Below are 72,089 nucleotides of genomic sequence, written 5' to 3'. Positions count from 1 at the left end.
ACGTGCTGACACGACGAAAGTTTCCAACCGATTTCTCATACACAAACAGCAGTTGACCGGCGTTGCCTGGTGAAACGCTGTTGTGATGCCTCGTGTAAGGAGTAGAAATGCGTAACATCATGTTGCCGACTTTGATAAAGGTCAGGTGTAGCCTATCGCGATTGCGGTTTATCGTATCACGACATTGCTGCTCGCGTTGGCCGAGATCCAATGACTGTTAGCAGAATATGGAATCGGTGGGTTCAGGATGGTAATACGGAACGCCGTGCTTGATCACAACGGCCTCGTATCACTAGCAGTCGAGATGACAGGCATCTCATCCGCATGGCTGTAACGGATCACGCAGCCACGTCTTGATCCCTGAGACAACAACCATCTGCACGAACAGTTCGACGACATTTGCAGCAGTATGGACTATCAGCTCGGAGACCATGGCTGCGGTTACACTTGGCGCTGCATAACAGACAGGAGTGCCAGCTATGGTGTACTCAACGACGAACCTGGGTGCACGAATGGCAAAACGTCATTTTTTCAGATGAATCCAGGTTCGGTTTACAGCATCACGAACGTTGCATCCGTGTTTGGCGACATGGCGGTGAATGCACATTGGAAGCGTGTATTCGTCATCGCCATACTGGTGTATCACCCGGCGTGTTCGTATGGGGTGTCATTGGTTACACATCTCGATCACCTCTTTGAACAGTGGATGTTACATTTCAGATGTTTACGATCCGTGGCTCTACCCTTCATTCGATCCCTTCGAAACCCAACATTTCAGCAAGATAATGCACGACCGCATGTTGCAGGTCCTTTACGGGTCTTTCTGGATACAGAAAATGTTCCACTGCTGCCGTGGCCATCACATTGTCCAGACACCTGACTCGTTACAACATGCCAGTCACTACTCTTGTTGAACTGTGGTATCGTGTTGAAGCTGCACGGGCAGCTGTACCTGTACACGCCATCCACGCTCTGCTTGACTCAATGCCCAGGCCTATCAAGGCCGTTAGTATGGCCATAGGTGGTTGTTCTGGGGATTGCTTTCTAAGGATCTGTGCACCCAAATTGCGTGAAAATGTAATCACATGTCAGTTCTAGTATAATATATTTGTCACCTGCATTTCTTCTTGGTGTAGCAATTTTAATGGCCAGTAGTGTAAAATCCACGGAGAAAAAGTAATATTTTTGAAGTTCGCCGATGATATTGTAATTCTGTCAGGGACAGCAAAGGACTTGGAAAGGCAGTTGAACGGAATGGACAGTGTCTTGAAAGGTGGATATATAAGATGAACATCAACAAAAGGAAAACGAGGATAATGGAAAGTAGTCGAATTAAGTCGGGCGATGCCGAGGGAATTAAATTAGGAAATGAAACACTTAAAGTAGTAAAACAGTTCTGCTATTTGGGGAGCAAAATAACTGATGATGGTCGAAGTAGAGGTGATATAAAATGTAGACTGGCAAGGGTACGGAAAGCGTTTTTGTAGAAGAGAAGTTTGTTAACATCGACTATAGATTTAAGTGTCAGGTAGTCGTTTCTGAAAGTATTTGTATGGAGTGTAGCCATGTATGGAAATGAAACATGGATGATAATTAGTTTGGACAAGAAGAGAATACAAGCTTTCAAAATGTGGTGCTACAGAAGAATGCTGAAGATTAGATGGGTATATCACATAGCTAATGAGGAGGTATTGAATAGAATTGGGGAGAAGAGGAGTTTGTGGCACAACTTGAGAAGAAGATAGGACCGGTTGGTAGGACATGTTCTGAGGCATCAAGGGATCAGCACTGGAGGGCAGCGTGGAGGGTAAAATCGTAGAGGGAGACCAAGAAATGAATACAGTAAGCAGATTCAGAAGGATGTAGGTTGCAGTAACAAACTGCGACATGAAGAAGCTTGCACAGGATAGAGTAGCATGGAGAGCTGCATCAAACCAGTCTCAGGACTGAAGACCACAACAACAACAACATCACAGGACAGGCGTACATTGTTGTTTTAAGCACCTTCTAGCTTCCCACTGTTGAAGAGTAATTTGGGGATGGCGATTGCAGCTTTCAACGCGATCGAGCACCTGTTGACAATGCACGGGTTGTGGGAGAATAGTCACACGGCAATAACATCCCTGTAATGGACTGGCCTGCACTGAGTTCTGACCTGAATCCTATAGAACACCTTTGGGATGTTTTGGAACGCCGATTTCCTGTCAGGCCTCACCAATCAACATCGATACCTCTCTTCAGTGCACCACTCCGTGAAGAATAGACTACCATTCCCCAACAAACCTTCCAGCACCTGATTGAACGTATGCCTGCGAGAGTGGAAGCTGTCATAGAAGCATGGGCCAACACCATATTGAATTCCAGCACTACCGATGGAGGGTGCCACGAACTTGTAAGTCATTTTCAGCCAGGTGTCCGGATACTTTTGATCACGTACTGTATCTCAAAGGGCACAGACAACGGCTGTACACTGTAAACAGTAGCGTCACATGAGTGGCCTTGGACTCACGTTACAGGTGTCCGCCATTGACGCCACAGTATTTTTAAGATGGGTGGTAGCAACTGTGCGCACCTTACCCTTCCCACCCATGCCTGTTTTCTTCCCTTACGCGCAATCCGCAGATCATGGTACACTTCGCCGACGTTGACAGGTCTCAGAGCAGTGAACCAGGAATTCACTTGTTTTAAGCTTGCATCATAGGGCAGCAATCAGCGTAACTGGAGTATGATTTATTATGAATAGGAAGTTAGGTCAGAGCATGTGTTACTTTGAACAGTTCAGTGATAGGATTGTTCTCATTATAATCGACAACAAGCCAACGCCAGCAATGACGTTTCAAGTATTCCCGTCGGCGTCATAAGCAGACGATGAAGAGATAGGGTGACTATATGAGGGCATTTAATAGGTAGCTCGAGGGAGATGATAATCTAATAAGGGTCGGGTTTTGGAATGCTCTGATAAAGGAAGGAAATGAAAAGCGGGCTCGCTAGTAGAAATGAGAGAACAGAAAGGCTAGAATTTACTAATACACTGTCGAAGAATCAACAAAGGAAAGGGTGTAATTGAAAAAGGCGGATTAAATTATGGTGCAACAGACGTTCCGAAATCAGGTACTGTCTTTTTTAAAAAAGTAAATTTGCCAAGTACAACCATTTTGTGTTTAACCTGCGTTTAATATGGGCATAACCTGAAGATGTTACATTCTTGCAACCGATACTAGCTAGTCGTCTTATTTTAGATGTATTATGTAAATGTGATCCAGACATTAAACATGTTTGTAAAACAATAGAAATTTGGAAGCATTGCATAAGGAGCGCTTTCTCCATTTTTGATAGTATCAGCCGTTACTAGATATTGGATTTTAAGGCATACCCAGGAAGAGAATATACTCAGATTAAAATTGGATAATGAAGAATCAATATGGAAATAACTTGTATACTGAACTACTGATGAATGACAAGATGTGTTTGAAGTTCTCTTAATTTGTACATGCTGTGATATCGCATAGTGTAGTAGGCAGCTCAGTTGAAGAGGAATGGGAGTTCTAAAAAAGCAAACACAGAAGTGGGACAGACAAACATAGGTACAAGGAAAATGACTGCGTAGAAACCTCGAGTAAAGGAAGAAATCCGAGTAGTTCAAGGAATAAGGGATGTACAAAAGTAGTCAGGGAGACAGAGGAATATCACTAATCTAAGTCCCTTAGGTATCGACTCATGCTGAGACATTCATATTAGTACATGGTGCAGCCTCCACGGGCAGCAATTCAGGCCCTGAATCTGGCATCCAGTCCATCATACAGATGTAGCGGTACCACTGTTTGGGATAGGGAAAGTTAGTTTTGTGTGATATTCGGACCACAAGTCACAGGAAAGGGTGGGTGAGATTGCAGTGAGATACGCATAACAACCATTGTGAATTGGAATAGAGGCCACAGGGCCGTCAAAATGCTGAAACAGTACACGCAGCTGTTTTGCATGTCACAAGTTACAGTCAGAAGGGGCCCACTGGTGCATCCCAGTTGCTGTGCGTACGTGTCTCGGAGCGGTGTGTTAGCAAAACAGAAGCACACAGTCGAGTATAAATAGATGCTGTTTTCTAACGAGATTAATAGAAGTGTGGCAGCTCTCCTGGACGGCTGCGCACAGCAGCAGATGGGGCTACTGCGTTCCAGTCCACGGCGGGTTGCTGGTTCGACCCTCTGTGTCCAACACGGGGTCCATAGCCAGCCAGCCAGCTTCGGGCTACTCCACGGCTTGCTACCGCGGGCAGTCGTCTCGGTTCCTGACACACGCTGGAGATATCCCAAGGCGAGGGCCACAGCTTGGACGCCGGACCACATACGCTCGTTGTCACCGTGTTCGTAGCCACGCCGGCGAGAAGGATGCAGCTGCCCGCCTGCAGCTCTCACCGAGCGGCGCTGAGTCGGCAGGGACGCTAGCGTACAAGGCCGGCTCGACATACCATTGCATTACACGAGCCACTGGGGTGCTTCCTCAGCATTGTGGGGCCCTTTGACGCAGACCAAGAGGAACTAGGGCACTGTAGGTAAAAAAAAAAAAAGAAGTCATTAGGATGGTTCTCGCCCCATTACACAGATGTCGAATACTGTCCTGGGCTATAGCAGGGCCAAGCCTGGTCCACCTGTTCACGTAGATTTGTAACAGGTGTTGGTTGACGAGCCACACGAGTCACTTTTCCTCCCATCATATCCCACGCGTACTCGACTGGAGGAGTATCCGGAGATTGTACTGGTCAGGGAAGTTGCTGCACGTCTTTCAAAGCACAGTGAGTTGCACTGGAAATATGGGAAACGTGTGTGCGAACATTATCCTATGCGAACAACACAACCGCAAATGAACGAGTCTAACAACGTTCTGCATGCATCGACTGCTGATTAGCATCCTCTTTAGAAACACCAAATGTGAACGAGAGTTTTAGCTTACCGCACCCCAGGCCATAAGGCCCATGGATGGACCAGTGTGGCTTGTATAAATGCACTCCACGAGACAGCGCTCATCAGGTCTACGTTTTATGAACAAAAGACCGTCACTTGCATGCAGACAGAACCTGCTTTCATCGCTGACGGCCAAGGCGCGTCAGTCCATCTTTCAAGTGATGCTTTGATGGCACCGGCCGAGCCATGCACAGTGATGTTGTGGCGTGGTTGGAAGACGGGCTTGAGGTTTGTGTGCCCATAGTCCCACTGTTAATATGCGGTTTGCAACATTTCAAGTTGACACGTCTCAGCTTACAAGCCATCTTATCTGTGCTACAGCAGCTGTACGATCTGCCGCTGCTGGTCTTGGCAGGAACCTGTGCTGCGTGAAGGTCCAGGACCTCATCTATGGGTCTGAGAATGTTCAAGTGGCCACTGATACCACCATCGCTCCACAACTAAAGCAAGACGCCCACCCTGTGTGACAATTCACAGAGACGACCATCCCTCCACTCAGAAGGCCACAATTTGATCCCTTTCAGTCGGCTGTGGGAAGCACGAGGGCGTCTCCGTGGTAACCTGCTTGCTTCATACGTTTGGAGCACACTGAGATTTCTGGCTGTGAGCATTCCCTATCAAAGGGTAGACATAGATAACACTCTGATAGCTATGCCAGTACGCTATCTATTGGCGGACGACTTTGAGACCATTATCAATTCATCTACTATCCACCAAGTGGCACACGCTGATTTCGGGTCAAAATCGACTTCATCTTTAGGTGTACTATTTTTTACGTGTGTAAGAAACAAGAAGGTACAATAAGAGTGGAAGACCAAGAACGAAGCATTGTAATTAAAAACCGTGTAAGAGATGTAGTCTTTCTCCGCTACTGTTCAATCTGTGCATCGGAAAGCAAAGATGGAGAAAAAGAGTGGTCCAGGAATAGGTTTAAATTAAGGGCGAAACAAAGTTATAAGATTGATTTGAATGCAGTTGTAGGGGAAAGAGTAGAAAAAAAGGTTACGGGAGAAAATGGCTTGGAACAAGCTATGAGAAAGGAGAAAGGCTAACTGAGTTCTGTAAAAAATTTCAGCTAGTCATAGCGAATACTCTGTTCAAGAATCACAAGAAGAGGAGGTATACTTGGAAAAGACCGAGTGATACGGGAAGGCCGGCCGGAGTGGCCGAGCGGTTCTAGGCGGTACAGTCTGGAACCGAGCGACCGCTACGGTCTCAGGTTCGAATCCTGGCTCGGGCATGGATGTGTGTGCTGTCCTTAGGTTAGTTAGGTTCAATTAGTTCTGAGTTCTAGGCTGAACGATAAATGTGAAGAAACCGAAAAAGAAATGTTAGTCGGAAAAACTTCCTTAGCATACAGGAAAGTCAAAATTAATAGCAAGGGTCAAGAGTGCAACGGGAATTCCACTGTTAAATGCAGAGGAGAGAGCGGAAAGATGGAAATAGTACATCGAAGACCTCTATGAGGGGAAGATTTGTATGATGTCAAAGAAGAAGAAACAGGAGTCCATTTGGAAGAGACAGGGGATCCAGTATTAGAATTTAAAAGACCTTTGGAGGACTTAAGATCAAATGAGGCAGAAGGGAAACACAACATTCCCTCGGAGTTTCTAAAATCACTAGGGGAAGCGGCAACAAAACGTCTATTCAGGTGTAGAGCGTATGAGCCTGGCGACATACCATCTGAGTTTCGGAAAAATATTATCAACACAATTCTGAAGACTGAAAGTGGTGACAAGTGGGACAATTATCGTATAATATACAGAAGAATAGAAAAGAAAATTTAGGATGCGCTAGATGATGATTAGTTTGGCTTTACGAAATGTAAAGGCATTACAGAGGCAATTCTGAGGTTGCGGTTAATAATGAAAGCAAGATTGAAGAAAGATCAAGCCACGTTCATAGGATCTGTCGACCTGAAAATACCGTTCGACAATGTAAAATGGTACCGGATGTTCGAAATTCTGAGAAAATAGGGTTAAGCTATAGGGAGAGACAGGTAATATACAATACGTACAAGAGTTAAGAGGTAATAATAAGTGTTGACGACCAAGAACGAAGTGATCGAATTAAAAATTGTGTAATACAGGGATTTTGTCTTTCGCCGATACTGTTCAGTCTGTACATCAAAGAAGTAATGACGGAAATAAAGAGAGGTTCAGGAGTGGAATTAAGGTTCAAAGTGAAACGATATCAATGTTACGATTCGTTGATGACACTGATATCCTGAGTGAAAGGGAAGAAGAATTACACGATTTCCTGAATGGAATGAACAATCAAATGAGTACAAACTATGGATTAACAGTAATTCGAAGAAAGACGAAATTTACGAGAAGTAGCAGAAATGAGAAGAGTGAGAAAATTAACATTAGGACTGATGGCCACGAAGTAGATGAAGTTAAGGAATTCTACTACCTAGGCAGTAAAGTAACCAATGACGGAGTGGAGAGGACATAAAAGCAGACTGACACTGGCAAAAAGGGCATTCCTGTCCAAGGGAAGTCTACTAGTATCAAACATAGGCCTTGATTTGACGAATAAATTTCTGAGAATGTACGTTTGTAGCACAGCATCGTATGGCAGTAAAACATGGACTGTGGGAAAAACAGAACAGAAGAGAACCGAAGCATTTGAGATGTCGGGCTACAGATGATTGTTGAAAATTAGGTGGACTGATAAGGTAAAGAATGAGGAGGTTCTGCACAGAATCGAAGAGGAAGGAATATGTGGAAAACAGTGACAAGAAGGAGTGTCAGGATGACTGGATGCAATGGTTCTTTATTTACGTGACCATTACGGTACTCCAACCCCAGTTCTCAATACCAATAATATCGCACTATTTTTCCGCGAAGTAACAGACATATTTTTGTGAGAATATTCACATTTGGTTTTATTAATGTATAGGTACTCCGATGTATCGATATATTACAGTGATATGGTTCTTGTGTGTATTCATTTCTGTGTGACTGCCATAATCTTTGACTTACTTGTAACCGAATGCGCACAGAGCAGTCTTTGTTTCACTTTGCAAAAGTTAAGTTGTTATTTCGCTTTGTAAAAGAACAGTCAAGTCTTGCGTTTGGTTAAAATGGAAATTAAATATATGAAGATTGATATAAAACTGTTTTCTTGATGATGTGACAATTAAGAAGAAGTATATGTGAATTTACAAGAAGTTTAATAAAAATGTAGATCGTGAATACCAGGTCAAAAATTATTTCTACCATACCATTGTTCTTATCTGGGACTGTTTGATCATTAAGAATTCCCTGTAAAACGCATTTGTTAGGTCTTCAAATATTGCTAAAATACAGATCTGGACCTTCTAGCAGTTAAAGTGGGATCATCCTAGAATCAACAAGATGAGCCATAACAACATCGACTAAATCTAGGTGGGAATCCATTCAAGATAAGTGCTAAAATTAATCACTTTTTTATAGTGACTTCATTATTTCCATTCTGACGATACCATCCACAGACAATAAGTTTGTTGTTGTCCGATAGAGCAAACATATGCTGCGTGAGCAACATTATTAATTTGATTTCTAACCTACTTTGCAAGTGGTGGTATTGTTAGATGGACAAGTGTTAAGGCATCTGGTAATGACAATCATGGTACTAGTGTGAGTTGCAGTGTGTAAAAACTGTAGAGGACGACAGAGGCTGGGATATATCCAACCAATAATTAAGGGCATTGGGTGTAAATGCGACTGTGAAAAGAGGTGTCCGGCAGAGGAGGGGAAGGCGTTGCTAGCAGCACCAGCTACTCAGAAGACCAACAGCTCCGTTCCTCTCCCCCGCACCCTCCCCCTACCCGCTCCCACATTCCCCCTCCATACAATATTAAAGAGTGTGTATCGATACAAGCTGTACCGATCGTATTGTAATTGCTTCGTGTGGCACAATAGCGCAAGGGAAAGAAAGTCTGGAAAACGGGAGCGTTGAAAACTGACGATCCTCAGATTTTGTACAACGAACGGCACAGAACTTTATGAGGAAAAGAAAAACAAAAATGTCAGCCGTAACAACTAAGAAAGTTTCAGAATGCACATACCGGTAACGGTGCTACGTAAATTAAATTGAGCTTTATTTTTTGTGGTCGTACCACTTTTAAATTTAAAGGAGCCCCAGTGAGGCAAGGTAGTTTTTACGTAAATTAAAGCGTTTTAGGGAAGCAGTGTTTTCAGATATTTTGTGGAGAGGTTGAAATCGGGCCGGTGGCCAGTGCAGAGAGGCAGCCGGGGCTGAGTTAAGGCCGCCGTGGCGCGCCCTGGGGCTGACAAATATCCTGAAAGCCAGCTCAGCACTGCACGCTGCGCCGTACCGCGCCGAGCCCCACTTGTGGCGCCCGAGCGAAGCGCAGGCAGGTTTATGGCCCGCGGGCGGCGGTCGCACCCACATGAGCACCGCGGCGGCAATTTATTCTCTCATCTCTCTCTCTCTTTCTCTCTCTCCTCTGCAAGATTATTGTCCGGCCGTTTGTCGTAAGACCATATGTAGGGCGCTCCGAAAAGATTTCAGATACACTGATGGAAAAGGAAAGTGTTGCACCGTGAAGGACCAGCTCTATATTTATCAAACTTAGTGGAGTTTCTCATCTCATAACGGGTGTTACTTGATTAAACTTTCATTACACTCGGAGCTGATGACCACCATCAGTATAATTTCCGCGCATGATCGCCACAACCCAAAACACACACTTTTATTTTTTGCTGCATGGAAACTAATAGCCTTTGAAAGTCACCTTGCCATGTCTAAAACACAATATGTATCAGTTCATGAATGTTGTTGCCTGGTAAAAAGTGTACTGCTTTCCATCGTAATCCAGGCGAACTCTGTGGATAACAAATTGGGGCACCAGGAAAGCTAGTTAAGGATCACTGCGTTCCTGAAGGAATCTGTGATATCAACTGCCACGCAGGATGTGAGAAGACGGTCAACAATTTTTTCCAGTTATTGGTGAACATTCAGCCTTCATTCAGCAATTACTGAATCAGTCCTACTGTTATATCCAGTAGCTCCCGAGAAGTTGGAGATATATACGCGCTGTGCACCAGCTGTGTCTTAGGAGGTTAGTATCGATGCAGCGGCTGGCTGGAATATCTGTGGCGGATGGCCCGCAGCGAGAGCACAGCTGGTAGAGAAAGGAGATTTTAATTTTGACTACGCGGGCCAGTGATGGGATCTCGAGCTGGATCTGAGCTGAGGTGGCGCGTGACCGCATGTGCAAGACGTGCTAGTGGATAATTATACCTTAAGCTGAGCACGGCCGAAAGCGGCATCTGAGGCTGCGTGGTGTGTTTTGGGTCTGAAGTTTGAATTACGGTCCAGTGAGAGGACGCACCGCGGATTCACGAGTGTACTTTCTGACAAATGAACAGACGTGTGAGTTTAGTCGGTCTCTATTGGTTCAGCATTCTGTTCACCAGGTGTCATTATTGTGTACATTGAAAACAGAAGGTGCGTAGCACTTCCTGGCGTTTCAAGATTTATTAAATTGTCTTGCTGTTATTATTGTAGCAGGCGGTTATAGTCAGTGTGTGGGGCGGCGGGTTTAAATAAAACGATTGTTTGTGTTTGTTTTTGTTCGCCGTCTTTCTCACGTGAGCATGGCAACTAATTTTGTGGTCAGCCAGATAGCGAAGGAAAACATACTGACCTTAGTTTCCAGTCTACATGGCCACATTCTGGTCCAGCCCTTTGAAAGAAATGTATGTATTCTCCTTCTTCTTAGCGGGATCAGCACTATGGCTCAAATGGCTCTGACCACTATGCTACTTAACTTCTGAGGTCATCAGTCGCCTAGAACTTAGAACTAATTAAACCTAACAAAACCTAAGGACATCACACATATCCATGCCCGAGGCAGGATTCGAACCTGCGACCGTAGCGGTCGTTCGGCTCCATACTGTAGCGCATAGAACCGTACGGCCACTCCGGCCGGCATCAGCACTATGATTTTAAATCAAAGTATAAAGTTCTACTTCATACACACAGGGTGTTTCACTAAATGTGTTTGCCTCTGTAAGCTATGAAGTAATAGGCGACAGAAATATTTTTTTGCGGTAGTTCACCATAAGAAAGGTGACACTGTCTGCGGAGGTATCAACATAGTTTATTGTGTTATTATCCAAAGAGTTACAGCAAAACGATGCAATTTTTTTAATGGAACAATAGTTGTTTCTATCATACACTGGAATCAGTAACACCAGCTGCGTATACTTCATTTTAAAATACATTCCTATCACTTTCAGTTTGGGAGCTATAAGCCTTCAAAGTTTCAGGAGCAGATACCACACGCTCTACATAACGCATGTGTGGCGGGTGATGGATTTTCTTGCGGTGGGAAGTTGATTTAAATGAGATGTTCAAGTGTGTTTCCATGTTCCTGAATGCAAAATGCAATGCGCTTTCTAAATGATCTGTGGACGAGATGTAACACCGCCAGAGTCACGGAGCAACATGTGCCGTTGATGCACCGTTTCAGATCATCTGGGGATGTGAGCTCATTGACATAAACACTGAGAAAAGAAATCTAACGGTGTTAAATCTGACGGTCTTGCGGGCCATGGATGAGGACCATGGCGCCCCAACCACCTTACTGCAAACCCGTTGTTTAGTTCTTCCACAACAGCACGCGCAGAATGGGCTGGGTGATCATCATGCTGCATGTCACATATGGACTCTCGCGTGTAGACACCCATGTTCAAGGAGACCACCCAAACTGTCGTCTATAAACGCGCGACATAACTCACCGTCAGTGTACCTGGGAAGTAGTGTGGACCGTTGATTTCATCCCCAAGGATTCCACACCATACATTAATAGACCACCTACGTTCACGGACGTCAGGTAGTATCGGCCGAGGATTGTCGGAGGCCCAGAAGTGCACGTTATGGTGATTCACTGCACCATAATTTGTGAACGTGGACTCATTAGAACACATAACACCTCTTAAAGACTCCAGAGTGAAATTACGCATGGCCCATTCACAGAATGTAACTCTCGCACGGAAATTTTTCCCGTGCAGCTCCTGGGTCAGTGACAGGCGGTACGGGTGAAACCTGTGGCTGTGTACTATATGCCACACAGATGTGAGACTGACACCAGCGACTGCAGCAAACGGTTCGTAAGCTGATATGAGGATCGTGGTGTGCTGCAGCTAAAACAAACACCTCCGTCTCCTCACTTCTTGCAGTTTTTCGTCTGTTACTGCGGCGCTTTACCAAGCTGCCAGTTTCCCGAAGTCGTTGTTCGGCACGTAAAAACGTAATGGGTGCCGGAGCTCTTCACCTAGGGTATCTCACGGCGAACACCATGGCTGCTTCAGTGGCATCGTGTCAGCACACGCCGAGCATCAGCAATATGCCAACGTACTCGTTGTTCGTGTATGCCATCTTCATCCGATGTCAGTAACTGTGGTATATCGAGCCCCATTTGTTTGTGTGGCTCGAACTGTCGGGTATACGGTCGTGTGCGGCGACAGTCGTCAGTCTAACAGCGCATCGTGGAGGCTTCTCGCTCCATGACACCGGCGCCGTTACAACTCGGCCACACCACATTATGCGCACCGTGTGTGGTATCTGCCCCCGAAATTTTGAAGGCTTGTAGCTTGAAAACTAAAAGTGATAAGAAAGTAATTTAAATTGAAGTATACACAGCTGGTGTTACTGATTCCAGTGCATGATAGAAACAACTATAGTTCCATTTAAAAAATTGTTTCTTTTTCCTGTAACTTTTTGGATAATAAGACAATAAACTATGTTAATACCTCCGCAGGCAGTGTAACGTTTCTTATGGCTACCTACCGCAATAAATATTTCCGTCGCCTATTACTTCGTAACTTACAGAGGCAAACACATTTAGTGAAACACCCTGTATATTGAGTAAAGTCTCTCACGTACAACACTTTGAAATTCACTATATTCAATTGACAGTAAATCTTTCTATCATAAATAACACAACTATCAGTTCAGAGGCGACCTCTACGGTACGGTACTATCAGATTGTCTTTCGCCGCCGGCCAGAGTGGGTGAGCGGTTCTAGGCGCTACAGTCTGGAAACGCGTGACCGCTACGGTCGCAGGTTCGAATCCTGCCTCGGGCATGGATGTGTGTGATTTCCTTAGGTTACTTAGGTTTAAGTAATCCTACGTTCCAAGGGACTGATAACCTCAGAAGTTAAGTCCCATAGTGCTCAGAGCCATTTGAACCATTTTTGTTTTTCGCCCTGACTAATAATATTCAAATGAATGTTTGAAATAAATGCTCGCCATGAAAGTGGAAATAATAGTCGCCACTTGCCACGCGGATTTGTAATTACCACAGACGGCCCACTAACAGTTACTTTAGCAGATTCTAAGCTATCCAGGACGGTGTACGGTCCTCGCGAGTTCACTATCCGTTTTTACAGCAAATACGCGATTTGTCAAAGCCTGTCTCTGACGTCAGCCGAGGCAGAGCTCGATCCGACATTTAACAGACATGGATCTTACAATGGATGAGTGCGAAGTGAACCTCTCTCCTGCTTCGCTTCGCAAATTCACGGAGCTTCATGCTCCGGTGAGTTGTAGGATGGGCGGATCACGCCATTCCTACTTCTCCCTGGGGGTGTTTAATGTGGTTTCTCGTTGGCATTTTCTTCGTGGTTGCGTGACTGCTAGTAGGTCTTCTTGCTCACGCTGCGGCGTTCCGTTACACCAGCAACAGGTCTGGCCATCTCGTGTTCGGGCGCCAGTGCACTCGGTTGCCCAATTCGCGGACGAGGGCGTTCTCCGAAGTCCGCGCGGCCGCATAGAAACTTTGCACCGCTTGCCGGAATCGGTGTTTTAACGTCGGTACTCCTGCTATTCTGTGGGGTTCTCCAGTGCTGAAGTCTCGTGGAAGGTGAAGCGCTACCCTAAGCGCCTAGTTCTGGACCGTCTACAGCTTTGCAACTGACGACTCGGCCGCGGTGCCCCACAACACAGCAGCGTACTCTTAACACAGGCCTGATTAGTATTAGGTACAGAGTAATGGCACAGTGTGGGGGCAGGGTCGTCGCTGGGTTGAGTAAGGGGTATAACAAACGCAATCTGCCAAGCGTTTTACCCCTTACTTCCCTGATGTGTGCCATCCACGTCAGGCGCCGGTCCAGAGTGACGCCTAGGTAGCGTCCGGTGTTCGACCATGGGATAGGGCCTCCCATGATGTTGAGTGGTTGCAGGTCGGCAGGAATCTTCTTCCTTGTGAATATCACCGCCTGACGTTTGGCTGCGTTAAACTTGAGTCACCATTTGGTGGCTCAAGCTCCGAGGCCGTCCCAAGCCGATTGCAGGTGGGATTAGCCTGGCCTTGATGCTTCTTCCGTGTAGCGCCGTGACGTCCGCGTAGAGCGCAACATGCACGCCCTGAGTCTTCGGAAGGTCGGCGGTGTATAGCGGGTAGAGCAAGGGGCCAATGACGGACCCTTGCAGTACGCAAGCTGCAATGGGACGCGATCTACATCTACATGACTACTCTGCAATTCACATTTAAGTGCTTGGCAGAGGGTTCATCGAACCACAATCATACTATCTCTCTACTATTCCACTCCCGAACAGTGAGCGGGAAAAACGAACACCTAAACCTTTCTGTTCGAGCTCTGATTTCTCTTATTTTATTTTGATGATCATTCCTACCTATGTAGGTTGGGCTCAACAAAATATTTTCGCATTCGGAAGAGAAAGTTGGTGACTGAAATTTCGTAAAAAGCTCTCGCCGCGACGAAAAACGTCTATGCTGTAATGACTTCCATCCCAACTCGTGTATCATATCTGCCACACTCTCTCCCCTATAACGCGATAATACAAAACGAGCTGCCCTTCTTTGCACCCTCTCGATGTCCTCCGTCAATCCCACCTGGTAAGGATCCCACACCGCGCAGCAATATTCTAACAGAGGACGAACGAGTGTAGTGGACTTGTCGGTGTCCTGCCGTGGAATGTGCGCCCAGTCAAGTAAGTATTGAGCAGGCGGGCGTGCGACACCGGTAGCCCTTGTGTAAGTAATTTATGCTTAAGGCCGTCGTGCCACACGCTGTCGAAGGCTCTGGAAACGTCCTGGAGTTCTGCCCAAGATCCACACGACTCTCCAGCGCAGTTGAAGAAGCTGCTGCTGTGTAGAGTGGCACCACCTGACGGCGGACTGCTCGTGATGGAGCAGCCTTCCTCCCAAAGCCTCTTAACGTACAGCCTCTCGAAAACCTACGAGATTGCGGGCTACAGGCTGATGGGTCTGTGGTTTTGCTGCAGCCGCAGGTCTTTCCCGACTTTGGGTACCGCTACAAATTCAGCATGTTTCCATGCAGATGGGAAAATGCAGGTCCCGAGCACAGAGTTGAAGATCCTCGTTAGTTTCCGCACAGCGTTCGGCGTGAGAATTGTCTGCAGGCGAGTGAGGTGTTGCGCTACCTCATCCTCCGTCACTTCTGCAATGACGCCGTCCATCTCTCTGTGCGCCAGGTACACAGGGAGGCGCCGCTCTACCAAGCGGGCGTGTTCTTCGTCTACGACGTCCTCCACTAGCGTGAAATTGACGACTAATGCGTCGGCTAACGCGCCAGGCTCGGTGATGTCACCGACCTGGAGCGGCGGGACACGCTGGCGTTGTTGCAGGAAGCTTTTTGTCGTCCTCCAGGCTGTTCCGTCCTCATCCAGAGAGTGACAATTCTGCCGGCCTAGTCGCTGTTCCGGTGGTTTGCATTCGCGTAATTTATTTCGCGACGCATCCGGTTGATTGTGGCCTTAGTTGCCGGCTGCCGCGTAATATGCCACTCTCGGAACAGTCGGTTCTTCTCCCGGATGGCCTGGAGGATGTCCGGTGGGAGCTGCTTCGATTGATCCCGTGGGCGTCTTCGTTCACGCGGCGTGGCTGCTGCTGCTGCTGCTGCTGCCGCTTCGTGCGTCAGACGCGTGAATGCGGCAATGGCCGCATCGGCGCCCTCGTCCTCTGGGGCAGGCATGGCGACTGTCTCTTCGAGATGGTCCCAGTTGATGTTGCGGTTCTGCTTGCGGCCCTCCGGTAGTGCGACTCCCTCAGTGGCGAGGTCGAAGGTCACAGGGAGGCGATCGGACGATAGCGCCACGCGTGTGCTCGCGATGGCGTCGTGTGCGGCAACCTTGATGATAGCGACGTCCAAGACGTCGCCGCGGCCGCGTTTGGGATAGTGTGTGAGGTCAAAAGGCCTCTCTCCTGCCTCTCGAGCTGTATTTATATAGGTGCCGCAGCGGACGGCCGAGGGAACATCTGTTGTCTACTGCCTTAACATGGCAGCATCCTCAGAACGACCGCTTTCTCTGAGAAATTATCTTTAATAACATAGTTATGAATTAATTCAGAACCGTCTTAATTTTTACATGTATTTAAGTAAGTTGTTTGAAAGCACGGAAGACTTTCAGCTCTCTTGAATAAAAACTTTGCCTTCTAGAATTTTTATAGTGGTAGATCGTTACCTCTGAACCATACCACTACTAGATCTTGTATTGGCTGTTATTAATACTGCAACTCTAAATATGGTATAGCTCTATTATTGAGTAGGTTTTATTTTCTATCGTTAAAACTACAGGAACTTAATCCACTACAAATAGGTATATTTTAGTTAGGAATCTGGTTTTTACTTAATTGCTCAAGGTCTATAAGAGGTAGCTTAAAGAGGTTTCTTAGTTATTATTTTGAGGGTGAACTGAAGCATATAACAAATTTTTACTCTTGTAAGTCCAGTTTTCAGCGCCTCCCATTTTTCTTAAAAACGTGGATTCCGGTCGTAATTAACGTTCTTTAGCTTTGAAACTTGCACCACTTATTTATGATGTCCACAGGCATATTCTGAGCGAATTATGGATTTCTTGCTTTATTATTAGCGCCATTTATTTTTATTCACTCAGAAACACCTTACACCATACTGTATATCATCCTCTCTATCTTTTTCCAAGTTTTTTCTTCTCATCTTCTTTCTGGACTCCTTAGCGGCCAACTGTGCTGCATACTTTGCTTTATCAATGCGAACCTTGTCCATACGTTCAAGTTCTCTGATGCAATTTCCTCCATGATTAATTCCCATATGCTGTAGCACTTTCACCCTACCAATGTTGCCATCATTAAAAGAAATACCAGCATTACTGACCCCCACTTTAGTGTCTTCATTCCAACAAAAACATTTTTTGGTAAGCGAATCCATATAAGATTACTGAACGACTCGGGATTTTGAGTCTGACCATGCAGACACGTCTTCAGTAATTCAGGATTTGCCACATTTCAAATGGCTATGAGCACTATGGGACTTAACATCTGAGGTTATCAGTCCCCTAGAACTTAGAACTACTTTTCTGTAAATAGGTTTTACGATATCCATGACTACTGCTGGGATGGAATGCTATGTGTATGAACTGTTTGACTACTGGGAATTGCGGTAATTGCACCATGAATTAGGTCCGTGAGGGCAAAGGTGGTTTACTGGTTTTGCACCAGTTGACAGTCTGTGGAAGAACGTAGCCCATACTACCAGCTTCATTTTCAACAAATCCTCAATATTATATCTAATGGCCATCCCATAATACTGCTGTAGTTCATCAATCATTGCGTCTGTCAGCCTGGTTCTTACCGAGTGAGGTGGCGCAGTGGTTAGCACACTGGACTCGCATTCGGGAGGACGACGGTTCAATCCCGCGTCCAGCCATCCTGATTTAGGTTTTCCATGACTTCCCTAAGTCGCTCCAGGTAAATGTCGGGATGGTTCCTTTGAAAGCTCACGGCCGACTTCCTTCCCCGTCCTTCCTTAATCCGATGAGACCGATAACCTCGCTGTTTGGTCTCTTTCCCCAAACAACTCAACCCAGCCTGCCTCTTATTGCTTTACCATCAGAAAGTTCCTTCTGTCTCAAAAAATAAAATAAAAAAATAATATATGTATATATAATTACCGATTTTCTTAGATCTTGAAGTAATGCACGTAAAAACTGTATTAATTTGTACTGGTGTAGATTATAATTAAAAAAATTAAATATAATACTTCTCATGTGAGTTTATAAGCGTTATATATATATATCATTTTATTTGGAAAATTGCAAATTTTATGATGAGATAAAAATCCGAAAATGGGAAATTTCTTTTCTGTTCTAACATCTCTTAAAGAGTATAGATAGATAGAGCTTACTGATTACCTCTTTACCTCTTTCTTCAAAGGGTCGCCAGACCGTAATTGTGACTATCATATATTGCAACTAGCTCTGCAGAAGATGAAGAAATTGATGAAATGTATGATGAGATAAAAAAAATTAGTGAAGGGAGACGAAAATGTAATAGTCATGGGTGACTGGAATTCTAGTGTAGGAAAAGGGAGAGAAGGAAACATAGTAAGTGATTATGGATAGGGGCTAAGAAATGAAAGAGGAAGCCGTCTGGGAGAATTTTGCACAGAGCATAACTTAATCATAGCTAACACTTGGTTCAAGAATCATAATAGAAGGTTGTATACATGGAAGAATCCTGGAGATACTAAAAGGTATCAGATAGATTATATAATGGTAAGACAGAGATTTAGGAATCAGGTTTTAAATTGTAGGACATTTCCAGGAGCAGATGTGGACTCTGACCACAATCTATTGGTTATGACCTGTAGGTTAAAACTGAAGAAACTGCAAAAAGGTGGGAATTTAAGGACATGGGATCTGGATAAGCTGAAAGAACCAGCGGTTGTACAGAGTTTAAAGGAGAGCATAAGGGAACAATTGACAGGAATGGGGGAAAGAAATACAGTAGAAGACGAATGGGTAGCTCTGAGGGATGAAGTAGGGAAGGCACCAGAGGATAAAGTAGGTAAAAAGACGAGGGATGTTAGAAATCCTTGGGTAACAGAAGAAATATTGAATTTAATTGATGAAAGGAGAAAATATAAAAATGCAGTAAATGAAGCAGGCAAAAAGGAATACAAACGTCTTAAAAATCGACAGGAAGTGCAAAATGGCTAAGCAGGGATGGCTAGAGGACAAATCTAAGGATGTAGAAGCTTATCTCATTAGGGGTAAGATAGATACTGCCTACAGGAAGATTAAAGGGACCTTTGGAGAGAAGAGAACCACGTGTATGAATATCATGAGGTCAGATGGCAACCCAGTTCTAAGCAAAGAAGGGAAGGCAGAAAGGTGGAAGGAGTATATAGAAGGTTTATACAAGGGCGATGTACTTGAGGACAATATTATGGAAATGGAAGAGGATGTAGATGAAGACGAAATGGGAGATAAGATACTGCGTGAAGAGTTTGACAAAGCACTGAAAGACCTGAGTCGAAACAAGGCCCCCGGAGTAGACAACATTCCATTAGAGCTACTGACGGCCTTGGGAGAGCCAGTCCTGACAAAACTCTACCATCTGGTGAGCAAGATGTATGAGACAGGCGAAATACCCTCAGACTTCAAGAAGAATATAATAATTCCAATCCCAAAGAAAGCAGGTGCTGACAGATGTGAAAATTACCGAAATATCAGTTTAATAAGTCACAGCTGCAAAATACTAAAGCGAATTCTTTACAGACGAATGGAAAAACTGGTAGATGCGGACCTCGGGGAGGATCAGTTTGGATTCCGTGGAAATGTTGGAACACGTGAGGCAATACTGACCTTACGACTTATCGTAGAAGAAAGATTAAGAAAAGGCAAACCTACGTTTCTAGCATTTGTAGACTTAGAGAAAGCTTTTGACAATGTTGACTGGAATACTCTCATTCAAATTCTGAAGGTGGCAGGGGTAAAATACAGGGAGCGAAAGGCTATTTACAATTTGTACAGAAACCAGATGGCAGTCATAAGAGTCGAGGGGCATGAAAGGGAAGCAGTGGTTGGGAAAGGAGTGAGACAGGGTTGTAGCCTCTACCCGATGTTATTCAATCTGTATATTGAGCAAGCAGTAAAGGATACAAAAGAAAAATTCGGAGTAGGTATTAAAATTCTTGGAGAAAAAGTAAAAATTTTGAGGTTCGCCGATGACATTGTAATTCTGTCAGAGACGGCAAAGGACTTGGAAGAGCAGTGGAACGGTATGGATAGTGTCTTGAAAGGAGGATATAAGATGAACATCAACAAAAGCAAAACGAGGATAATGGAATATAGTCAAATTAAATCGGGTGATGTTGAGGCAATTAGGTTAGGAAATGAGACACTGAAATTAGTAAAGGAGTTTTGCTATTTGGGGAGCAAAATAACTGATGATGGTCGAAGTAGAGAGGATATAAAATGTAGACTGGCAATGGCAAGAAAAGCGTTTATGAAGAAGAGAAATTTGTTAACATCGAATATAGATTTATGTATCAGGAAGTCGTTTCTGAAAGTATTTGTATGGAGTGTAGCCATGTATGGAAGTGAAACATGGACGATAACTAGTTTGGACAAGAAGAGAATAGAAGCTTTCGAAATGTGGTGCTACAGAAGAATGCTGAAGATTAGATGGGTAGATCACATAACTAACGAGGAGGTATTGAATAGGATTGGGGAGAAGAGAAGTTCGTGGCACAACTTGACTAGAAGAAAGGATCGGTTGGTAAGACATGTTCTGAGGCATCAAGGGATCACAAATTTAGCATTGGAGGGCAGAGTGGTGGGTAAAAATCGTAGAGGGAGACCAAGAGATGAATACACTAAGCAGATTCAGAAGGATGTAGGTTGCAGTAGGTACTGGGAGATGAAGAGGCTTGCACAGGATAGAGTGGCATGGAGAGCTGCATCAAACCAGTCTCAGGACTGAAGACAACAACAACAACAACATATATTGCATTGACTGCTTGATTTAAGTCTCGCCGCGCTGGGTAGCTGCGAGGCCTTAGGCGCCTTGCCACGGTTCATGCGGCTTCCCTGTCGGAGGTTCGAGTCTTCCCTCGGGCACGGGTGTGTGTGTGTGTGTGTGTGTGTGTGTGTGTGTGTGTGTGTGTGTGTGTGTGACTTTTCTTAGTCCAAAATGTTGCGATTTGCAGTACGTTCTCTGGACACACTGTGTTGCTATTTACACCTGTAAAATTCCCAACGTTACACTCAACAGCCAACATTTAGAGTGTGCCCAGGATGCATTGGCCGATACGCAGTGACCAGTTTTCGTCCAAAGCGCTGGGCGATTTTATTCGTTTGTTTGGAAGTGGAGGCCGACACTGTCTGTCACCTAGGGCCGGTTGACGGTGACAACCGAGGCGCACGACCTGCAGTCTTTCTCAAACGATTTTATTCGGTAAAAAAAATAATTTTTGCTTCACTTATAGGTTTGTTTGTCAGGTTCATGAAGATACGACCATTATTTCCTTAATAGTCATAGTTAATGTGATATTTAAGGCGAAGTAAGCCACTGCTCAAAATTCGAAAAAGTTCGCAATGAAAAATATGGGTCGCTATGGTTCTGCGTTTGGTGCGTATTACATGATATGTTACTAGCTATGAATCTTAGCTAACATCCTGAATTTTTCTTTCGACTTGGGCTAGGTCTCAGACTGTCCACAGTTTCGAGAAAATTGGTCTGTCGTACAACACTCATTTGCTATAGCGTCGCACCAACGATGAAGCCAGAGTGAAATATCCGCAACATTCTTCATATTTCATAAACGGTTTGTGACACAGAGATGAGATTTTGGCAAATGACAGCATGCAAAGAGGAAAGTTCAAAAATGTTCAAATGTGTGAGAAATGTTATGGGACTTAACTGCTAAGGTCATCAGTCCCTGAGCTTACACACTACTTAACCTAAATTATCCTAAGGACAAACACACATACCCATGCCCGAGGAAGGACTCTAATCTCCACCGGGACCAGCCGCACAGAAAGAGGAAAGTAATTTTCCATCTGGTTACTACGCAAAACTTCATTATCTATAATGGAATGTAGTCAAATTAAATCGGGTGATGCTGAGGGAATTAGATTAGGAAATGAGACACTTAAAGTAGTAAAGGAGTTTCGCTATTTAGGAAGTAAAATAACTGATGATGGTCGAAGTAGAGAGGATATAAAATGGTGACTGGCAATGGCAAGGAAAGCGTTTCTGAAGAAGAGAAATTTGTTAACATCGAATATAGATTTATGTATCAGGAAGTCGTTTCTGAAAGTATTTGTTTGGAGTGTAGCCATGTATGGAAGTGAAACATGGAGGATTACTAATTTGGACAAGAAGAGAATAGAAGCTTTCGAAATGTGGTGCTACAGAAGAATACTGAAGATAAGGTGGATAGAACACGTAACTAATGAGGAGGTATTGAATAGGATTGGGGAGAAGAGAAGTTTGTGGCACAACTTGACTAGAAGAAGGGATCGGTTGGTAGGACATGTTTTGAGGCATCAAGGGATCACAAATTTAGCGTTGGAGCGCAGAGTGGAGGGTAAAAATCGTAGAGGGAGACCAAGAGATGAATATACTAAGCAGATTCAGAAGGATGTAGGTTGCAGTAGGTACTGGGAGATGAAGAGGCTTGCACAGGATAGAGTGGCATGGAGAGCTGCATCAAACCAGTCTCAGGACTGAAGACAACAACAACAACAACAACACAGTGTTATTCCAGTAATTACATACTTTTTCGATTAAAGAATGTAATTTTTAAGAACCGTCGATAGCTGGTGAATGGACAAATGTTACGGGTTTTGGAACAACAAAGGGAACACATTACACGTTTATTTTGTACACAGGATATGCTTTACCATAAGCAGTTCCTCACTTGATAAAATTAATAAATCACTGTTCTAGAATTCTCTAGCAGCTGCCTCTGCAAAACATGTTAGTGAGGTGAGACTGTGTAAACTCCTCCGTGTTTTGGCAAAAGAAGCAAATTTTAACAGGGCGGCAAGAGAAATGTTTAGGTTTTACTCAAAATCCGCCATTCGTGACGCTTCTCTGAAAGTTACACACCGTTAACAAGCCAAGCGAAAAAGAATCACTGCATTTTCGGCTGAATTCTTTTTAGACGCTAACCAAAACAGAGGTGACCAATTTTTGTGAATGGTCGCCGTTCAAATGTGGGCGTGAAGGGGCATTTGCAAAAAATGTGAGTGTTGACTTCAGTTTAGAACGGCATTTCCTCTCCAGCACCTGCCTACAGCCACTGCGACTGCCGCTCTCCCCATGTGTGCTCTGCCGCCTGCACTTCACAGGGCCACAGTATTCTGCATGGACCCTACTCACACCATACTTCCTCATCAGGAATGGCTTCTTCTCTGTGCTGATAATGAGGTCATGTAAGAATGAAATCTTAAACAAAATATCCTTCAGGTCTGGAACTGCTGGAAGATCAGTTTGACAACATTTCATCAAGGCTTCCATACGGTTACACTGCCTATGTCTGTCACTGTTACACTAGCAGACAACTTGATATAAAAACATTTTTGTAAGGTGATATTTTCATCAGGCTTAAAAATTAAGCTCTTACGCCATGGCCAGCTCGCGCTGATGCCGTTTTTTTCTTTTGGCCATTTTCTCACCATCGAGTGGCGCCTTATTGCTCCTTCAATTAGTACCTGAATGAGTTGCTCACTTGCCTCCATCAATGGCAGCAGCTGCGTTTATCGATACTAGTACTGCTGTACAATCATTGGCGTGTCCGATATATTTCCGTGTGGTGGTGTGTGTGGGCAGTCGGTTGGTTGCGGCAGAGTAGTGAGGAAGTCTCCACGGCGTATGGTCAGGCTGGGGGCTGCTGGCGGTATGCACGCACGGTCGGAGTTGAGAGGCAGTAGCTGCGAGAGCTGCAAAGTTCGTCGCCCATCGAACCTGGATACTGGACTTGAGTAATCAGTTAACCTGTTACGAAACCTCAACTGCTGTGACATCTATTCAGTCACTGGCAGTTATTCCTTCCTGGCCCGTTCCCACAAGCAACGTATGGTGAGCTACAGTCCGAAAATTTTGCAGCTGTCTTCCTATATGATGTTTAACTATTGAAATGAATGTAAGTTACTAGTGAAGTGCACCAGCAGTATCTTCTCTCTTGTGGCCGTTAACGTTCCGGTTATCTGCCCTGGTCGTTAATGTAGTTTTCCGGCAGTGTGGTTTCCTTGCCGTGTTGGTGCTGTCCGGCAGGGCGTGTAGTTCAACAGCTTGATGTTGTCCTCCTTTTTTTATTTCTTCTTTGAGTGGGTGTTGTGCCTTGACTGTGTTTATATGCCAATTATCAAGACGTAGTGCTCCTGCGATCTTCGTCCTCGCTGATGTTTTCGGTTGTAGTGCCGTTGGCTGTGTGGAAGGGAACTGATTAGGTTGTTCTTCAGCCGTCCTTAGGTCGTGCTGCCACCCGATTATTTAGTATTATGCTTGCCTGCCTGCCTCACCTAACCTGTTGTTAGAGTTTCCTCCCCAGGCCGACCTTTGGAACACTTTTGAGCACTTATCTTCTGTTGTTTGGGATTGTGATTTTCTTTTGTCTCAAGTACTGTGCGAGGCTTTCAGCCGTGTATTAATTTAGTTTGTTTTTATATTCAGTGTGTGGCTTTCAGCCGAACCTTATGTGAAATATTTTAAGATACGGCCTTCAGCCATCTGAAGTAAAAAAAAAAATCATCATTTCAAAGTTTTCTCTCTATGTGTATTTATTATCCAGACCTTCAGCTTGGAGTTGTTCTATGTTCGGTATATGGCCTTCAGCTCAACTTTATGTGAAGTATTTTAAGATATGGCCTTCAGCTGTCAAAAAACAAAAATCATTTGAAATTTCACAATTTTTCTCTCTACCTTAATTTTTTTTCAGGCCTTGAGCCTTGAGTTGTTCTGTGTTCAGTATATGGCCTTCAGCCGAACCGTATGTGAAATATTTTAAGATTAGACCTTCAGCCTACTTAAATTAAAATCTGTAAGGTCTTTATCTAAAACCTTTTAAAATTTCCTTACTGCAGTTCTTGTTATCAAGGCCTCAAGCCCTCAGTTCTTCTATTTTGGCTTAAGGCTTTCAGCCATGTGTATTCCTTAACGCAAATTTAATAACGTGTTCTGGCCTTCAGTTCTATTGTTTCTGAATTCTTTTAAGGGAATGTGTGACTAAGTGTTTTTAGCAAATAAAGTTTGTATTTTTATGCAACCAGCAGCAACTGATTCGGGCCCCTTTCCATAACCTGATCCACTCTGTCCTGCGAAACCATATTTCACTTACATTGGACTGATTGTGAGAGTGGTTCCACTTGTGTCTGTCCACTTACCGTTCTTGTCACAGGACACTGTCCCAGCTAATTGCTCTTGTTGTTGTTGTAAAGTGTGCCGACTAGAAGTGGGCAGTTCTCCGGTGCAGCCGGAGAATAGGTGCAGAAGATGTAGGTAGCCAGTGGTGACAAGCGTAGATACAGCATCCACAGGGGGTGGTGAGCGGCGGTTAGTCGGTGGATGCAGAACATGACAAGCAGGTGATGAAGTACAGATTTCATTTTTTTCGTCGATATGGCTCCGAGGTAACGTTGCTAGCTGCACGTCATTAGGGCCTGAAGCTGTGCCAGGAGGTGTCGCCAGTGCGGTCGTCACTGCTGTCGAAACTCTCGGCACAGTACTGGACAGCTGCATTGACCAGGATCCTATCCTGAACCAGTGGCTGGAGGATGGTGGCTGGTGCACGCAGACCCAGAGCCTCGGAGCTGGGAGGAAGTTAGCTAGAATCCAACCAAACCAGGCTGCAGATGGGCTCTGACTCGTGAGCCCGTCGAGTTGCAGAAGAACTTTGGCGGCTTCGTGGCGAAAACCAATACACAGCGGTCGTTGATTCGAAGCCCTGTTGTGGCAACAAACCTAGCCTTTTCAGGAGGCCAACTTTCATATGTGTCAAAACAGGTCTTGTTAGCCGAGGTCACGTACAAGGCATGCCAAGCGCCATTGAAGTTTCTCGAAACGCCAGCTCTCTGGTCACATCTGCAGAGCCGCTGACCTTTTGGATATCGGTAAGTACCCGGCTTTTGCCCGTGCTACTTGACTCTACGGTGCGTGGTGTAACATACATCCTACTATGATTAGCGGCTTCCAGCACTGTTATCTTCGTATACTGACAGAAAAAACTATGTGTCTGCGTTTTCACGTTGCTCTCTTATTTCCATGGCTCCTATGTGAAGCGTACGATGGTGGCAGCAAAACTGACATACAATCTTTACAGAATGCCGGCTCTCAACAGTTTTTCCCAAAATTACCACTTAAGTTCCCTGATGATACCTGCTACACTCTAGTATAGTCTGATAGGCAGTACGTGAGCTGTTGAGATCCTAACAGTGTGCCTCTGAATCCGTTCGAAGTCTGTTGTCATACTTACTTGATGTGGACTTCCAACGCTCATACAATCGGTCATATTTCTAGCATTTCCTACAGTTCTCCAACAACAGTAATTAACGCAAACAAATACGTCGTCAGCAAACATTCTTGTAGCGTTGCTGATCCTTGCTCATAAATCGTTTATGTGAGTGGTATGCTAACGTAATATCTGCCCCACATTGCACTTAAATGCGGTATGGAACCTTGTCATACCACAGAATTCAAGTGAAAGAGCTAGTGTGGGTTGCTTACATGCAGACGCTACTACGTCACATTCAAAGATGACGGCAAATCCCGCCCTCGTATCAATAACTTCACCCTCATCATCAACAATAACAGCATCATCATGCGATGAGCCACACCCCTCCCGTGCGCCTCTCTCCTCTCCCGTTACCCCTGTGCAACCCCTCACTAGCCAGTCTCAGTATGGTATTAAAATGATTGGGTTATCTCTTCAATTAAGTTAAAAATGACCCTTAGTTCGAAGATATGAAGCATTTCCGAAAAAACATTCGTAAGCTTCACTCGACTTGGTGTCATGTTTAAAGATATTTGTCTCTGACTGGTATAAAATGGTTTTATGTTCGAAATTATTGTCATAGCGCAAACACACACCCACACACACCCACACAAAGCAATCATACGTGCACACTTCTGTACTTCAGCTGTCAATATTTCATACGTAAAATATTGTACTTCTTGCACATGTTCTCTCCTTTTGGCCCTCTCTCTTTCTCTCTCTCTCTTACAAACGAAATCTAATTGCCCGTTATTACGAAAGTTTTACTTCGTTTCCTTCGCGTGCATTACCCCCGCCCCTTCCTCGCTCCCCCCCCCTTCCCGCTCCCCCCCTCCCCCCACACACATGTTTATACCATGAATTTACAGGTTAAATAGCACTAGTGAAGCAAAACTCGATTTTTGTACCATATATGGCGTAAGGTGCAACAGAGCCTCAGATTAACTATTTTCATCAATTTTTTTCTCTCATGCTTGTCAAATGTCACAATGTTAATTCAATGTCTAAAATTTCTACAAAAATGTATTTGCAATACAAAAAATGCAAGGTTTACATCAAGTGTCACAATATTATTTTCCACATACACATATCCACCAAACTGGTGCGTAAAACGTTATTGTGAAAGCTCAGATTAAGTGCCTTAATGTTATTTTTGCGCTTAAACACGTGCAGCTAAAAAGCAATTTACTAAACAGGCAAGTAAACTTCATGTTTTGGCCTAATTGAGGTAAAGTATTAAAACTAACCTGACCAAGCCTAAAACTACTTAACACACATACTGGCTAAAATAGTTTGCTAAGCACAGAATCAAATTAATAGCCAGTGTGAATTACGCCCAATTATTAGAAGAGTGTGTATCATTCTGTTTCTCGTCCTAGACTTGGTGTGAGTCAATATGAAGCTTAGAATTAAATAATTCGATATCTAAATTGTTCTATGTTCCTTGTCAAATGTTACAGTGGTATCTCCACATCTGAAGTACATAATGGCTGTTGATATGATGATAATTATTCAGCTTCAGAAGTTCTATTTTACGGGGGGGCTGAAGATAATGCGTCATGTTCTACATTAGAAAATGTAATCGATATTATTAAGAAAACAATGTTACTTTTTGTTTAGATCTGAGATAGACCAACTAGAAATTACGTACAAAACGAACTTTTGAGGAATATTGCGATATTATCCAACTAGAACTATGGTGCCAAGGCTCTCTATCACGTTTACAGGCTGTATTTCCTACATCTGGCTACTGAATAATACCAAAATTTAATCAAAATATGAGATGTAAACCCACACATAACAGATTCAAAAGACAAATGAACTTACCAAACACGATTTTAGGAAAGAAGGAGGAAAGTATTTTGAAGAAAATATTTGTAATGTCATCTATCATTTGCACTTCATATTTTTGTAATACACAAGAATGCAATGTTTGCATTCAACACAAATTTACCAAAGACGATACTGGAACAAGATAGAGATGGAACATAGCCATATACATTGTGCAGCAACACAAGATGAGTAGTTGGAATCTAATAAATACAAGCTTTACGACCAAAATGAAATTATTTATCGTAAGAAATAATGATTTCAAGTACAAAACACTTGCAAGTTGCTTACGTAACATGCAATTATATTTATGGATCTCTTATTGCACACAAAAATTCAAACTTTGAGCCAAAAGAAAATAGTATTATTTCTCAAAATATGCATGATTTGGATCAAAATACTCACATGGTACATCTGCTGTAAATTAATTGTTGTACTTGTTTAAAGGGAACATATTGCTTGCCTTTTAGCATTATTGGTAGAACTTATAGTTAGGTAGCATTTGTTGATGACCAAAGTTTTATTTTTGTACCGCACTTTGAAAATACAGTGGACCTTCAAATTAAATATTTTCACATCTAAGTCATCTGAATTAATTAATTAAATTGCAGGTGGTATGATTTTTGGGACTACTGAAGCGAATTACAGTTTAATAGACAAGCACATGCATAAATGCCATGCATTAAAGTCATCAAAGTACACAAAATATTTTTCGACAACGTTGAAAAATACACGTGAGCAGTAGCCAAATCCAATTTACATTCTGAACTGTACTTTTCGATGAGATTTACCAATGTAAACACTATGTGTCCGACATCTAAATCATGAAAATATCGTCTCTAAAACGGATTCAGAGTCAGCCAAACACTTTAGTGACTCCATAATAGAGTATTAACTTCACCTTGCAGTACAAACATTGAACTATATGACATTTTGATGATATAGCATACTGAATAATAAATGGTGACTACCATTATCCCATCCATGTAGACTATCATTATCCTGAATGTGTGGTTGGTACTACCCTGCCACAGTCAAAAGCAACTCTCAGCTCTTTGTTCACACGACTTAAACCAGGAATGGTGATGTCGCTGTACAACTTTGACAAAACCCACATGAGTGTGTGCTGTTGGTGCTCCTATGTTTTCAAGCTGACATTTGGTGTTATTTTGTAAACTGTTAGCTTCGCTGTTTTGCTCCTCCTACCATAAGTACCTTGTACTTACCATCAAAATCTTTACACACGGCCGCTATGTTCTCTGTAACCTGGCTAGCTTGGCGCTGGGTTACATGCTGCTTTTGTCTTGATATCCTACGCCTAGCTTTTCGTGTAGCGATTGGCCTACACCTCTCCTGTGACTGCTCCCTAGCAGCAAGACTCTTTTTCTTTCTATTTGACGTTTTATACCTATCTAGCATTAAAATCGCTCCTACGAGTCTGATGCACCCTAATAAGCTCGAACAATTTTTGATGCTCTTCACGTATTTCAGGCAACATGTCAAACTGACTGATAACTGGAATCTGAACTGCGATTCTTGACGTTTTCTCCTTTTGCCTGTTACTTGTCACCTTCTCCCCGCCCCCACTGTATCTTTCCCCTTCAACCTATATGCCAATTCTGCCTCTACCTGGAGGGCACTAATCTTTCTTCTCTGATCCACGATTTTCTTGTCTCGACTACACTCCTGGAAATGGAAAAAAGAACACATTGACACCGGTGTGTCAGACCCACTATACTTGCTCCGGACACTGCGAGAGGGCTGTACAAGCAATGATCACACGCACGGCACAGCAGACACACCAGGAACCGCGGTGTTGGCCGTCGAATGGCGCTAGCTGCGCAGCATTTGTGCACCGCCGTCGTCAGTGTCAGCCAGTTTGCCGTGGCATACGGAGCTCCATCGCAGTCTTTAACACTGGAAGCATGCCGCGACAGCGTGGACGTGAACCGTATGTGCAGTTGACGGACTTCGAGCGAGGGCGTATAGTGGGCATGCGGGAGGCCGGGTGGACGTACCGCCGAATTGCTCAGCACGTGGGGTGTGAGGTCTCCACAGTACATCGATGTTGTCGCCAGTGGTCGGCGGAAGGTGCACGTGCCCGTCGACCTGGGACCGGACCGCAGCGATGCACGGATGCACGCCAAGACCGTAGGATCCTACGCAGTGCCGTAGGGGACCGCACCGCCACTTCCCAGCAAATTAGGGACACTGTTGCTCCTGGGGTATCGGCGAGGACCATTCGCAACCGTCTCCATGAAGCTGGGCTACGGTCCCGCACGCCGTTAGGCTGTCTTCCACTCAAGCCCCAACATCGTGCAGCCCGCCTCCAGTGGTGTCGTCTTCAGCGATGAGAGTCGCTTCTGCCTTGGTGCCAATGATGGTCGTATGCGTGTTTGGCGCCGTACAGGTGAGCGCCACAATCAGGACTGCATACGACCGAGGCACCCAGGGCCAACACCCGGCATCATGGTGTGGGGAGCGATCTCCTACACTGGCCGTACACCTCTGGTGATCGTCGAGGGGACACTGAATAGTGCACGGTACATCCAAACCGTCATCGAACCCATCGTTCTACCATTCCTAGACCGGCAAGGGAACTTGCTGTTCCAACAGGACAATGCACGTCCGCATGTATCCCGTGCCACCCAACGTGCTCTAGAAGGTGTAAGTCAACTACCCTGGCCAGCAAGATCTCCGGATCTGTCCCCCATTGAGCATGTTTGGGACTGGATGAAGCGTCGTCTCACGCGGTCTGCACGTCCAGCACGAACGCTGGTCTAACTGAGGCGCCAGGTGGAAATAGCATGGCAAGCCGTTCCACAGGACTCCATCCAGCATCTCTACGATCGTCTCCATGGGAGAATAGCAGCCTGCATTGCTGCGAAAGGTGGATATACACTGTACTAGTGCCGACATTGTGCATGCTCTGTTGCCTGTGTCTATGTGCCTGTGGTTCTGTCAGTGTGATCATGTGATGTATCTGACCCCAGGAATGTGTCAATAAAGTTTCCCCTTCCTGGGACAATGAATTCACGGTGTTCTTATTTCAGTTTCCAGGAGTGTATTTAATCTACAGCTTCTTGGAAGAGCCTCGTACGACACGTTTTTAGCTTCCCCTCTACGTTGTCATCAATGAAACACTAACCCACAGTCCTGAAATGTTTCTCCCATACCAATTAATCTACGGCAACATCGACATTTGTCACTTATGACGCTATACTTACATTAGACTAAAAAGCACTAGAATACACTTAAATTGTAATAACGTCGTAACCAATGAATCGTTTCTTTCGGTGAGTTGTGCAGCTAACTTCCAGGTATCAGGCGTCTTATAATGACACGATCGAAGTTCTTTGAATGTTGGTAGCACCAGTGAACGAAAACTATAAAAGCCTAATATTTTATAACAACACTCTTAAACCGACGCTATCCGGAAATTATTTAAAGCACTGTAATGGATCGAAGACAACACGTAACGATTATATCTCGAGGAGAAGTTAACACTAGCTTATAAATACACCACCGATTTTCATTTAACGTAGCTTTTAAGTCACGGAAGACACGAAACGAATGTAAACATGTACATGGCACGATATTTATAATAAGAGTGTATTACAAGACACAATCAGGAAATTGTGATGAGCACAGCACTGTATTCAGAACAACTCGTAACGCTACGCCACTGCCGTTGTTTAGCTCCGAGCGCCGCCTGTAACGGCAGCGAGCTGCCAAGTTGCCCCTGAAACAACGTGAGACGACACCCAGCAATTGCTGCAGGAGCTCGCGCGGGCGCCGCTCTGCTCCCCATTAAGGGACGGCTGTGCAGGACTACCCGGCGCCCCCGCCAGCTGGAACGAGTGGGGAGCTGATCGCAATCTGGGCTCGGATACTGCACTTACCCCGCTGATATGGTAACACGCTGGCGATATGACCTGCTGCTTCATCACGGCCGAATCTACAAACACGAAACTACTATTACAGCTGAATTGAAGAACAATGCAGAATGCGTATATATAGAACTCCTTAGTCTTAACCATAGCAATACCAACGTATTTTCTATAATGCACAATAACGACGGGGTTACTTTGTGGCCTCCCCGAAAACATTACAACGAAGTACAAAATTCGTTAACTGTTGTTGCATTATATCATCAAAACCCGTTTTAGATTGGCCCTGATGTGTAAGTAGAGCTTAGAATCACAAAATATCTTTTAGCACACTTCCTGCAATACCAGCGCACTTTTAAGGAGTAATAGCTAAGCCAGCTAGGGAGCGGGGGATAGAGTGTGTGTGTGTGTGTGTGGGGGGGGGGGGGTACTTTATGCTCAGCCTAAAAACAAACAAAAAAATTTAAAAATGCAAATTTCGTTAAGTGTTGCTGACTTTTATTCACATCATACTTTTTAAAGAGATGTTCATGTTTAAGTAATTCCTGAACCTGAAAATACTGAATATGACATTTACTGAGGAAAATGACATCTACTTCTAAGACTTAAATTTTTGTTTTAAGTGTAAGTGAAAAAAAAAACGAGAAATATCTACGGAAACTCGTAGAAGACTTCACTAAAAACAAATACTTTTTGCAAAATTTTAAAATTTAAAGTAACTGACAAGATTAAAATTTCCAGTATGTGGGCAGAAATTACCTCTCCCCTCCCCTTGGTACTATGAGGGTTGATACTTGACACCTAACATTTTAAATATTCATCTTCTGCTCTGATTAATAAAATTTAACGCCGTTTCAGATACAGAGTGAAAAGATTTGGATTACTTGCTTTCATTCTTGTTTTTCTTAGGTTTTTCTTTTTCAACTCCTACAAGCATGGTTATATTAAATAATTGTGTTGAATGACTCCGATGCCATTTAGTGAAGGTTCACAGTGTCAGTCTCCATTTACTTCAGACTGTGTGCAAGTAAGCAACATCTGAAAAGGATCGTACATTCACTGTCAAAGGTATATTGTTGTAGGAAATCTGCCATTAGCGGACTAATTTGCGGACGTGTTTCTGCTCTCCAGAATCTCACTAATATGCACGCTAGTAGTTTAAGGAGAGATTGTACCTTCGCAAGGGGCTAAATATAAAAAAAAATTATTTTGCTCATAAATATTCCTTGGAGTGTATGTTAATAGGAAAAATGTGGAGAGAGTTAGGCCACTTAAAAAGTTACGCATACAACCCGGGGAAAATATGGTGATGGCATGTTCCGAATTGGATGCCGTCCGTGTGAAGAAAGCAGATTATGAAGTGACTATGATAGCTAGGAAGGTAAGAATGCACTCAAGGAATGCTAAGAAGGCCAGGGAGGATGAAGAAAATGCAAATGACCAAGGATATGTTGTAGGGATATTCTAAGGTCAGTAACAAATATGTTCATCTTTAAAGCCGGATTCCTGAGATTTTATTTTTTTAATGATTAGGTATATTTTTTCAGGAACTTACCATCACAGAACAGTGAAACTTACTCATCTTGCAGAAACTGGGCTGAACGTCAGTTATGCATTTTTACAAGAAGTTCAGTTTAATATTGTAGGAATTATGAATTAATAAAGCTTAAATATGTCAAAAAATCTCTAAAAAGTAAATTATGCAAGCTACTTATCTACAAAAATAAGTCAATGGAGAGGGACTCTTCCTTCACCAGCCATTAAAATTTTATAGCACTATCATGAACCGTTCACCATATAAATGTATCTAAAATTGACAAATTTAACATTCTGAGTATGTAATGTACAATTTCCCATTAGCGCCCGGCAGCTGAGTAATCAGCGCGACGGTCTGTCGATCCTAAGGGCCCGGGTTCGATTCCCGGCTGGATCGGAGATTTTCTCTGCTTAGGGACTGGGTGTTGTGTCGTCCTCTTCATCATCATTTCATTCCCATCGACGCGCAAGTCGCCGAAGTGGCGTCAAATCGAAAGACTTGCATCAGGCGAGCGGTCTACCCAACGGGAGGCCCTCGTCACACGCCATAGAATCTCCCCTTAAAGGACTTTGTAGGACTCTGTAGTGCGAATAATATGACAAGTCCCAGGCAGCTGTTGCCTAATAAGCAGATGCAAAGTATTGCCCAGTAAATTGTTGTGGCTTTCGGAAGCGAGAAGCCTTGTCATACGGATCAGGGGTGACACCTGGTAGTCAAGGGAAGGCAGGATTCGGTTACGATTGTGGACGGGGCCGTAATCAATTACTACTGGTTGCCTTTTACAGTTTGTAAATTCCAGACTCAACAATAAAGAAAAATACCACACGTTACTAGTGAAGGAATAAACAACTGTGTAAATAATAGTGTTTTCAGTGGGTTACAATTTAGCAAATCACCATTAAATACAGATATAGCAGATAATGTTTTAAAAGCAAGCCACTGTGATCTGGGCGGAAGGCCTTACACGCCAGGAATGGCAATAAACTAAGTATTGTTTAAAAATCGCTGCTACTTACAAATTACAGGTATTGAAATATTGAAGGCAAGTCGCCACAAACACTGCAGAAGGCATCAGAGGCCAGGAATGGCAGTAAATAAGGTTTTACGGTTTACTGCTAAAATACCAATACCAAATTATAATTTTAAGGCAAATGACCACAATCACGGCTGAAAGCCTTACACACCAGGAACGGCAATAACATAAAAAAAATGTATAAGCTTGCTGTAAAACAGGAAATACAGTAGAAAAAGGTTAATTAAACAACAAGCAACTAATCACTAAACGGTTGAAATAAGGCGATGGTAAACGTTGTAACACAATCCGTTACATCCACTAAACACTACATTCTAGATTTATTCCAGAAGTCTACCAGAACTATTACAAGACATATATAACTTTAATGCAGGCATTACAAGATATAGTAACCAATAATACAATAATAAAACAAAAGGACCAGTTCATAAGTTCCTTAAAGGATACAGAGGCAGGCCCCGCAGAAGGCCTGGGCTGAAGGAGCGTTACACTGAACTACTGGCCATCAGACCTCCTTTTAGAACACACATGTCTTAACAAAACCGAGGGGCCACAGACGGTGATTCCAGGAATCGACCTCTGAGAAGGTCCGATAACACTTTCGTGAGCCATGAGACAGGCAGCCAAGAGTTGCATTCACTTCACAAGATGGTAACTCAGACTAGTAACAGTCTAACGAATAACTAATGATAATCTTGTTGCAACTATCTGACTTCCAAGAAACCAAATGCAACGATGGAACAATACGCCAAAGCCGGAACCGGCGGTCTGCGCTACGTCCCGAGAATACTGTATTTAGAGTGCCCGGAACGAGAAAGGAACCACTACCACCAGAGTAGAAGAATCACCAACCGGCCTATAATCAAGAAAGATTTCAAAACTACACGCCTTACCGGACAGCAGTGCCAAGGCGAGGAAACGTACACTGCCATTACGTAGACTCGCCCCCAGCGGCCACCAGGCAAGAAATATTACCGCTGGTTGAACTTAACAAATTGTAACAAGTTGAACGCAGTAAATAGTAATAAGCAGTCGAGGAAAGCTAATCAGACCCGCCTTCCCCAAGCACTCCACCCGCTGCTCTTCGCCTCGACGACACTACGAGCGGCAACACGAACCTAAGTCACTGGAGAATCGCGAGTTATCACAATGGTGGAGGTTTCTCTACTCGGATTGAAATGCACTCATCTTAAAGCTTGCTGGATACGGTTTACGACGAGGTCGTTCACCATCGTGACCACATCCCTTCCATCCGGCAGTCCATGCGTGCCGCCAGCGGTCCTGGCGCGTTCTGGCACTACGCGGACCTGGTTCCTCGTGAGTCCCCAGCCAAACTGGCCCACTCACACGACCCAGAAAAACAACGACGTCGCCCCAAAGGTAGGGCAACACTTACTACATACAGATAACCGCCTCTGCTGCCACTAGCGGACAGGCAACTCTTGCGAAACTGAGTGGCGCCAGTCAGCACGAGAAGAAGACAAACAGCCGCAACCACGCCAACTAAACGATACCGTCTGGCCTTCAACAGAGAGCGGATACCTACAAACAGCACCAACGCGAGCCGCATCGCGGCTCAGCGCGACCTGATTCATACTGATTCATATCTCCCACACGATAATATCTTCACAATACCTGCCTCAATAGTGACCTGATTACACGCAGAATGAATCTCCTTGTTCGGCATTTGATGTGCTCGAACCCCGTGATCTGCGTGAAGCAACAAGTATCACCGTTTTCTATTTCAGGTAACCCTTGTCGTTGTTTAGTCCTGTGGTTTCCGTTGTGCACTGAGTAGAGGCAGATATGTAGCCATTGGCTCTCTACCCTGTAGTTATTCTGATTGGTCCGACTCCTCAACAGTTTTCGTTATCATGTTTTGAATCTGGAAGCTATTTGCTAATCTCAAACCAACACAGCAGCTACCTCTAACTGCTTACGACTGCACGTCTCTTAAAGTTTGGTAAGGCAGTAAATAGCAGATGCTGGAAGTGGAGAACACAAGTTGTACTAATCCTTTCTCTAAAGACCACTTTAACATTTTTAACGGTTGGCGCGAAGTTTACATTTTTTTTGTTCTAGTTTAAAAGTTTCATAGCTTCACGCTGTCGTATCTAAACTCTACAATCAGGCCCAGAAGCTTTCAGTATGTCATTACCTGCCTATGGTGTTGTTTGCACCTCGGTATGTAGGGTTGTGTGGTTAGCACTCCACTTTCCCGCTCATTAATATCGCTCTTTCCAAGCAGCAGCCGATACATCAGGCTGTGTAGCTCTTCAGTCGCTGTCACGACTGCGAGTGCACTTCGTTCCAGTTTATTTACCAACAAACTGGTTATACTGGAAAAGAGCTTATGTCACGGTAGTATTACATTATGAAGGAGACTGACTCGTACCCTTCTTTTTAAGGACAAATATCACTAGAAGGCACTCCGTGAACAAAATTGTGACTGTTCCACCCAGAATGAGTGGGTCGATCTTCAGCATTTTACCAAATTTTTGCTTTTATGTCTACTGTAAAGATGAGTGGCATGATAAATAGTTCTATGTATAAAAATTATCTATTAATGTTTCGTTGATTCTGTGAAACTCTTAGAAATTTTACTCTGCACCCAAGCATTTTAAAACTTTTCAAAGTTCTTTCTCAATTCACACATCTTTAACCACTGCCATTTCTTTAGTTTCGTACCTTCAGGATTCCTTTTAGACTGAGGCACATTATGAGTTTTTCTTTATGGTTTCCTGTATTTCATATGTAAACTGATTAATGCAGTAAGTATAAGTACTACTTTAGTTGTCTACAAGGAAGTCCACATAAAGTTTGAGCTTTTTGTGGGAGCATGGATGTAAGACGGGAGACAGGTAGCTGGGACGACTAGCCTTATAAATGCTGTCATCGAATGAACTGTCAACAGTGAAAGAGTGGGGGCATCTTATTTTCTTGAAAAGGCGTTTAGAGAAAAACCTTTAAGACTATTATTTAATTGATCCACAAAAAAGAAAACAAATGAAATATGTTTTTCGTTGGCGATTAAGTCAGTGAATGGTGAAGATGGCGATCGTTACGGTCGGTAAAGACGAAGCAAACGATAGTTTTCCGAAGGAAACAGAACTATAGCACTGGTCTTAGAACGCAAAGAATGGATGTCAACAAAATCGTCTGAAACTGAGAGGGAGAACATTTTGCGGCGAGTCCTGTCGATGGAAACCAAGTACTTTCACTGTCTCCTCAAATAAAACTTCGTGCAATAAGGCACTTTTCTGAAACGTACCCAACTTCTGGAAACTGGTGTAGACAGTGCTGCGAGACGTTATATTATCTTTCGGAGACGTACTGAAACGAGATATTTCAACAGTATGTTATGAGGTGTTCGGTATTCGATGGCCGGCTGTTGTGGCCGAGCGGTTCTAGGCGCTTAAGTTCGGAACCGCGGGGCTACTACGGTCGCAAGTTCAAATCCTGCCTCGGGCATGGATGTGTGTGATGTCCTTAGGTTAGTTAGGTTTAAGTAGTTCTAAGTCTAGGGGACTGATGACGTCAGATGTTAAGCCCCATAGTTACCAGCCATTTGAACCATTTTTTAAATATTATACGACAGTTTTGTTACTGAGATGACTGATGTTACAGGGAGTCGGCGTACTGGTTTCATTACAACTGTCAAAAAAGTCGCTTTAGGATTCACGAAACACGATGTAACAGTCTCCTCATTATGATTTAACTTTTCACTATTCGTTGCGTAATTCTATTCACTTTGCTGCCTTCACATTTCTCAGCTGTGCTGTTCGGTGCGTACATATCTTTTCGCTAAAATGCTAGTAGAATATTAGAAAAAAAATCTTTTTTGTTTCTGTTACGACTGAATGCTTTAACGAACTAAAAAAAAAATGAATCGTTTCTAAGATTCGTTATATGGCTTACCAGTATATTTAGACAAGAGTACACACCAAGAAATTCCTCATAATTTTTAACAAATGGATCGGATTATTACTTGTTCCCAAAAAGTCCGAAAAGGCAGCAAGACTGTTAATCATAAAAAAACTGCAAAATTAACCGATATTATATGCATTCATGAATCTGAAGAATGCATTTTGTGGAACTCAACGTCTTCGTTCAGTTTAGGGTAAAGATATAATAAATCGAGATCAAAATGCTCACACAGAAATGTCTCCAACATTTCGTCGGTAGTTTTCATAACACCAGTAATGCATCAGGCAGAGACTGTCGCGCTGTGTCCCTCCCACGCGAAATAGTCAAGCTGTAATTTGGTTGTGACGGGTCCGACGTGTACGCCGCGTGTAACCATTTTATTTCATTTTTTAGGCTACACCCTAGCATTTCCACCTCTGTCTGTCGAAACATACGGCACTGCCCATTTGCATATTTGTCGATGAGAACTAAACTTCAATCCGAACTGACAGCTGTATTTGCAAAATGGCACGTTCGCATAATATTTCGATTTTCTCTTATATCTACGCGCTTCCGGGACAAAGAGTTGACAGGTCTCTGCGCGAACCATTAGAGACGCTTTTTAGGATGCAGGGGGGAAATTGCATTCATGTTGCATTGCAATTCACAAAGCCATCCTTAGTTTGACATGACGAATCATTGTAATGAGAGACGTTCAATAAATATGGCAAATATGTGCGACGTTCGGAATGAATATGAGTAGTATGCCTGTGAGCCTGAGAAAAATGGGCTGATTGCTCTCTTTATGTAAAACAAACTGGTCCCTTGGCACAGCATCCTTACATAAATACATTGGTGTAATGTATGGCTCTAATTTAACAAAGTATTCGCTCGCTTTCTTCATTTTATTTACACAAACGTTACTTAATGGCGAATTGCTTTTAGCCTAATCTCATAACTGTCATTTTAATTGCTATGATTTATGAAGCGAAATGGCCAAGCCGTATTTATGCAAGTCTGGTCTTAATTACCACAATTTATGATCCGAAATGACGTTCTCTTACCCACTTGGGTAGGGCATTTCTATCTTTGACCCACCGCTACTCTTTGCGATACCCAGCAACATGAGGTGGACGTAGCATTCACGCTCTGTAGACTGATAAGTCAACACAATGAGGTGTCTGCATAAGATTAACAGTTTACCCTTAGTATTCCGAAGACACACGTAAATGATTATTAGTTACCTCCATAGTGTAGCCCAGTAGGTTAACAGTTAGCAAATTGCACAAAATATTCTCCTTCACTAACGCTGTTAAAAAAATTTTGGCTACATGATACTACAAGAAACTAGTAAATAATGACAGTAAGGTTTCCACATTGGTGTAGGAGAGCTATGCACTTCATTAAAAATAAATATCTTCCATGGTCTACACCAGTCCTGCACTTGGCCCACTTTGGGGGGGGGGGGGGGGGGGGGGGTCTGCACCACGATTTGCCCCAGCTCAGCAGCCAGCCCTGGAGCCATGTGGGCGCCCACTACCACTGCGTCCCCCCTTGTATGGGTAAACAGTTACCGTCATGGGCTGGTGTGTCTGCCACTACTGCTGACTCCCGTACAATTACACTGGTAACGATGTACTGTGACTGTAACTCAGTCAATATGGCATTTGAAGTAAATAATAGAGTACCCCCTTAGCAACTGACTGAGCTATAGTGGCTAAGCATTTTTATGTGAAAGAAAAAATAAGAACATTTATTTGTTCCCTTTTACAGCCTTCGCAGCGCATTTTAATAGGAGGCAGTCCATCAAAGTGACATTATCCATCCAACTGAAATTGCTTATCACAACAATCATAAATGTAAATAAAGTCATTATTGGAAGTAGTTGGTCATATTTCTGTGTAATCTTATGTAAACTGACGTCAGTTGTTCAAAATACAACGTTCTTCCATCAATAGAACGAAAAACCAGTCAAAGTTGCAAAATTTTACTTTTTATTCATTCGATGACTAGTTTCGGGCCGAGACCCATTATCAGATCATCGTAACAAAGTCGTAAATGACATTTTCGAAGATTTTTGAAATGTGCAGTAAACATTTACAATGCTTACAGATAACTGTACAAAGACGCCAGAAACGTGCAGTAAAATGCGCTATAAATGTTCACTGCACATCTGACATCTTCGAAAATGTTGTTTTCGAATTTGTTATGATTATCTGGGTATGTACCCGTGGTCTAGGGGTAGCGTCTTTGATTCATAATCAAAACGTCTTCGGTCCCGCGTTAGATCCCCGCCACTGCCTAAATTTCGATAAATAATCAGCATTGGCGGCCGAAGACTTCCGGCATAAGAAGTCAGCCTCACTCTGCCAACGGCCATGTCAAAGAGGGCGGAGGAGTGGATAGAGGTTCAAGGCACTCTCTTGTCCTAGGGGTGGGAAATTGCCCCTAAAGGCGGAAGAATCAGCAATGAACAGCGACATGAGGATGCAGAAGGCAATGGAAACCACTGCATTAAAGACACGTAACGTGTATCCACAGGACATGTGGCCTGTAGTTGAAGAAGTGTCATGATGATCTCTCCATTGGCAAAGGATTCCGGAATAGTCCCCCATTCGGATCTCTGGGAGGGGACTGCCAAGGGGGAGGTTACCATGAGAAAAAGATTGAATAATCAACGAAAGTATAATGTTCTACGAGTCGGAGCGTGGAATGTCAGAAGCTTGAACGTGGTAGGGAAACTAGAAAATCTGAAAAGGGAAATGCAAAGGTTCAATCTAGATATAGTAGGGGTCAGTGAAGTGAAGTGGAAGGAAGACAAGGATTTCTGGTCAGATGAGTATCGGGTAATATCAACAGCAGCAGAAAATGGTATAACAGGTGTAGGATTCGTTATGAATAGAAAGGTAGGGCAGAGGGTGTGTTATTGTGACTGGGTTGTCCTAATCAGAATCGACAGCAGACCAAAACCGACAACGATAGTTCAGGTATACATGCCGACGTCGCTACCTGAATATGAATAGATAGAGAAAGTGTATGAGGATATTGAAAGGGTAATGCAGTATGTAAAGGGGGACGAAAATCTAATAGTCATGGGAGACTGGAATGCAGTTGTAGGGGAAGGAGTAGAAGAAAAGGTTACAGGAGAATATGGGCTTGGGACAAGGAATGAAAGAGGAGAAAGACTAATTGAGTTCTGTGACAACTTTCAGCTAGTAATAGTGAATGCCCTGTTCAAGAATCACAACAGGAGGAGGTATACTTGTAAAAGGCCGGGAGATACGGGAAGATTTCAATTAGATTACATCATGGTCAGACAGAGATTCCGAAATCAGATACTGGATTGTAAGGCGTACCCGGGAGCAGATATAGACTCAGATCACAATGTAGTAGTGATGAAGAGCAGGCTGAAGACATTAGTCAGGAAGAATCAATGCGCAAAGAAGTGGGATACGGAAGTTCTAAGGAATGACGAGATACGTTTGAAGTTCTCTAACGCTATAGATACAGCAATAAGGAATAGCGCAGTAGGCAGCACAGTGGAAGAGGAATGGACATCTCTAAAAAGGGCCATCACAGAAGCCGGGAAGGAAAACATAGGTACAAAGAAGGTAGCTGCGAAGAAACCATGTGTAACAGAAGAAATACTTCAGTTGATTAATGAAAGGAGGATGTACAAACATGTTCCGGGAAAATCAGGAATACAGAAATACAAGTCGCTGAGGAATGAAATAAATTGGAAGTGCAGGGAAGCTAAGACGAAATGGCTGCAGGAAAAATGTGAAGACATCGAAAAAAATATGATTGTCGGAAGGACAGACTCAGCATACAGGAAAGTCAAAACAACCTTTGATGACATTAAAAGCAACGGTGGTAACATTAAGAGTACAACGGGAATTCCACTATTAAATGCGAGGAGAGAGCAGATAGTTGTAAAGAATACATTGCAAGCCTCTATGAGGGTGAAGATTTGTCTGATGTGATAGAAGAAGAAATAGGAGTCGATTTAGAAGAGATAAGGGATCCAGTATTAGAATCGGAATTTAAAAGAGCTTTGGAGGATTTACGGTCAAATAAGGCAGAAGGGATAGATAACATTCCATCAGAATTTCTAAAATCATTAGGGGAAGTGGCAACAAAACGACTATTCACGTTGGTGTGTAGAATATATGAGTCTGGCGACATACCATCTGACTTTCGGGAAACCATCATCCACACAATTCTGAAGACGGCAAGAGCTGACAAGTGCGAGAATTATCGCAAAATCAGCTTAACAGCTAATGCATCGAAGCTGCTTACAAGAATAATATACAGAAGAATGGAAAAGAAAATTGAGAGTGCGCTAGGTGACGATCAGTTTGGCTTTAGGAAAGGTAAAGGCACGAGAGAGAGCAATTTTGACGTTACGGCTAATAATGGAAGTAAGGCTAAAGAAAAATCAAGACACGTTCATAGGATTTGTCGACCTGGAAAAAGCGTTCGACAATATAAAATGGTGCAAGCTGTTCGAGATTCTGAAAAAAGTAGGGGTAAGCTATAGGGAGAGAAAGGTCATATACAATATGTACAACAACCAAGAGAGAATAATAAGAGTGGACGATCAAGAACGAAGTACTCGTATTAAGAAGGGTGTAAGACAAGGCTGTAGCCTTTCTCCCCTACTCTTCAATCTGTACATCTAGGAAGCAATGATGGAAATAAAAGAAAGGTTCAGGAGTGGAATTAAAATACAAGGTGAAAGGATATCAATGATACGATTCGCTGATGACATCGCTATCCTGAGTGAAAGTGAAGAAGAATTAAATGATCTGCTGAACGGAATGAACAGTCTAATGAGCACACAGTATGGTTTGAGAGAAAATCGGAGAAAGACGAAGGTAATGAGAAGTAGTAGAAATTGAGAACAGCGAGAAATTTAACATCAGGATTGATAGTTACGAAGTCAATGAAGTTAAGGAATTATGCTACCTAGGCAGTAAAATAAGCAATGACGGACGGAGCAAGGAGGACATCAAAAGCAGACTCGCTATGGCAAAAAAGGCATTTCTGGCCAAGAGAAGTCTACTAATATCAAATACCTGCCTTAATTTGAGGAAGAAATTTCTGAGGATGTACGTCTGGAGTACAGCATTGTATGGTAGTGAAACATGGACTGTGGGAACACCGGAACAGAAGAGAATCGAAGCATTTGAGATGTGGTGCTATAGACGAATGTTGAAAATTAGGTGGACTGATAAGGTAAGGAATGAGGAGGTTCTACGCAGAATCGGAGACGAAAGGAATATGTGGAAAAGACTGATAAGGAGAAGGGACAGGATGATAGGACATCTGCTAAGACATGAGGGAATGACTTCCATGGTACTAGAGGGAGCTGTAGAGGGCAAAAACTGTAGAGGAAGACAGAGATTGGAATACGTCAAGCAAATAATTGGGGACGTAGGTTGCTAGTGCTACTCTGAGATTAAGAGGTTAGCCCAGGAAAGGAATTCATGGCGGGCCGCATCAAACCAGTCAGTAGACTGATGACAAAAAAAATAAAAATGGCTATCTGTCAGACTGTTGATGCTATTAGGAAAGTGACCAAAGACTCTTGTGGCAGAATAATTTATCCCCTTCTGAGCCAAAGTTAGTTGTAAAAACTTCCTCGTACAAATATTAGGGAAAGAAATGCGTAGAAAAATGGACTAGAAGATATCTGAGGTTTAATCAGTAAAGTAAACGCTAGACTGGTGAGACTGAATGAGTTTTGGATGTTCGAAAAAAACTCTACTCATTAACTTGTAAAAGTTTACAATAATACACATATCAAAAAAGATTTCCATCACCTCGTTTCCCAGAATTCCTGAAGACAGAAGTTGACTGTGGGTATTGTATCACAGACACAGTCCCTTTGACTAAACCTGCCCAAACATGTAAACAACCATGCATGAGCAGCGCATATTAGACAGAGGGGTCCGACAGCGCATCAGTTCCAGTCATTCCACCAGTAAGCTTATACATGGCTCGTGTTGTCTGTAGTTCAACCATGCCTAGACGGTCAGTTCCGCAGTTCGCTCGCGTCCGCAATTTTACTTTCTGCCAGGAAGGGCTCTCAACAAGTGAAGTGTCCAGGTGTCTCGCAGTGAACCAAAGCGATGTTATTCGGACATGGAGGAGATACAGAGAAACAGGAATAGTCGATGAAATGCCACGCACAGACCGCCCAAAGGCTACTACTGCAGTCTATGACCACTAGCTACGGATTATGGCTCGGAGGAACCCTGACAGCATCGCTACCATGTTGTATAATGCTTTTCGTGCAGCCATAGGACGTTATGTTACGACACAAACTGTGCGCAGTAGACTGCATGAGGCGCGGATTCACTTCCGGCGTCCATGGCGAGGTCCATCTTTGCAACCGCGACACCATGCACTGCGATACAGACGGGTCCAATGGACCGCTCAGGATTGGCATCACGATCCATTCATCGATAAGTGTTTCACATGCCTTCAACCAAAGAACCGTCGGAGACGTGTTTGGAGGCAACCCTGTCAGACTGAACGTCTTAGGCACACTGTCCAGCGAGTGCAGCAAGGTGGAGGTTCCCTGATATTTTGGAGTGGCATTATATGATGCCGATGTACGCTGCTGGCGGTCATGGAAGGCGCTGTAACGTGAATGCCGTCCTCTGACCGATAGTGCAATCACATCGGCAGCATATTGTGGATGACAATTCGCGCCCCCATTGTGCACATCGTATGAACGACTTCTTTCCGGAGAACGACATCGCTCGACTACAGTGACCAACATGTTCTCCAGATATGAACCCTATCGAACGTGCCTGGCATAGTTTGAAAAGGGCTGTTTATGGAGAACGTGACGCACCAACCACTGTGATGGATCTACTCCGAATCGCCGTTGACGAGTGGGACAATCTGTACCAACAATTCCTTGATGAACTTGTGGATAGTATGCCCCGACGAATACAGGTATGGATGAATGCAAGAGGACGTGCTACTGGGTATTAGAGGTACCGGTGTGTACTACAATCTGGACCTTCACCTCTGAAGACCTCTCTGTATGGTGGTACAATATGCAATGTGTGGTTTTCATGAGCAGTAAAAAGGGTGGGAATGATTTTTATGTTGATCTGTATTCCAATTTTCTGTACAGGTTCCGGAAACCTCGGTACCGATGTGATGCAAAACATTTTTTGATGTGTGTATATACGAGTAAGTTGAGTACAATCTCAAAGTCAATTTAGTAAGCAGCAGTGAGTGGACATAACGCAAAGACATTGCAGTGTGGAAAGCTATTCATAAAAAAATTAAGACTGCTAAGATTAGGCCAGTTGGTGCAAGATAATGCACTCTTTAAAAACGTTTAAGCCATTACCTGACAATCTTACGCAGCTCTCACACATGACACCCAGAGGCAGAAGAAAAGGAGGAGGAGGAGGAGACAAAGAATAAGGAGTAGGATATAGTATTACCGATTACACTAGCCATCACAGTGTAAGTGAAATAAGTAGGACATACGGGATCAGCAGGGGACAGTTGTATACGCAGGGAAAGGATCCAATACGTTTAACCAAGCATGCAATACAAACTGGGGTTAAGGAATCAGAAAGAACACCGAATTCAATGGATTAAAATGCTTAAAAATTTCAAACCCTGACAAATATTTTAGAAAATAGCTACAAGGTTATGCTGAAATATTATCTATAACTAATTCAGATAGGGAAACAACACCCCAGATGGATGCGTTAGAAGGTTAAAGAACAGGAAATACAAGAATATTATTAGACCTCTGTTAGATGATGTACTCAACATAAAAGAATGAAAAATCAACCACTTGTGTCTATAAATTATGAAGACTAACAACGAAATCTGTTCACATATTCGGCCGTTCAATCAGATTTTTAGGGAATAAAAAAATAGTTTTATGTGTGCTTCAGATACCACGAAATTACTTTTAACTTGGGTCACCAATAAATGAAGTTTTTTTGAAAAATATGCGTTTACTGTAATCAGTTCATCTTCCTGCAGCAACAGGTTTCAAAGTGTATGCAGATATGTATGTATTTTCAATCCCATACAATGCCTATGCTGCAAAGCTAGTATGGGAGATAAAATACCAGACGTCCCTCCAACATGAATTTTAAAGCTGCATAAATTGCACGTGCACTCTTGCTGCCAAGTAACTACAAATGTGCTGTAAGTCAGTACGTGAACCCTCAGGCAATCACTCAAGGAACTGAGTTACTTTCTCATCATCACCTGGAAACAGCACGTTCTTCCCCACTTCTATTATATATCACTGTGTTTTTATGCTGATGCCACGTGAATTGGGGGAAAGACTCGAGCAAGCTCAGTCCACCGAAGACCACATTGAACGTGTGTTTATACTGCCGAGTACTCACTGTGGCCCATTTATATGAGCTGAGAAAAAATTGCTATAATGTTTATCGGTGATGCATGTAGAAGGGCTGTTGTATCAGAACTGCAAATACTCTCGCTCACTTTTACTGAACAGTATTGAGCGGTGCAGTTTAGAATGTCCTCTCATAATTTATCTTAGCATATAGTGAAGTATAAGCACTTGACATAACAGTGTGAATAGTAATACACTCCTGAAAATGGAAAAAAGAACACATTGACACCGGTGTGTCAGACCCACCATACTTGCTCCGGACACTGCGAGAGCGCTGTACAAGCAATGATCACACGCACGGCACAGCGGACACACCAGGAACCGCGGTGTTGGCCGTCGAATGGCGCTAGCTGCGCAGCATTTGTGCACCGCCGCCGTCAGTGTCAGCCAGTTTGCCGTGGCATACGGAGCTCCATCGCAGTCTTTAACACTGGTAGCATACCGCGACAGCGTGGACGTGAACCGTATGTGCAGTTGACGGACTTTGAGCGAGGGGGTATAGTAGGTATGCGGGAGGCCGGGTGGACGTACCGCCGAATTGCTCAACACGTGGGGCGTGAGGTCTCCACAGTACATCGATGTTGTCGCCAGTGGTCGGCGGAAGGTGCACGTGCCCGTCGACCTGGGACCGGACCGCAGCGACGCACGGATGCACGCCAAGACCGTAGGATCCTACGCAGTGCCGTAGGGAACCGCACCGCCACTTCCCAGCAAATTAGGGACACTGTTGCTCCTGGGGTATCGGCGAGGACCATTCGCAACCGTCTCCATGAAGCTGGGCTACGGTCCCGCACACCGTTAGGCCGTCTTCCGCTCACGCCCCAACATCGTGCAGCTCGCCTCCAGTGGTGTCGCGACTGGCGTGAATGGAGGGACGAATGGAGACGTGTCGTCTTCAGCGATGAGAGTCGCTTCTGCCTTGGTGCCAATGATGGTCGTATGCGTGTTTGGCGACGTGCATGTGAGCGCCACAATCAGGACTGCATACGACCGAGGCAGACAGGGCCAACACCCGGCATCATGGTGTGGGGAGCGATCTCCTACACTGGCCGTACACCTCTGGTGATCGTCGAGGGGACACTGAATAGTGCACGGTACATCCAAACCGTCATCGAACCCATCGTTCTACAATTCCTAGACCGGCAAGGGAACTAACTGTTCCAACAGGGCAATGCACGTCCGCATGTATCCCGTGCCACCCAACGTGCTCTAGAAGGTGTAAGTCAACTACACTGGCCAGCAAGATCTCCGGATCTGTCCCCCATTGAGCATGTTTGGGACTGGATGAAGCGTCGTCTCACGCGGTCTGCACGTCCAGCACGAACGCTGGTCCAACTGAGGCGCCAGGTGGAAATGGCATGGCAAGCCGTTCCACAGGACTACATCCAGCATCTCTACGATCGTCTCCATGGGAGAATAGCAGCCTGCATTGCTGCGAAAGGTGGATATACACTGTACTAGTGCCGACATTGTGCATGCTCTGTTGCCTGTGTCTATGTGCCTGTGGTTCTGTCAGTGTGATCATGTGATGTATCTGACCCCAGGAATGTGTCAATAAAGTTTCCCCTTCCTGGGACAATGAATTCACGGTGTTCTTATTTCAATTTCCAGGAGTGTAATAATAACATTAATAATAATACCATGTGTGTGCACTGTCAATGCGTTTGAAGTGGCAGAGAATGCTCCATTGCATTCCAGTATTATGACCATACTTAGTATGCACTGAGGCAGTAGATCAAATTATAAATACTGCAGTATGAACAAAAACACTTATATAGATCAAATTATAAATACTGCAGTATGAACAAAAACACTTATACGTACTGAATATATAATTATAGTGAACTTATTATGTCCTGTAGAGTGAAGTGTAAATATACTCCGTCCTGGCCATGCATTCATTAAGAACACTGATAGATTCATCACATCTACTTAAGTGATGCGCTATGGTCCAGTTGTGCTAATGTAACTGGTCAAGACAGTGCATTCATTAGTAACTCCGGTAAAAAATTATTACATCTTTCACAGCAATGCGGTTAAGACACCACACGTACTTGTTGCACTTAGTGGATCCAGACAGTATGTAGAATATTTATTATTTACTCTAAGTCTGTACGTTATGATCGAAGTGCTCTACATACATCTGTGACAATACTCACCCTGTGCAATTCCATCACCCGTGTCATATCTGTACTTACAGCGATGGAGGCATTCTCTACTTTGATTGATGGAAATTTGACGGGGAGATGTGCTATTGGTCAGATATGATTCAATCACAGAACCTAACTCTCCATTAGTGGATTACACAGGTCTGCGACATAAAAATTGTTTCAAATTTAGTAAGTGATTTATAAAGTGTTTTCATCGCTGATTTCTTGAAAAATAGTGAAAAAATTCCATCGCGTACAGTTATTTCACAAGCTGGTTGTTTAGTTTTAGCTTTTTTCGATATTTCAGCACTCTAGTGAATTGGAATTTTGGTTTTTAGAATCTCCAATACTGTTATTTAGTCTCTCCTCCAGATTCTTTGGATGATATAGATTATCACGAGCCATTGACTCAGCAAGATGAGATTGAAGAAGACAGAGATTGTTACGATCCGGCACAACCGATGCCATTTCATCCTCACAATCTGAAATGAACGATTTAGTTACAGACCTAGGCCTTTCTAAAGACACGGCAGAGGTTTTTGGATCTAGATGAAACATATGTTGGCTCCTTGTACATCCTTTTCTTGGTATCGATCGAGGGAAAAGGAGTTTGTATCTTTCTTCTATCAAGAAGGTGACCTGGTATTTTGCAGTGATGTTCCTGAATTTAAGGGGACGTTTCAAAATAGAATATGCTCCTGATGAGTGGAGACTTATTATTGATTCTACAAAAAGAAGCCTTAAAGCAGTGCTTCTACACAATGGCAGTAAGTATGCTTCTATACCAGTTGGGCACTCGGTTCACTTAATAGAATGTTACGATAACCTTGAACTGGTTTTAAGCAAGCTCTGCTATTCAGACCACAAATGGACACTATCTGGTTATTTAAAAGTGATTTCAATACTGGTTGGTCAACCTTGTGGCTATACAAAATTCCCTTGCTTTCTCTGTCAATGGGACAGCAGAGACAGAAGGCAACAGTACATAAGAATATCTTGGATCTTGAGAAAAAACGTACATGTAGGGGTTAAAAATGTTGATAGGAAAAACATTGTAGATTGCAAAAAGGTGTTGTTTTCACCACTTCACATTAAGTTGGGGCCGATGAAACAATTTTTAAAGTTTTGCCAAAAGAAGGCGACAGTTTCAGATATCTTTGTGGACAGTTTCCTGGTGTATTTGAGGCAAAGCTAAAGGAAGAAATCTTTGTCAGACCAGATATTAGAAAACTAATGAGAGATCCCAACTTTGTTGACGCAATGGAAAAAAAAGGCAGCATGGACATCTTTTAAATTCGTTGTTACCGGCTTCCTAGGAAACAAAAGAGATCCAAATTACAAGACAATCGTCGCAGACATGCTCGACAATTTTAAGAAGCTGGACTGTAACATGAGCATCAAAGTTCGTTTTCTCCACTCACATCTTGACTATTTCCCTGCAAACCTTGGTGATGTAAGTGAAGAGCAGTGCGGAAGATTCCATCAAGACATCAAAGAAATGGAAAGAAGATATCATGGAAGATGGAACGTCAGCATGATAGTGGACATCTGCTGGATGATAAAGAGAGATGATTCACAATGAGTCCGCAGCCCGAAAAGCAATAAAAGAAGCTTCGACAGAAAGTGAAAGCGTTATTATAAGTACTTATGAGCTTAAATGAAAGTGTACTGGAAATGAAGTTTAGAACATGATTTATAAATAAAATAAAATTTTATAACGTTGGAAAAAGTGCGATACATTGCTTAAATTTAGTTAATATACCCAAAAACGCTCCGTATTTTGTGAGAAAACCTGACGTAATAGAAAAAAATGGATTGCATTTTTGAAATCAGCGCTGAAAAGCACATCAAAGTCAGTTATCAAATTCCAAACAACTTTCAGAAAATAATTTTTTGCGGACCTGTGTAATTTATAAGGTGTGCTGTGGGAACACATTCCAGTCCTTTTCAGACTCCCGACAGAAGCATTAGTAGCAAGGAAGACTCAGTAATCTGGGTCTTCTGATGGAGAGACAGGTAAGGGTTTTGTCTTTGATGCCAGTATATGCTGTGAACTATGAGTCTGTGTACTTATTCGTTCATAGCCAGTGTCTAACGATTTCCTATTGTTGCAGATTTTAGTAATCCGTCGTCATTAAGGGGGGGGGGTGATACTTTACATTCCTAATCTCTGGCTTTCAGGAGGGGCCAGCTCGTTCAGACTTGCATAACCAGCATCATTAATGGGGTACATGTAAACTTAAGTACACATCGCTATATATCTTTGTGTGTGTGTGTGTGTGTGTGTGTGTGTGTGTGTGTGTGTGTGAATGACTGAATACAGCATTAATGTGACGTAATTCTTCTTTGGTTCCGCCTTGTAGAATTTTTCAATGATGTAGCGGAAATGAGTAAGGAACCAGTTGAGCTCTGTCCTCCGTGTGCTCCCAGGACATACTCGCTCGGCAAGTTGACGCCTGGGACGCAGGCAATCTACTGGCAGCGCGTCATAGTGTGTGCTAATACAAACTTTTGATGTGCGTGTTTATGTACATTTATGTGCACAATGCTTATACCAAACCGTCTGTTTTTATAGAAACACTAAGGTCTGGTCAGGTCCCCGATGGGATGTTCAGCTGTTGTGTAGATTATGTTGTTAAAGTCACGATGCCATTTTCATTCCTGAGCTGCCAGGGCTGGACTCGTAAATGAATGCATACATATGTAGGGAGACATTTTCTTCTTTTTCTATAATTATTACTTACATCTGCATTGCTTATTAGTCGTTCTCATTCCTAGACTCTTTGATTGAGAGAATACCTATCCCGTGCTATGATGTCTTTTTCGTCCATCAGCTCACGTCTTCCTTTGGTACATCTGGTTTCTCATCGATTATAATTTTATCAACGTTGTTTCTGATTTTCAAAATTTCATTTTCGAACTATGCTATTTCTTGTTTACTGAGACAGAATCTGTGGTGTGCTTTTGTAATTTTTTGTAAAAGATATCCACGTGGAGCTTTATTTTATAAAATACCTCTAACCAGAGGAAACTATTGGCTGTTGTAATTTCAGTATTAGACCACTCACTTGATTCACGTTAGTTTAACGTACTGTGTACAGCTAGGTCATTAGAGGATTCACTGTTGTCTGGTTTCTGGTATCTTCATTGTGTTGAAGACATTCTAGAATGTTCTCGTTATTCGCGTGGACTGTAAGGACTGTTCTAGATTTATAATTCCATCTCGTGTCTGATCCACCAGGGACACTTCATTTCGCAGCTGCATCTAGAACAGCCACACTTACGATAAGAAGATTTTAAAATTTCAGATAAATGATTTAATACGAAAAAGAAATGAGGAAACATTTTTGAATACATACATTTATTTTTTGCACAATTTTACAAGGGTTCACTGAAGCGCTGAACACTTCCACTGAAGCACTGAAAAATAGGACGGGCCGTCACTGAAAATATGTATTTACTCGTATGCGAGTGACTGTGAGGAGTTCAGTGACACGGTTGTTATCGCATTCGACAGCGAAGCAACAACGACAACAATAGTTTAGGTATGCATGGCGACTTCGCAAGCAGTGGATGAACAGACTCAGAAAGTATATTATGGTACTGAACGGGTAATTCAACACGTGAGAGGATTTCATGTAGTTTTAGGGGATGGTGTAGAAGAAAGAGTTACGGGAGAATATCGGCTTGGTAGTAGGAACGAGGGATGAGACAGACTATTTGAGTTCTGAAATAATATTAGTTAGTAATGGCGAATACTCTGTCCAAATATCACAAGAGGAGGAGACATACTTGGAAAACGCCGGGAAATACGGGAAGATTCCGGTTAGATTACATCACACTCAGGCAAAATTCCCGAAATCAGATATTGGATTGTAAGGCTCAGATCAAAATTTAGTAATGATCAAGATTAGGCTGAAATTTAAGAGACTACTCAGCAACCATCGGTGCGCAAGGGAATTTTAATAATGAAGAGAAAAGCTTGAAGTTCCCTGAGTTTACAGATACTGCGATAGTAAATAGTTCTAAAAAGGACAGTTACGGAAGTTGGGAATAAAACCGTAGTTACAAGAATGATAGCAAGGAAGAAATCACGGATAACAGGAGAAATACTTCAGTTGATGGACGAAAGATGGAAATACAAATACATTCATGGATATTCAGGAACGAAAAAAATAGGAAGTGCAATGAAGCTAAGGATTAATTTCTGTGTGAAAAAATGTGAAGAGATCGAAAAAGAAATGATGTAATTGACTCAACAAGCAGAAAAGTTAAAATGGCCTTCGGCGAAATTAAAAGCAAGGGTGGTAACATTATGGGTGCAATGAGAAGTCCACTGGTAAATGCAGAGGAGAGAGCGGATAGGTGGAAAGAGTACACTGAAGGTCTCTGCGAGGGGGAAAACTTGTCTGATGACGTGATAGAAGAAGAAACACCAGTTGACAGGGGTGAGACATGGGATTCTGAATTAGCATCAGAATTTAGAAGAGCTTTGGACAATCTAACATCAATCGTAAATCCTAAAATCAGTGAGGGAGTGGCAAGAAGACGTCTATTCACGTTGGAGTACAGAATGTATGAGGCTGGCGACATACACTAAATGTCAGGAAAAAACTTCATCAAACCAATTCCGAAGATTAAAAGAGCCAATAATTGCGAGAATTATTGCACAATCAGCTTAACAGCTCATGCATCTAAGCTGCTGACAAGAATAACATCAGAAGAATGGAAAGAAAACTGATGATCTGTTAGATGACTATCAGTTTGACTTTAGGAACAGGAAAGGCACCAAGAAGGCAGTTCTAACATTGCGGTTGATAGTGGAAGCAAGACTGAAGAAAACAAGACATGTTCATAGGATTTGTAGCCTTGGAATAAGCGTTCGATAACGTTAGATGGTGGTGGATGTCTGAAAGGCTGAGATAAATCAGGACTAGCTATAGGGAAAGAAAGGTGATGTACAATATTAAAAAGAACTCAGAGTGAACAATAAGACTAGAAGACCAAGATCTGTGCTCGGATTGAAAGGGGAGTAGGGCAGGAATATAGTCTTTCGCCCCTAATGTTGAATCTGTATTTCGAAGAAGAAATTACGGATATAAAAGAAAGGCGCAGGAGTGGAATTAAAATTCAAGGTAAAAGGATATCAATGACGTTGCTGTCGTCGCTGAAAATGAAGAAGAATTATAGGACACGTTGAATGGAATGAACAATCTAATGAGTACAAAAAACGGAATGAGAGTTAATTGAAGAAAGACGAACGTAATGAAAAATAGAAGAATTAGAATGAATTAGACCAGCGTTTATGAAATAATTGTATGACAGGGACAGGGGGTACTGTGATGGAAACTTAACAGCTTTGTTGGCACAATATCAAAATGTCTCCATGAAGAGTGACAGTTCGCGATGATCTTCATCCTTGAACGTACTGCAGATGCTGGCCAAGCCAGCAGGTTGTGCTGTTGTATTGACAACGAAATGCGCCATGTTCTCAGTCGTGGTCAGAACAGCATTCTGTGTGGTTTACGAGTCAACTTCGTCGAAGTTAAGTGATTTCAAAGTACATCTAAGAAAGACGAACGTTATGAGAAGTAGAAAATGAGAAGAGCGAGAAACTTAATATCAGAATTGGGGTTCACAAAGTAGGTCTGGTACCTTGGCAGCATAATAACGCTTGACGAACGGAGGAAGGAGGATATACTCTCCTGGAAATTGAAATAAGAACACCGTGAATTCATTGTCCCAGGAAGGGGAAACTTTATTCACACATTCTTGGGGTCAGATACATCAGATGATCACACTGACAGAACCACAGGCACATACACACAGGCAACAGAGCATGCACAATGTCGGCACTAGTACAGTGTATATCCTCCTTTCGCAGCAATGCAGGCTGCTATTCTCCCATGGAGACGATCGTAGAGATGCTGGATGTAGTCCTGTGGAACGGCTTGCCATGCCATTTCCACCTGGCACCTCAGTTGGACCAGCGTTCGTGCTGGACGTGCAGACCGCGTGAGACGACGCTTCATCCAGTCCCAAACATGCTCAATGGGGGACAGATCCGGAGATCTTGCTGGCCAGGGTAGTTGACTTACACCTTCTAGAGCACGTTGCGTGGCACGGGATATATGCGGACGTGCATTGTCCTGTTGGAACAGCGAGTTCCCTTGCCGGTCTAGGAATGGTAGAACGATGGGTTCGATGACGGTTTGGATGTACCGTGCACTATTCAGTGTCCCCTCGACGATCACCAGAGGTGTACGGCCAGTGTAGAAGTTCGCTCCTCACACCATGATGTCGGGTGTTGGCCCTGTGTGCCTCGGTCGTATGCAGTCCTGATTGTGGCGCTCACCTGCACGTCGCCAAACACGCATACGAGCATCATTGGCACCAAGGCAGAAGCGACTCTCATCGCTGAAGACGACACGTCTCCATTCGTCCCTCCATTCACGCCTGTCGCGACAGCACTGGAGGCGGGCTGCACGATGTTGGGGCGTGAGCGGAAGACGGCCTAACGGTGTGCGGGACCGTAGCCCAGCTTCATGGAGACGGTTGCGAATGGTCCTCGCCGATACCCCAGAAGCAACAGTGTCCCTAATTTGCTGGGAAGTGTCGGTGCGGTCCCCTACGGCACTGCGTAGGATCCTACGGTCTTGGCGTGCATCCGTGCGTCGCTGCGGTCCGGTCCCAGGTCGACGGGCACGTGCACCTTCCACCGACCACTGGCGACAACATCGATGTACTGTGGAGACCTCACGCCCCACGTGTTGAGCAATTCGGCGGTACGTCCACCCGGCCTCCCGCATGCCCACTATACCCTCTCGCTCAAAGTCCGTCAACTGCACATACGGTTCACGTCCACGCTGTCGCGGCATGCTACCAGTGTTAAAGACTGCGATGGATCTCCGTATGCCACGGCAAACTGGCTGACACTGACGGCGGCGGTGCACAAATGCTGCGCAGCTAGCGTCATTCGACGACCAACACCGCGGTTCCTGGTGTGTCCGCTGTGCCGTGCGTGTGATCATTGCTTGTACAGCCCTCACGCAGTGTCCGGAGCAAGTATGGTGGGTCTGACACACCGGTGTCAATGTGTTCTTTTTTCCATTTCCAGGAGTGTAAAAAGGAGAGTAGCACTGGCAAAAAGAATATTCATGGCCTAGGAAACCAACTAGTCTCAAACATAGGTCTTAATTTGAGGAAGAAATTTCTGAGAGTGTGAGTTTGGAGCACAGCGATGTATGGCAGTGGACTGTGGGAGAAGTTGATCAGTTGGGGATCGAAGCATCTGTAGTGTTGGAAACGTGGAATATTGTCAAAGTTTCGTTCCCTGTGCCGATGGCCAGAGCCAATAGGTTAGCCAAGAGCTAAGAGAATTGCACATATATCGGAATGTGTCGTCACACAATGGCCTGGTTGCGCACAACAGGCAAGAGAGAATTGCTTAGCACGCGTGTTTGTGTTAGACGGAGACTTTCGTAGAGTGCAAGACAGAGGTATAGCGTCAGCTGTACTGCATTTTACAACTTCGCGTAAGTCTGCCGCAACAACACGTAACTCTGTCTCAAGAACACCTAAGGGACGAGTACGACAGATAAATCAGCAGTATAAGTGGAACGAATGCGGTCATTACAAACGAGCATGACGTCAGAACGTCACTCGTGCTTCCTTTAAATACGCCAGCTTTGATAGCAACAAGGCATTCGCTCTCGCACTCGCAGTCAGACTTGTAGTTAGAGGTGTACTGGGTCGCTGCGTAGCGCTCAGCTCGGTGATAGACATGTTAATCTTTATTAAGGATATGTTGCAGTAAAGGCAGCCCATCCAGCAGCAGACGTGAGGGGACAGTACCAGCTCTAGTCCTCTCTGCTGCCGATGTCAGTCATCAACTCAGGATTAGCAGATATCGCGGCAGACTCGTTCGCCGCCAATGCTGACCACATCAGTGGGCCGTCGTCGAGATCGTGCGGGGCCTAGGCCCTGTGCATCCGCCGTCACAACCGGGTGAGCCGACGACGCTGGGAGACTGCAGCCCGTTCCGCCTTTCTACCGCGGACGAGCCACCAGGAGGAGCAGGGAAGAAGACGGGGTGGGATAGAGTACACTCCGCACTACGAGAATGCTTCTCGTGCGGACAGCGCCGGGACTCCAACCTGGAGCCATCCAATCGCAACAGCTTGCTGTGCGCAGCAGAGCCGCCGCCCAACCGGACGCCGCTAGCCACGCGCGGACGAAGTAAGGACATTCCACCGCCACGTCACAGCACGCGACGCTGCGCTAGCAAGACTGCGCGGCCCGGATCTGGTGTCATCACTACGAGTCAGCGAGGACTCGGGGAAGATCGTTGATATCGCTAAGCCACATTGTACTCTGCAGGAATAAAGGTGTTATGAATTAATAATGTTTCTTTGGCGTTTCTGACGCTTCTACAGCCATTTCCTAGCATCCTGACAACTGGAGAGGTAACCGCTCGGCCATCCAGTCCACCGTAGGCGACCGGGACCACCGGGGCGCCTACACATCTGAGATGTTGTGCTACAGAAGAATGTTGAAAATTAGGTGGGCTGATAAAGCAAGGAATGAGGAAGATTCCCACAGGATTGGCAGGAAAGTAATGTATGGAAAACACTGACAGGACAGGATGATAGGAAATCACTTAAGACATCAGGAAATTACTTCCACGGTTGTAGAGGGAGCTGTGCAGGGGAGAAACTGTAGAGGAAGATAGAGACTGGAAAATATCCAGTAAATAACTCAGGAGGTAAGTTGGAAGTGCCACTCTGAGGTGAAGAGCGTGGAAGACAGATGTAAAAAAAATGACGTCATAGAATTCAGTGTACACTGCAACCATGAGTTTTAGATAGCGTTCGGTGCACACTCTGGAGGGCAAACAATAATACAAAACCGTGGACTCAGTGTTTACAATATCTGTCCCAAATTATAGCAGATGTTTGTCTACAGTAACAATCAACAATACGAAAACTTCGGACAGTGTTTGTCAGGGCTTTTCAGTCTCTTGTAAGAATTCATAACAATTCTAAAATCTTCGTCCATATATGGTTACGAAAATATTAGCGCATGAGCACGGAGTGCACGATGAGGAAATGGGCATATTACTGCTAACATTGTTAATTCTCACATGCAAGCTTGCAATCGCGACTCGTTGCTTTAAGATCTGATGCCTGGTCACGGTACGATCCTGATTGAAATTTAAGTTGGTAGTAAACTTCTAATATGGAAAATATATATGTGTTGTACGACTACAATTCTCTCAAAGCATTGCACAAATTCTGGGGAACGATAACTTACCTGAGACGTTAAGAGGTTTTGTTTTTGAAGCAGGTACACTACTTCATGAGACGGCCAAGATACAGAGAACGATTTCTCGAGTCACCACAGATAAACTTCCCAGTTAGAAGTGCCTTCCTGGCACGAATGGGACAACCTTAGATGCTGACGAAGATGAACTGACAACTCTGGTAGCAGATGCTGTTGTACGGTGCTCCTGGTGTTCTGCTGCTTGTGGTGCTCTACTTGAATTAGGTGGCTTTGTCATAGCAAAGCCATTTGTTCATGGTGCCGCTCTGAGAGATATAGCACGTTGGATTACAGAGGAGCTGGTGGCAAGCAGAAATGGCCTGTGAAGCGACGTCGAATGACTCAACTGAAAGAACACCTCCCTTGTGACAGAGATGTTTGAGTTCTATAATGGTTCAGCACATGGTGCTCCGCCATGGAGACACAGTCCAAGGTGTAATACCAAATATTGTTCCAAAATATGTTTCTCAATTGCTGATAATTAACTGTCAAAATTACATGTCATTCAGCTACCTCAAAATGATGCTTACCTTTGTTTCAAAATTCCGTGCGATAACAACTATATATAGGAATATGAAGAATCGACAGTTATTCAAACTTCAGATGTGCCAGTTACATGTATCTCTGTGTCCCTGAAGAGCATGGAAGAAGTAACATTACTGAATGAATGTATTCGTTAATTCAAAATATGAAGGGAGAAAATCCGTCATATTTAATATTTTGCTCACTGGAACATTTATGTCGTTGCCAAGGGCTTCCATCAAGTACATATTAGGCCAGTAACAAACAGAATCCATACGGTTTGTAGGTGACTACCACGACAAAGTGAGTTCAACAACTTCAGATCGCCACGAAAGAAATCTCACAGCCATACCTATTTCAATTTACTAATGAAAATATTACTTAATGTATCTGGTAGATAATCCGTTAACTGTGAAAAACAACATGATATAAGTTTAATTTAGCACATATACCTGACCTCTTTCTTTATATGTATCTAGTTTCAAATAAATCTGTTATGCAATATTATTTTTTGGTAACAGTCTACATAATTTCAGAACAAACACAGAAGTCAGCAGGGAGATTCGATATCACTAAAACTATTATCCATATTCCTACAGGAAGTTTTCTTCATAAAAGGAATCTAGTAAACAACACCTATGATAGGAAAATACAAGGTGGTTGTAATTAAAGTGTAGCTATTCACAGTGGTCCAGTATTGACAGTAATTCTGTAATTATCGTGTACCAACGACACTTAGTAGATATTCTGAGGCGTTAATGCGGAACCGATTTACGCTGGAAGAAAATTAGTTCCAATTTTGGCCAGCGAGTTCAAATCCGGTGCTGTGAAAGCAAGAAAGACGTATAGAAATGTTTCCATGTGTAACTGATTAGAAACAGGACGTGGGCAGAAATGGTGAGACAACCGAGAAAGGGATAATATTGATGCTATTATAAACCATGGCTAACACAGTTTGTTGAATATGAGCACCAGACGCGTCGAAGAGGACCTGCACAGCATCAGATTTGCAACTGGCGGCCAAAATTGGAGCCAATTCTTTTCCAGCGTAATTCGATTCGGCATTAACGCCTTAGAGTATCTACCAAGCTTCACTGCCTTACGATAATAACAGCCCACACAGGGCCTCTGTGAGCAACTGGACTTTAGTTATAACTATCTGATACTTGAACAACTTTCGTTTTGAAAACGATATTCTGTAATAAACATATCGAAAAAGAAATGGTATAATTTAACAATGTAGTCACAGAACCAGATAATAATCATTTGTGTTTAGGGAGGTTGAAGCCTATAGGAAAACAAATGAATAAAAATGATACTGAGTGCCTTTGATAAACTAAATACAGTTTAGCAATGTTTTAGAAAAGGACAGTTTAGAACAAATGTGTATTACTACGTTCGTCGTATGCTACCTGTTTATTTCATACCACATTTTTACATAATAACTTACAAACTTAGTTGCATGCATTAATCTGACTTACGAAACCTATGTTCTGCAGTGTGTTGAAGAAAGCGTACTGATTCACGCTTCATTAAATAGCGAGCGCTAGTCGCGAGGTGTGCGGCGCGCGGGGTGTAATCAAGTGCGGCCAACAGAACGGGGAGTCGCATGAGGGCAGGCGTTGTTGGCGGTTCTGTTCAAGTGGCTCTGAGCACTATGGGACTTAACATCTGGGGTCACCAGTCCCCTAGACTTAGAATTACTTAAACCTAACTAACCTAAGGACATCACACACATCCATGCCGAAGGCAGGATTCGAACCTGCGACCGTAGCGGTCGCCCGGTTCCATACTGTAGCGCCTAGAACCGCTCGGCCACCCCGGCGGGCACCTAGCGGGAATTCCACAACCGGACGGAGGCAACAACGATTTACAGCGTAAGTCAACTTTCAGGACCGATGATTCACACCGTGTTATCGTTTGTGTGGTATGGATTGAAATTAATTTCCGAAAAAGAAATATTTTATAGCTTAAACCAAGTTTGTTTCCTGCGAATCTTCGGAACGAACGATGTAGCTGAGCGAACCCTGCATTCGTTGGGTGTTGTTGATACCACGAGTATACTTGCTTCGAAAGTTTGTTTGATAAATACCATGCATCTAATTACACGAAGGAAATTGAAGACATGGGAAAGAGTGAATGAAAGAGCCATTTTAAAGATACCAGGATGAAATGTTTAATTCTTTACTAACCCAAGCTGATTGATACATTTATTCACCCACCCTGTTACTACTCCCTACTGCTTTACTTTCCTTTATAAGCCTAGTAAGCCTACCAGTTTCAAAACGAAAAAAACAAACAAACAAAAAAAAAAAACATTCAGAACGCAACGAGAAATCTAACACAGCTTCTTCACTCTGCAGCTCACTGCCGTAGCCGCTGCATCAGCGGCGCTTTCGTTGAATAGCTCTTACTTTAGGGGTACATAAACGGCAGTCTAAAAAGTTTCTTTCCGCGAATTAGAGGAAAATATGCATTTGCAGACACCATATATGTTGATGAAAAATGCTCAGTTTTCAATTATCTATCGATTCTACGTCGAATGCGCGTCATGAACTTTAGGGGTAGTTTTCTCAAACATCGGGAGAGGTGTCTCTCATTTTAGTTTAGGCATATATCTAAGCGATCTTCCAAATATGAGCCGGCCGGAGTGGCGAGCGGTTCTAGGCGCTTCAGTCTGGAACCGCGCGACCGCTACGGCCGCAGGTTCGAATCCTGCCTCGGGCGTGGTTGTGTGTGATGTCCTTAGGTTGGTTAGGTTTAAGTAGTTCTAAGTACTAGGGGACTGATGACCTCAGAAATTAAGTCCCGTAGTGCTCAGAGCCATTTGAACCATTTTGAACCAAATATGAGCAGAACCGGTTGGTCGTGTCGAAGGCTTTCGCTTTGTAAGCTTTAGCGGCGACTATGTAGAGAAGTAGTTGGAATGTGTAACTGAATGTTGCAAATAAAATATTTTAAATAAATGAAAAGCGCCAGTTTCCTTTTTTTCTACAATATTAAAGCGAACTGGTGCTTTTCATTTATTATATTGTTGTTCTACCAAGAACCGACGGAAGATTCTGTTAACATGATAAAATGTGCCACAACAGCACAATTATTCGTTCAAATGGCTCTGAGTACTATGGGACTTAACATCTATAGTCATCAGTCGCCTAGACCTTAGAACTACTTAAACCTAACTAACCTAAGGACATCACACAACACCCAGCCATCACGAGGCAGAGAAAATCCCTGCCCCGCTGGGAATCGAACCCGGGAGCCCGGGCGTGGGAAGCGAGAACGCTACCGCACGACTACGAGATGCAGGCACAATTATTCGTCTTTAAAAAAAATATTGTAGAACAAAAGCAAACTGGTGCTTTTCATTTTTTTATAATGTTGTTCTTCCAAGAACCGACGGAAGATTCTGTTAATATGATAAAATACACTCCTGGAAATTGAAATAAGAACACCGTGAATTCATTGTCCCAGGAAGGGGAAACTTTATTGACACATTCCTGGGGTCAGATACATCACATGATCACACTGACAGAACCACAGGCACATATACACAGGCAACAGAGCATGCACAATGTCGGCACTAGTACAGTGTATATCCACCTTTCGCAGCAATGCAGGCTGCTATTCTCTCATGGAGACGATCGTAGAGATGCTGGATGTAGTCCTGTGGAACGGCTTGCCATGCCATTTCCACCTGGCGCCTCAGTTGGACCAGAGTTTGTGCTGGACGTGCAGGCAGCGTGAGACGACGCTTCATCCAGTCCAAAACATGCCCAATGGGGGACCGATGCGGAGATCTTGCTGGCCAGGGTAGTTGACTTACACCTTCTAGAGCACGTTGGGTGGCACGGGATACATGCGGACGTGCATTGGCCTGTTGGAACAGCAAGTTCCCTTGCCGGTCTAGGAATGGTAGGACGATGGGTTCGATGACGGTTTGGATGTACCGTGCACTATTCAGTGTCCCCTCGACGATCACCAGAGGTGTACGGCCAGTGTAGGAGATCGCTCCCCACACCATGATGCCGGGTGTTGGCCCTGTGTACCTCGGTCGTATGCAGTCCTGATTGTGGCGCTCACCTGCACGGCGCCAAACACGCATACGACCATCATTGGCACCAAGGCAGAAGCGACTCTCATCGCTGAAGACGACACGTCTCCATTCGTCCCTCCATTCACGCCAGTCGCGACACCACTGGAGGCGGGCTGCACGATGTTGGGGCGTGAGCGGAAGACGGCCTAACGGTGTGCGGGACCGTAGCCCAGCTTCATGGAGACGGTTGCGAATGGTCCTCGCCGATACCCCAGGAGCAACAGTGTCTCTAATTTGCTGGGAAGTGGCGGTGCGGTCCCCTACGGCACTGCGTAGGATCCTACGGTCTTGGCGTGCATCCGTGCGTCGCTGCGGTCCGGTCCCAGGTCGACGGGCACGTGCACCTTCCGCCGACCACTGGCGACCACATCGATGTACTGTGGAGACCTCACGCCCCACGTGTTGAGCAATTCGGCGATACGTCCACCTGGCCTCCCGCATGCCCACTATACGCCCTCGCTCAAAGTCCGTCAACTGCACATACGGTTCACGTCCACACTGTCGCGGCATGCTACCAGTGTTAAAGACTGCGATGGAGCTCCGTATGCCACGGCAAACTGGCTGACACTGACGGCGGCGGTGCACAAATGCTGCGCAGCTAGCGCCATTCGACGGCCAACACCGCGGTTCCTGGTGTGTCCGCTGTGCCGTGCGTGTGATCATTGCTTGTACAGCCCTCTCACAGTGTCCGGAGCAAGTATGGTGGATCTGGCACACCGGTGTCAATGTGTTCTTTTTTCCATTTCCAGGAGTGTATTTTTGATTTTCACAGTGGTTTCCATTTCGCGACCGATTGGACATTGAAAAAACCAATCTAGCCGTAGTAATGTTATAACAAAAAGTGCTGATCAACTTGAGCACGTCACACCGAATAAGTATTACGAAGAACACGTCATGTCGAATAAATAACACGAAGAAGTTATAAATAATACGAAGAAGTACCTACTAGAATAGGCGACATATTTTAGATTTGATGGAAGGGGAAAGCGCAGTGCGTCTGTGCAGGAAATCGCAGTGGCATTAATTTTAGGTTTTGGAGACCTTACCAAATAAGTCTGATAATGGGCACCGAACGAATTCAGTGAGGTACAGGTAGGATCGTCAAAAGTCGACGTAGTTCTCGCCAAAAGCTTTTGTATAAATTTAGATATCGTGTATTCTCAGAAAACTGCGGCCATTGTGCTACCACCACCGTATATTTCGCATAGGAATTGCGAGAATAATAGATGGTAGAGAGCGTACAATGGCGTGTAGACATTCGCTGTTCTCTCGGTTAATTGGCTAATCGTATAGAGCAGAAAATCCTTACCGCTGGTGTGTTTGACAGTGTCATGTGGAGTATGTGTGTGGATGCGGATGTAGATGAGCATCTCAATGTCAATTGGTGCATCATATTTCTTAAATAGGAACTAAATCAGGCGTCTGTTGAAACCTGAACCGTATAAAAGCTAATACATTAGTACAATTAATTGCCCATGATACATCGGAGAAGATCCGAGTTATTGCAAATTGAGAAACAGTCAAGGTTGCAAAGTTATTTAATTTCAGTAAAGCGTTTCGCCTTTTTGGGACAGCATCAGATTGGTGAAAAGGGACTGGTATAAAACCTATCCGTCATAGGGCGAAACATATTATTGAAATGAAATAACTTAGCAAGACAGACTGTTTTCCATTCTGAACTGATCCAAAACCGTTGCTGTACCAGTGGTACAGAGTGGAATGAAAAAAATTTCCCAACTGATGATATTTTATCATTAAAATTTTTATTCGGTCTTCAATGTACATGTAAGTAGACTACCTTAGCGCCCGCAGCTTCCATCGCATAGACCACGGGTTCTCAACAAAATTTTTTCGAGGACCCCCTCATTCGTACCTAAAAAAGTCAAATTAGGGTCTTTTTATACGTTTTATATTTTTTATACTTATAAAAATCATTGACATATTCATTACTGAAAAATCAGCTGCAAAGAGGCCGCGCGCAGTCTAACGGCATACTGCAGAACTATTTGTCTCTATGTAATTCTAGTTTTGCGCTAGAGTGTGCTAGTGTCAGTTGGCTCTAGGAAGACGCTAGACGTAGAAGTTGGCGTTCGATAAAGCTCTGCTCATGCAGGAAGCGGCCAAAACAAAAAATCTGTTATTATACGAAATATATTTAATATATTTTTTATTTTAACAGCATCTTGCGGACCCCTCTGGCATAGCTCACGGACCCCTGGGCGTCCGCGGACCACATGTGAGGAACCACTGGCCATTTTTGTTTTTATCTAATCGAATTTTTATGTTGTTCACAAATTGCAACGACTTCTAAGGTTTTCGTGCAATTACGGCCATATAACCATAGTCTTTTCCGAATGCTTCTGATCAAAAAGCGACTCTGGTAGATGAAGCCTAAAGTTTTTGTTAATCATGCCTTTTGCGTTCTTGTGGAAATATTTCCATAGCAACTTTCATCCCCTAACAAATATTTCTTTATACCTAACCGAGAAGTGAAATACCAATTTTCATAAATTTAATTTTAAATTTTTTAATGTAACGAAATATTTTCTTAAAAATTTTTACCCCCTGTTGTACTCCTTTAGGGGTTGAATTTCCAGAAATTCTGAAACACGTAATTTTTTTAATCTCTGTCCGAGAAGTCAAATACCAATTGTCATACATGTAGCCTTAAAATCCTTTAATAGCTGTTTAGTTGTAACGCCCCACCCGTAGCTTGTACGATTTTTTTTTTGCGTGTGTTCGCCCCTGACAAACAACTTACAGAGAAATTGGGGGTATGACTGTACGCAAAAATGGATAACGCTAGATTTAAATGTGGCCCTGTCATCCCTAATTAATATGCGGTGGTAAAGTTGACGGTAAATCACACCTGTTTTACTTCCAAACGTGAACGATCACGAACACGTAGGGTGTTCAATGACATCAAACATATAGACAAAAATAAAATAAAGCAAAAGGGTGAATTCAGGATCAACTGCCGAAAGTAAAGGCTCTACTGAATCACAATAATTTTATTATAACCTTCAGATCAATGCTGAATAAAACACAATGAACAATTTACAAATTATCCTCCTGACTGGCATTGGCAGTGAACTTTGTTAAAATTGGTCCAAAATGCGATCTCTTATAACTTGGCTGACCGACTGACATCGACACATCCGCAGCCCGTGGTCGTGCGGTAGCGTTCTCGCTTCCCACGCACGGGTAAGCGGGTTCGATTCGCGACGCCGTCAGGGATTTTCTCTGCCTCGTGATGACTGGGTGCTGTGTGCTGTCCTTAGGTTAGTTAAGTTTAAGTAGTTCTAAGTTCTAGGGGAGTGGTGACCATAGATGTTAAGTCCCATAGTGCTCAGAGCCATTTGAACTTTTTTTTTTTTGACTTCGACACAAAACATGAAATACGAAGAACCAATACACCTCAAAGTACCGTGAAACCTCTGTGGAAACAGCAGTTTCACGTGATCCAACTACTTAACGCTGCTCCTAACAGGTCGAAGCGGGAGCGATCACACAGTAATGTTCCTGCCGGCGACGGCGCGGCTGTGCGGTTGGTGTGTGGCATCTCAGAAAGTACACTCCACTACTCGGACAACGGGCCGCTGCCCATAAACTTCTCTATTTGCGACGATCTTCCCGGCAGCAAAGAGCTGGCGGGGCTAACGTCCACTCAGACCGCTGTGGCCTCTCTAAACCGATTACAGAAATCCCCCAGTTCGCCATTCATACAGTTTGGCTGTGTCCTTCGGCGGCTAGGCGGGGAGGCAGCCAAGCTCTGTCTCGCGTACTGCCTTTCCGCAAAATCTTATAATTACAAAATCGTGGAATTCTCGAATGCCGATGCGTTTCCACATAGATTTCCTACACCGTAATTTAGAGTATTACTCCAACAAAACCTAAAGTATCACGTTAAATGGTCTCCTGTAAGGTGCAAGGCCGTTGCCACCTTACATAGTAGTTATTTATATTCAACAAAACTTTCACCCATTATTTTACCTTCTTTAGTGGTTGAATTTCCAAAAATGCCGAAGCGTTTGACTGAGTAACCAAACACAAGTTTCCGTAGTTCTAGCTTCCACTTAATAGCGACGTACTTTCCAAAAACTTCCATCAGCTATTTCACCTGACAGTCCCTTCTTACACGATGCCTACAGTATAAAGATCCACACCATCTCCTGGCTTGAAGCTTCTATCCTTGTCGGTCTGGGCTGGGAGCTGGTGAGTCAGTCAGTCAGGACAGTGCCTTTTACATACAGAGATGTAACGTTTATCGTATGACCGTGTGTTTTTCGCGAACCGAAGTGTGTGGAGCTGAAGCAACGGAGGAGCGCTAGCACTAGGGACAGACGGCAGACAGCCAGCACTCACGCTGCAGTGCTGCGCTGGTGATTGCCGTTCCACGCAGACAGACAGCGGCTGAGGCGGGTATATCACGTCGCAGGGGGAGGTCGATACCGACCGCTCAGCGGGTGGCATTTCGGCCGCATGAAGCGGTTGACTGATGGCCCTCTATAATGTAACATGCAAATTAAGCACCTCTTGCGAGCTCCGGGCCAAGGCTAAACGAGATTGTGCTACGAGCCTATCGTTGTGCCCTAAAGGCCACGGCAGCTAACAAGAAGTGGCAAAAAGTACGCAATGCCTAGCAATTAACCATTTAATCAACTTGCAGTGTAGTTTTCATTTCGTATCTCCATTTGTTATTGCCAATACAGTCGAGCCCCTGAGAGGGGTATAAACACTGAAAACTTGTAATCATCATCATGTCGTTGTCTTCGAGGATTAAGCCTTTGGATGTGTTCCGCCTCAGAATTACTCACTCCGTCTCTTTTAGAGACGTCCACGATCACTTCTCCTGTTTGTTTATAAGGCATCGCAGTTTAAGTTATCTTATTATTAGACATAAATTGGAAATGGTCTATCCAGCTCAGTCTGTATTTTTGAATTATTATTGAACGCGTTCTAAATTTCTTTTCTTTCTTTCTTTTGCTTGAGCCCTTTTCCCGCAATGACGCAGGGTCGGCATGGCTAATTTAAGGGGTTGCCGGATGCCTTTCCTGCCGCCACCCTGTACCCCCTGGGGACGGTTTTAGTGTACCCCAACTGTCTGTGCTCAGAGTAATCCATGGAATAGTGCGAATGTGTTCTGATGTCTGCGAGCCGTGTAACTGAGGCGGGACGTGGGGACCAGCCCGGTATTCACCTAGTATGATGTGGGAAACCGCCTAAAAACCACATCCAGGCTGGCTGGCACACCGGCCTCCGTCGTTAAGCCGCCGGGCGGATTCGATCCGGGACCGGCGCGCCTACCCGAGTCCAGGAAACAGCGCATTAGCGCTCTCAGCTAACCTGACGGGTTGAACGCGTTCTAAATTCAGTTCTTCTGTAATACCGATGTTTCTCCCGCGGTTCCATAATGAGTAGCTGCCTACAAAGCGGACGAACTTCTCTAATAATTCGATTTGTCGCATTAAAGGTGTACGAAACATGGGTGCTTTTGTGGACCTCCTGTCTCAGCAGCAGCAGTATCGGAGCGTTTGATGGGAATATCGGAGAATAATTCGAATAAATTTCATGGTCATATGGTCACGTTTCAGTATTACCTAGAGACTTCAACGTACCAACTATAGACGGCGACTGAAGTGATAAGGGAAAGAAGTGAGAACAAGGAATTGTGGAAATACAAAGTACAGTCACCAACAAACTTTACATACTCACATAAACCTTTACCTTTAACCCAAATAAATACAGACTCATTAACAGATATTTTTCTCTTATTACGAGTATACAAAGACAATGCAGAAGGACACATATAAGCAGATTTACCAAAATCCTTATTAGCAAGTTCTGCCATATGGTAGGTACGATTGCAATAATGTCTATATCAACAAAACTTTCAAGTCCAGGTACGTTAGAAACTCCAGTACCTCCACGTACAATGGATACAGTGAGCCAGCCATTCCCATGATCAAAGGTATCATTAATTTCAATACTAAAATTAAGTCTAAAACCACAGAAAACACAAGGTCCGTCGACAAGTGCAGTAGCAGCAACACTCTTCACTGGAATGCGGTTCTTCTTGTCTCTAGCTGTGGTGGCGAACTCGATGTTCTCAATGGTTTTATAAACTGTCTGTTTAGAACGGTGACGAATTCTCCTGTAAACGCCTTATCCGAAAATTTCCATGAGCAATTAAAAATGGCTCTGAGCACAATGGGACTTAAGATCTGAGGTCATCGATCCCCTAGAACGTAGAACTACTTAAACCTAACTAACCTAAAGACATCACACACATCCATGACCGAGGCAGGATTCGAACCTGTGACCGTAGTGGTCGCGAGCTTCCAGACTGAAGCGGCTAGAACCGCTCAGCCACACTGGCCGGCTGAGCAATTAATCAGTGATTCGACTCGTGACGGTAATATGTTACACCTGCTTCTGAGAAAGAGACGCAAACTTTTCGATACAGTTAGCGTAGAACACGGAATTAGTGTTTATAAGGCTGTTACAAAATCACTGGCAGTGATGCTGTAACGGCCATATATAAGAATACAAAGAAACATAGGAAGATATTTCTGCTTAGCAAAAGAGAGAAAAATCAGATTTCAGATTATCTCAGCGGTCAGCAAGAAAATATCTACATCACTAGGAACGTAGGGTATCAATGGGAAAAATTGAAAACTGAAAATTTTTGGTAAGTTCTATGGGACCAAACTGCTGAGGTCATCGGTCCATAGACTTACCCACTACTTAATCTAACTTAAAGTAATTTACGCTCTGGACGACACACACAGCAATGCCCGAGGGAGGACTCGAACCTCCGACGGGGGGAAGCCGCTCGAACCATGGCAAGGCGCCAAAGACGGCACGGCTACCCCGCGCGATGGAGAAAATTCAAGAGCATTTCACAAAGACAGGTGTGTGTCGAGTAAATTTGTGATGGATGAAAATTTACGCCGTGGTTCAAAAATCAGTTAGAATGCTGCTACGAAAGCAAAGAGAGCTTCTTTGCAAATTTAAAACTAGCCAAAGCCTCAAGAACAAACGAAATTGAAAGAAAGTAAAATTAGCTTAAGGAGAGCCATGCTTGAAGCGTTCAACAGATTCGTGGGCCGTGGCTGCTTGTCGTACTGTATCGATATCGATATCGATATACCCCTATCTTCGGCTTTAAGATGTTGTACAGCGAGCGCAACTCCCTGTGGCGTGGCCCTGAGACTTGCTGGGCCCGCAAGGGAAGTATGACAGAGTATAGCAGGGAAGTATCAATGAAACAAGCAGGCGCAAAGGATGCCTTTTTCTGCCACCCATGTGACTCTTTGTTGGCGTACACTGGCGAGTATACGCAGCGGTCATTTTGGCCTGAGTGTGGCTTGCAGTGCCGAAAAACTCAGGAGAAGAATTATTAAAAAATCGCCGAGCTGCCAGAGGCGTGTTTGCCGGAATGTCTGGATGCTCCAGTTCTGTTTATTGGTACTGAAGTCCGCTCCTCCATGGAATTTGCAGACTGAATTGTGTGAGCAAGAATTTATGTGTTAAAAAGGTTTGTTAAATATTTTAATTAGATCTTTGTATACTGAATTTAATTGGTTGATCTGTGAATTTTGAGTGTCCGTGGCGCCTTTAATTTGAGTTTTGTTAGAGCCATCCTTAAAAAACAAGCCTGTTATGAAGTTCGTTGGCAGTGTAGTATTACGTGAGTTCAAGTGGCTCTACCTACGTGTTATTACTTCTCAACTTCCATAGGGCAAAAACTATCAGCTGATACTAGTTCTGGTGCACGCATTGTCGATTCCTGGTGTGAAAGTGGACCTTCGCGTTACGCGAATGTCATCAGGGTCAGTGTTAAGAATCGTGTGGCTTATGTTTAATTTGAAAATTTTGAATAAATGCTGTGCTCAGTTTGTAGTTGCCGTTTGGCGGAACGTTAACAGTCTTTCTGGACTTGGCTTCACTGTGTCTTATTCGCTAAGCTAATGAGTTGCTTATTCTGCTTAACGTAAAGATTATCGATTGCTTACTTTATATGCGTGTTTTGTATGGACATTTTAGTTTGTTTTAGGACACATTGTCCGTTTTGAGCTTGTCCTGGATTGTATACGTGCCTAGGAGTCGTAAAATTTCAGGCAATTGGCTCGGGGGTTGGCTTAATAATTTGTTCCAGCAGGATTTTGTATTATTCTTTAATCCTGAAATTTCGTTAAGCTAACTGTAAGTCGTGTCTTAAATTTTCTGCTAACTCCTTTGGAGACTTAAATTACTAGTATCGCTCCTTAAGAAACTGCATTAACTCTTACTAACGCAGTTGGCGCGTCTGCCCCCGTCGGAGGTTCGAGTCCTCTCTCGGACATGGGTGTGTTTGTTGTCCTTAGCGTAAGTTGATTTCGGTTAGATTAAGTAGTGGGTAAGCCTAGGGACCGATGACCGCAGCAATTTGGTCCCATAGTCATCACCACAATTTTCAAGTTATTACCAGCGCAATCATAATTTATTATAAGCTTTGCTGTCACTTGAGCATCCACTTATTGTAATTTGTTTGTTTCTTCAGGGAATATTGTGAAGACTGCTTGTGTTCAGATATCGGTGTTGCTTACTGGTTCTTGTCAGGCCCACTCATTCTGGGCCCGGTCGGCTTACACAGCCGCCTGTTTTTGTGATTCCGTGCAAAATGCTTGGGCAGCGAAAGCTCGCCCTCTCTGTCGTCTGCAGTGCTATTTCTTCCAGGCACAGTCGTCGGCTATAAAGCCGGTTTTTAAAGTTAAGTAGAAATTTCAGAGCAATTCTGGGTCACTCTATTTGTTAACTAAAACAGGTTGTCTTTTCATTGGTCATTCTTATTTAATGTAAATTTTAGTTAATAGAATATTATTGTGAAAATCTGGAAGCCTTACTGCCATGTCTGTTTTATGAAGTTTTAAATCTTTTGTTCTCCTTCTTTGATCACTTCTCATGTTAGAATAAAATGTTTCAGCAGTGGCCTATTATGTGGCCGGTTTAATTTTATTAAATTTTTTATTGTTGCTTTCTGCTCATGAAGGTTTGGTAATATTTATGACTGTTTAAATTTGGCTTAATTTTTGTTCCATTCTCATGGCCTGGCAAACAGTGATAGCGTACGAGTTATAATTGACCTTTTCTGCGATCACTTATTGTTGTACAGTATTAAAATTA

This window comes from Schistocerca gregaria, chromosome 1, assembly GCF_023897955.1.
Source record: "Schistocerca gregaria isolate iqSchGreg1 chromosome 1, iqSchGreg1.2, whole genome shotgun sequence".
In the NCBI taxonomy this organism is placed as follows: Eukaryota; Metazoa; Arthropoda; class Insecta; order Orthoptera; family Acrididae; genus Schistocerca; species Schistocerca gregaria.
Note: the sequence above shows the minus strand (reverse complement) of the source record.